Source organism: Pygocentrus nattereri, chromosome 12, assembly GCF_015220715.1.
Source record: "Pygocentrus nattereri isolate fPygNat1 chromosome 12, fPygNat1.pri, whole genome shotgun sequence".
Lineage (NCBI taxonomy): Eukaryota > Metazoa > Chordata > Actinopteri > Characiformes > Serrasalmidae > Pygocentrus > Pygocentrus nattereri.
The window spans coordinates 11706052-11777112 of record NC_051222.1 but is presented as its reverse complement, the minus strand read 5'-3'; the positions used below and the strand labels follow the sequence as shown (position 1 = coordinate 11777112).

Below are 71061 nucleotides of genomic sequence, written 5' to 3'. Positions count from 1 at the left end.
TGCTACAGATACCAATGGGAGGGGGTATCGATATTTCACAGTTATCGCATTTAAACCTCAGTAATCAATACAAGGACGTAACCCACCATCTTTCTTCTCTACAAAGACGAAGCTAGCTGCTGCAGGAGAAGTGGAAGGTCGTATGTAACCCAGTTTAAGAGCTTCATCAATGTACTCATCCAGTGCCTTAGATTCAGGTTGAGAAAGGGGGTAGATTCTGTTCTTAGGTGGTAGTGCCAGGTAACAAGTCTATAGAACAGTCAAAGGGACGATGAGGTGGCAATTCACTGGCTTTTTGCTTAGAAAATACATCTGCAAAATCTGCATAGCATTGTGGAATGTTATTCTCAGTAGAAACACCAGAAATCTATATTGGTAGCTCGCAGAGGCAGAGTGATACAAGTTTTAAAACAATTTTGATCCCATTGACTAAGCTCACCCTTGCACAGATAATGGAAGGGTCATGTTGCACTAACCATGGATAACCCAGAATAATCGGGTCCTTAGTAGAACAATTTACATAAGATGTAGAAAGATGTAGTTTATGTTCTCTTCGTGCACCAATCCCACCTTCATAGTCAATAAACTAGTTCTCTCAGTCACTTGCCCTTTTCCCAGTGGTCGGTCATCCACGGCTCTCAGATTCAAGGGCGGATTAAGGCATCGGAACCTTCCAACGTCGGACCAGATCTGGATTGATGAAGTTTCCAGCCGCTCCTGAATCAATCAAGGCTGTGACAAAAAACACCTCTGAACCAGAAGAAATAGCAACTCCTACAGTCATCTTTCCAATAAACAGAGTACTCACCTCCGACGTCCTAGAAGAACTAGGACGTTGGGAGCAGTTAGCGAGCCGGTGACCAGTACGACCACAATATAGACAGAGCATCTCTCTCAAGCGACGACGTCTTTCTGACTCTGGTAGACGTGTTCTCCCTAATTCCATGGGTTCGGCTTCAGTACTCGAGGCCAGGGTGACTGGAGTGGCTATAGATGGTCGTTGCAGGCTGTTCCTCACGCACCAAACCATCCAAAGCAATTGAGGTTTGAATAAAGCGATCTAGAGTCAATTGCTCACCTCAACAGACTATTTCAGCCTGGAGATCCCTCCTCAAACCTCTCTTATACACTCTGAGCAGTGCAACCTCACTCCAGCCACTACCTGCTGCCAAGGTCCGGAACTCTAGTGCATATTCGGCTGCAGAGCGTTTTCCCTGAAGAATATCGCACAGGGAATTTCCCACATCACGTCCTGTCAACGGGTGTTTAAACACCGCCTTAAAAGAATTCAAAAAGCATGTCTCCGATTTCAGAATGTCACTATTCTGGGCCCAGAGTGCTGAGGCCCATGCCTTCCCAGTTAGCAAGGAACAAGGGTATCATTAGCTACCTTCATTAGTGTGTTTGCTCCACTTGACTTGTTCAACTGCAACTAAGCTAAGCCCAGTACACACACATACACACACACACACACACACACACACCTAGGGGCAATGTAGCATGTCCAATTGGCCTGACTGCATGTCTTTGGACTGTGGGAGGAAACCCACACAGATACGGGGAGAACATGCAAACTCCACACAGAGAGGACCGTGGCTGCCCGGCCGGGAAATTGAACCCAGGGCCTCCTCGCTGTGAGGCGCTAGCACGTGCCGCCCACTAAGCCCAGTAATTTCACTTAAAACATTTGTTGTAAACCATCATTCAGCCAAGGTATTTTAATAGCAGCCAGTACCAAAGAAAATGATTTTTAAAAAATGTTATTATACCTTTGATAAGACATTTGACAAAACATTTATCAATGCATATCAATTTGAGTGTAATAGATTATCTGTCTAATGAACTCACAGTATATTTTGGTAGCAGCAACCAACTGTGAAACCTTGGTTTGAGAAAGAATGTAAATCTACAAAAGATACTAGTATACCTGTCACGGGTATAATTGCCTGATTGTGATTATAATGTTATTATATAACTTAAACTTATTTGAGCAGGCCACAGTTATTTTCCACAGTTATTAGTGGTCAGAATCATATACTTACATGACAACAAATAGAACATAAATTAGGTGAAAATGGAATTATTACAAATTAGGTGTCTTACGAAAATAACAAACATTCTAACTTCTGACTGGTGTCATTGCTTTTAGAGGGTAGCAGCAAGTAATATTTGTTTGTTTGATGGTTATTAATAGCACCTTTAGAGCAGGAGTTCCTTTTCCCAATTTTGGTGATCCAACACTATGCACATTTTTGTGCTTTGTCTCATCAAGCTTACCTCATTCAGAAAGTTTACTTCTTAACAAGTGCCTTATTTTCTGGGGCAGGTGTGTAGAGTAGAGAAAACAGTGCACAGCATAGGGTCATCAGGACTGGTATTGGGAATCACTGCTTTAGCAATAGCAATGAGTAATGTTGTTTATTTGAGCTTCAGTTGTTTCTGTCAGCACCCGAAAGCCACCTAGTACTGACAGCAATTTACCAACTTTAGGCATGCTTTCTGAAGTTGAGTGAGGACACCAAAGCAAATCTTGGCCAAGCTGATTCCTTATCTGAGTCATCTGACTCTACCGGTATCAGTGACTCTTCGGAATCTGACCAGCCACTCAGAAAGGCAAAAAAGAAGAAGCAGCACATGGATAACAAAGTTGCCTAGAGGTGAGTTTAAATAATCTGTCCTGAACTCTATTGCTTTGGTTAGCTATGCAGGCACAGCAGGTGTTCTCATTTTGCTGAGCAAAACTTTTATTTGTCTGAGCCTAATTATACCTTTGTAGACATTAACGCACACATTATTTTAAAAATTATGCATCTTTCATTGAAAATTGTACAGAATTTGAAATGCTTACACTTGGCAGGTTTGGTTTAAAACAGACTATGGAATGACTGCTCTGTTATTGTAGTTTGCCAGAACAAGTGAGAACACTGCTAATCAAACTCAAACTAATTAAGACCTTTCAGGAGGTCTCAGTCACCTGCCAAATGAACTCTGGTTCAGTCTATTTGAAATAAGAATGCAGTATGTATCTTAGATGTCTACACAGGTGAAACACAAGCTGAAACATTATTCCCTCTCTGCAGACCTTCTTTGGTAACTGTAACAGACTTACTTCTGATGCTGTTTTGACATATGTATGCATTTTATCATCTTTTCACATGCTCTAAATTATAAAACAGATCTTGTTTTGCACATTCAGTTCCACTGTTAAATACTCCATATGACCACATACACCAATTACATTATGTATTAATTCAGCAAATTTCCTAAACTTTACAAAAGCAGTAAATTACTCAATGTACACAGGACATACATAAAACCCACAAGGTCAATTAGGCTAGTGTGCAACATGGTTCTGAAAGTTCCATTAACCCCTTAAAATCCCAGGCTTATTACAAAGGCTTAATATTCAGTAAGTACAGGGACTACAGTGCTGGCCAAGCCTCACTTGGGTTTCCTATGACCTGCTAAAACCACTGATGTTATTTCTTATATCATTTTTGCTCATAACTGTGCTTACCTGTAAATGTAGTGGATCCAAATGTGGAGCTTAACATGAGACCTCTGAAAAAACTTTTTCGGATAGACCTCCAGATTGTGTGTTTGTTGTGGCACTTGTCACGACACACTGGCTGAGCTATTCTTAGGTTGTAGACGCATGTAATAAAACTGTGTGATTTAAGGTAACGTGCGGATTGTGGGAAGGTTGAAAGAGTATTCAAAGAAAACTTGGTGAGCGACATTTATTCTGAGGATGTGAGTGAATTATATACTGTTGTCATCATATCTTCATCAGTTTAGCATTTATTTTGAAATTATTTAAGACCATAAGTGTGACGTTAATACATAAAGACATCGTCGTCAGAAAAAAACTCTTAAAAAACTTGACCCGACACCTCTGATTTTTAAAGTATTATTGCAAGCTTTACAATGCAAATCCCACAGCGCATATTTTAACCATTTTTGTTCTTCTTGTTCAGTAATGGCATTTCTTTCAGTTTTAACAACAAACATCTTATATAGTTTTATGCTTGACAATGGATAACCTGAAAAGTCTGTTGCTGGTATCATAGTGGCATGCTTCTCATGCTAGACTTGAAAGCTTGACAGACATAGTAAAAGCAAACTAGGGCGATGGAGTTTAACAAACATAAAGAGGTATATTTCTTGAATGGACTTGATCTTTTTCGTATTTATTCTAACTGATAATTGTTTTTTACAGCCCAAAGACCTGAGGAGGTCATCAAACGATACCACAAGGTGCTGAAGACTTTTAGCAAGGTGCGCACTATGTCAGAAGCATTCAGCCGACATAATGTTGACCGTGGAACAATTGCTTTTACTGCAGCAATTGCAGAACTTGCAATTGTTGATCCCAACACCTATTAAAGTCTTGCATCTACCTCAACAAAGGAGACCTTGGCTGCATTTGCAAAAAAATGTGCAGCCAACATCACAGAAGAAACAAAGAATAAAATACAAGACATGAAGGCAAAAGGACAGCTACTTCCCATTTGGTGGAAATAAGCTGTATATATCAAGCAAAAGAGACTTCACTGTTCACACTGTGAATAACTAGCAGAATTTCTTTTTTTGATAATGCCAATTTGACTGTTATGAGCCTGTTTGGAAACTGTAGTTAATTGCAGCAAGTTGAGTTAATTTTATGATTGCTCATTTATAAATATAGCTGGTATAGGCCAGTAAGAATTGTTATAGCTTTAGCAGTCTCTGAATCAAACGTTGTCAGTTGAGCCAGTTTTTCAGTTAACATTTTTCTTTTAGCAGTTGAGTGTATATCTATAACAGCAAAATAAAATGGTTTGAATTACATGACAAATATCTGTAAGCATGTTTTTTTCATTATATCACCCTGAGAAATGACAACATGCATTTTTACAACATAACATCCATTTAAGATCTGTGAATGGAACACAGGTAAAGTATTCAGATTTTTTGTCTACTAGAAAGTCATGAAATTATCTTCACTTTATGTATTGTACACAAATTGACATAATGAAATTCTATTTAGCACTTTTTAGCATTTAATTAGTGCTGATCATAACTCCACTTTAGAATATGGAACACAAATTGACTTATTGAAACTCTATGTAGCATTTTTTAGCCTTTAATTAGTGCTGATCATAACTCCACTTTAGAATATGGAACAAATCCTGAAGCATTAGTGACTTATTAAACTCTTATTAGCTCTAAAGATGCAATAAACTCCAATGATGATCCGATAAACCTGTAGAAATCACATTCTGCCAATTGTACACTAATAAGATGATAATATAGGAGATAATTCATGCTCAGTAATTCAGCATAACAAGGCATGAAGAAAGTGCTTATTGTGAGTTATAATGACTAATAAGGCAATTATTTATGATTTTCACATAACAGATCTCTAATTATGTGCTAATACTGATCAGAATGAATAAAGATTAATACATAGTGAATAAACTATTTAGAAGTGCCTAGTTCAGGCTTTATTGAACAAATAATAAGACCTTAATAAGCCACCAATGTGTGTTCCTTAAAATAAAGTGTTACCCTGCGATTGAAGAAGAAGAAAAAGACCATCCAATTTAATCACATTAAATTTAGATTTGGATTAGCTTTCAATCTAATTCATGAACTCATCCTTATTTTTTCTTCAGTCTCATTCTTCAAACTTGCAATAAAAAAAAACAAACATTGGAAATGAATTGAAGGAACATCATATATTTACAGAATTACATTTTTTATTTCTTTATAGTCATAATCTTCATGTTCACAATGGTAAGATAAACACAGCACACATTCCTAATTCCTTCATTAGTATGTCTCCATCATTAGTCTCTCCGAATCTGTTAAAATGGGAAACTGCGCAGCATATCGCGTTTGTGAACACTCCCTTTGTTCTGCTGTTATTCACTAAAAGAGAAACCGCAAATAAGTAGCTAAATACAACCAGCGAATAAGACGCTGCGAATAAGGAGCCAAACGAATTGGGAGCTGCGAATAAGTAACTAACTTCAGCCTCGTATACGTTTATTCTTTCGGAAACCTGGCAACAACCTGGTGACTACTTACATTTAAACATGCTGACACCCCCAGGCTACAGTTATCTCTCAAAACCCTGACTGACAGGCAGAGGAGGTGGTCTGGCTGTGGTTCATCATTCCGGTTGAACCCCTATTCAGTACTGCAACCTTTGAATATAATGCTTTGAAGGTTGTTTCCTCCTCACCTTTAGTTTATCGCCCTCCCAACCCTGCTGCAAGCTTCTTGTCTGAACTTAATGAACTCATCACAATCATCTCATCTCTTTGCTCTGCCATAATTGTGTTTGGTGACTTCAATATCCATGTTGATACTGGATGCTCATTCACATCTGTGTTCATTTCAATTTTAAAGTGTTTTAACTTGATGCAGCATGTTGATTTTCCAACTCACACTCATGGTCATACTCTTGATTTACTCTGCTCTACTGGTTTGAATGATATCTCTGTCTCTGGTTCAGTTTCTGGTATCTCTGACCATAAGCTCATTGAATGTAGTTTTCATATTTCTACTCCTCTCCCCTGCGAAAAAAATTCTCTTGTCTATCATGATACTAGGTCAATCGATCTCAATCTTTTTGCTGCTTCTCTTCAGTCTTCAGCCCTGTCTGACCTACATAACCTATCATCCCCTGAGGGTATGGTTTCTCATTATAATGACACTATCTCTGGATTGTTTAATGATTTTGTCCCTTTTAAGAATAGACTTCTCCCTGCCACCCACCCGTGTCCTTGGTTCACCCCTGAACTAAGGGTACTGAAGGCCATTGGTCAGCGTCTTGAGCGTCTTTATAAAAAAACTGGCGTTACTGTCCACTCTCTATCAGTCAACACATTCACAAATATAGGAATGCCCTTAATACTGCTCGCTCCAACTACTACTCCTCCATCATAAATAATGCTAAGTCTAGGCCAAAAACTCTCTTTCGAACTGTTAACAAACTCCTCTATCCTCCTGTATCAGCGTGCCCCCATTCAGCTCAGCAATGTCAGGTTTTTCTACATTTTTTTGACAAGAAAACCAATCAGATCTATAGCTTCTTTTCTTCTACTTCTCAGAAATTATCCTTTACTTATTTTCTTACTTTGAACAAAAAGCTAACTTGTTTCAAACCAGTTGACTCCATTTCTGTCTCTGAACTCATCACAAAGTTTAATGCTTCTTCCTGTCAGCTTGACCCTGCCCCCACCCCTCTACTCAAGGCCTGTTCATCTGTAATCAATACCCCAATTGTTACATTGATAAATTCATGTCTCTCTTCTGGTTCTGTTCCTACTGCCCTTAAAACTACTGCAGTTACTCTGATACTTAAGAAACCTGAATTTGATCCGACTTCTCTTTCTAATTACAGACCTATCTCACACCTTCCATTTTTAGCTAAAGTAATGGAAAGAGTGGTTACTTCCAAACTCCAGGCATTTCTGAGTGATAATGCCCTCTATGAGCAATTTCAGATTGGTTTCCGTACTCGCCACAGCACTGAGACAGCTCTTCTCCAGTCTGCTGATAGTGGTTCTCTCAAAATTCTCCTTCTCCTCGACTTAAGGGCAGCATTTAAAACTGTTAATCATGATGTTCTCATTTCTTGTCTTTTCTCTATTGGCATCACTGACACAGCCTTACAGTGGTTCAGGTCATATCTTACAGACAGACACCAGTTTATTACACTAGGCCCATAGAAGTCCTCCTCCTCTCCTGTCAGATGTGGTCAGTGGAGGAGCCAGACTTTTATCCTTGGGGTGGCCAGAGGGTGGGCAAAGCTATTTTAGGGGGTCCCCAAGCAACAACAATGAATATTTAAGAAATACAATCAATTGCAATCAAAATCTGTAAATCAAGTACATCTTAACATACAGGAGATAAGATTTTTGTATGAAATTTGCAGTTTATTAACAATGTACAAAATGTACAACATAATAAATGTAAAAACACAGACCACTGTAGATGTAACATTAACAGATATCCCAAGTTGCAAAAACGAATTTCCGGGAGGTACCACAAAACTACAAAAATATATGTTCTATCTGAACATAAGTGACTTTAAAGAATGACTCATAAAACTTACCTCAATCCATCAGCAAGTAACTTTAGGCTGCTGTTCTTCTCCTTGCCGCGATATATTTCCTGAGCGGTTGACTCTCTTCTTCTCCTTCAGTGGGGTGCATTACAATTCTGTGATGCATGGCGCCAACTACTGCACAGGAGGGGCCTAGCAGTCAACAGGTTTTACCGATTACAAAATGCACCAGGCTCTTTTCTACAAGACGTGTGGTGCTGTGACATGTCAGTCATCTAGGGTGGCACCTGGGGGATCCAATCAGATTTCAGGGGGTTCCAGTGCCACCCCAGCCCCTGCTTTGGCGCCACCCATGGATGTAGTGTTCCGCAGGGCTCAGTTCTTGGACCCCTACTTTTCTTAATTTACATTTCACCCCTTGGGCAGATCATTCGTAGCCATGGCCTAAACTTCCATTGTTATGCTGATGATATTCAGTTATATCTCAGTAGACACACACCCTCAGATTCCCCTCCCAGTACACTAATTGATTGGATTTCTCATTTAAAGCTCTGGATGCATAATAACTTTCTCATGTTAAACACTGATAAAACTGAAGTCTTACTGGTTGGCTCTAAACATTTACTATCAAAGTCATCCAATTTTCGGTTAGTATTGATGGCCTGCTCGTCAAGCCTGCACATGTTGTTAGAAATCTTGGTGTTTTACTCGATATGATCACACTCTGATTTACCTGTTTTATGGGATTTTGAATTTGTGGTCTGAACCGAATAGATACTTTTCACAAGTTTGCTGTCCCATTACTACAAATTCCTAATGTAAAAGCACTTGGTACTCATACTATGAGTACGTGAGACAGTGTTCTTTGGGAATGTTTTTTTATAAGATAACACTCTGTTTTGCCTTTTTTATGGGACTTCAAATTGTGGTCTTTGTATACACTTTTCATAATTTCCCATCGCATTACTCCAAATTCCTACAGTAAAAGTACTTGGTCCTCACATCATGAGTACATGAGCAAGGGTTATTTTGGAATTTGGTGGTCTGATATGATAATACTTTGATTTGCCTGTTTTATGGGACTTCAAATTGTGGTCTATACAGAACCGAAATCACACTTTTCACATGGTTTCCACCCCATTATTCCAAATTCCTACTGTAATATCACTTGTTTCACATGATTTCCACCCCATTATTCCAAATTCCTATTGTAGTATCACTTGTTCCTCATACCATAAATACATGAGAGAGGGTTCTTTAGGAATATATAGAATTTTCAAAAAGTCACCTTCTCTTAAGTTCTAATAGAGTGGTGGGATACTTTAAATGGTCAATACTGGAAGCCCGCTTCAACCAGTGACTCTGAGGAGCTGGGACTCCTTGGGCCGAATTGATCTATGAAGCTTAGCAGGGCTGATCCAGGTTTGAGACTGAATGGGAGACAATACTGCCTTGCCATCAGTTCGAAGCTTTTCAGCCAGACTTTTATTTTGAAACTACACCAGCATACAGTTCTGCATTTACTTGATCATACATTCTACTGAATTACTTTAGAAAACCTGTATAGGCTTTCAGCTTCAGCCAGTGTATAAAAAATCTATGGGAATCCTTGGTCTTTGTCTCATGTAAGAAACCAAGCAGTGTGGGACTTGGTCAAGGCTTATATTGTAAACTAAATGACATTAGAACTAAATGACGTTAGAAGGTTTTAAACCTAACCTTTACTTTGAAATAAAATAATTTTGAATTAAAATTCAGAATTTTCAGACAGTCAGTCTCTGTTAAGTCCTAATAGAGTGGTGGGATGCTTTAAATGTCCAATACTGGAAGCCAGCCTCAACCAGTGTCTCTGTGGACTTTAGAGCCCTTGGGCTGGATTGATCAATAAAATTAAGCATGGCTGGTCCAAGTTAGAAATTGGCTGGGAGACCATGCTTCCTTACTAAGTAGTTCAAAGCTTTTCAACCAGACTTTTATTTTGAAACTGAACTAGGATACAGTGAAAAGAAGTTCATACTGTGGGCCTAAGCAGAATGCCAAGACGAGCCAACAGGAATTATGCATTTACTTGATCAGAGTGGTAAGTATTAATCTAGATACTTTTTGTATAGAATATGAATTGATATGTATGAGAACCCAATGAATATTACATGACATATTACATCTAAACGGCAAGGCCTCTGTTTCTGCCCCTGGTGGGGGTCAGGGCCCCTGCAATGTTTCTGATTTCTGATCTTGATCCTCTTGGGGATACCCACACAGAGTTTGTAAATGCTGCACTTATCCAAAAAAAATTATCTATGACAGAGACAAAGTTCCCAAAAACCCTGTAATGTCCAACAGCACTGATTGTTCTCTGAAAGTGCAGCACCATGTAGGACCAGCAGGAGGAAGCACATGACTTCAAAAAACGTCTAACCCCAAGAAATTAGAGTGTAACTGAATATTAGAAAGTTGCCACAATACTGTAACATTTAATCAGTTCTGAGAAGGATGACTGCTCTCAAGAAATTGTAGAGTAGTTACATGCACGTATGCCAGACTTTAGAGACTGCAGACCTGGCAATAAACAAATGTCCACTTCATAATATTAAAGTATGTAGTTAACTATAACATTAAACACAACCATGGCTGAAATAACAAAACATGTCAAATGCATTTATTAGAATAAAAAAGTAACAATATATATATATATATATATATATATATATATATGTATATATATATATATATATATATATACAAAAAAGAAATAAATGATAATTATTGGAATAAGCAAAACTGCAAGTACTGCTTGGAAGCTCTGTCTGCAGTACAACATTATGGCGAACTTCTATAAAATTTACCTTCACGTTTAATCACTTTGTAGCAAAAATAGTAAGAAATGTCCATGCATTTATCACAAATGTGAACCTAAATTATATGGCTCCACAAAATCAAGTCCCTTTAATTAATCACTACCCGCTATGGAGAGTTAGTTTGTATGGGATGGATTGTCAATTGTGTGTAGAGTTTTGAAAAACAACTAATGTATCAGGAAACTTTCAAAAATGGTCAGTGGCTCAGAAAAACTAAAACTGGACAAATGCTATAATCAGTTATAAGAAAGGTATCTAAAATGTCTGCTTGTACATTCTCTTTAAGTTATGATATTATTAATTTGTAATAGCATTTATAAAGGACCTGAAATTTTCAGAATAGCCTGGTGTTTCCTGGTTCTGTTTACACAGTGGGTTCCAAAAGTCTGAGCCCACACTGAAAATCTGGATTTTTTTCAAACCTGGAAATTAACAATAAAGTTTTCAAATAAAAAAAAAGAAAAGTTGCAATAATTAGAAATGAAGAACAAACATATAGATTTATGTATAGATAGTCCCAATTCCAGTTGAAGGAAATTTGAGAAACTGACCATGGTAATTTGTGCAAAAAGTCATTAAAGCTAAATTCCAGTTCAAATTTCAAATATTCTACTTTTCACTCAAATTCTTATGTTGGTAATATGCAGATTGGAGTATTTGTTTTTCAAAGAAAATAAAAAAAAAATAAGCATGGAAGACATTTGTTCTCTCATTAACACCCGACAGGTCATTGTTCTTTCTTTTGTCTCTTTCCTTAAGCAATACACACAATGTGTCAGATGTATGGTAACATGCAGCATTGCTTCCCGTATTCCAGGACCACCGGTTGCATCATCTTTGTTCTGATTGTTTGTTCTGTGATGCATTTTACCAGAGCAGAACATAACCTTTGGGTCAAAATCCCTCCCACGTACTTTTTTCTGGTAAGGCCACCTCTACAAAGTTCCATCACTCTGCAAGCCAGCATAGGTTGTACTCTTCTCCCATTTGGTAAGATAAACAAAATGTTATCCATGCTTGTCAATCATTCACCACATGTGGATGTTGAGAGCCTGATGACTGTGATTGGTCAATAATGAGTCAGGGTGTTGATCAATCAGAAGGATTCATATGGGATGTGTTGTGTGTGGGGAGAGTCAGTAGTCCACAGAGAGAAAGCAAAGATGAAGCTCCAGCACTCGCTTCTCTACCTGTGCGTCGTCATTTCCACTGCCTTGGTAAGTGAATACTGTGTATGCTAGCTCAGTTTATAAATCTAAAAGCTTATTGGATAAATCTGAAACTAAAAAGAAATAAGAAACAAATATTCTTATTACTCAGTGCAGTCACTATGTTCAGACATACGTTCCTGAATTGAGTTTTCTGTCTTGCAGTCCCAGGAGGAAACACCGCAGGTTCTTAATCCCAGAGGTGCCCGTCCCATCGAGCATGGTTACAAGGCCGAGAAATGTGCTTCAGAAAAAGAATGGCCTTTCTGCACTGATGATGACTGGGTATGGGCTGTGATCACGCCTCTGGCTTTTATAAAAGAACTGATCTCATCACCATTGCTTTCAGATTGAAAAACACATGAATTTAAAGTCATTTTCAAATCTTTTTTTTGTTGCTTCCTGCACATCTTAGGGTAGAAAATGTCCTTCTGGTTGCCGGATTCAAGGCCTCCTGGATAAAACCGATCTTGAGCTCCTCAAAAAGATTGAGAAGATCCAGAAGCTACTAGAAGATGGAAGGAGAATGCACCGATCTGCTGACCAGGTCTCCAAGGATACCTACACCTACTTGAGAGAGCGCCTTCTCTCCAGTGCTGGTATGTATGCTATCTCTTGCCTGCCTAGAAAAGCAATTGATTTAATGAATTGGTGAATTTGCTGAATTAGTGGGTTTAAAGCTTATTTAAAATATTTTTTAAGTTTAGAAAATTAAATAGAAACTCAATAGAAAGATACATGCTTCAAAGACAAGCCAGTCAAAGATATCCTTGTGTTCTTCTTTTTCAGGTAATGATAACAGGTATGTGGACTTGGCTGAGCAGCTGAGGCAAAGGATTGTTGAAATGAAGATTAAAATCGACCGGCAGCTCAGGGTGATGGAAGCTTTGAAGTCTCAAGTGAAAAACCAGGTCATCGCCATGCAGCGCCTGGAGGTGAGATGAGTACAACAAATGGTATAATTCGTATAAAATCTGCAAAATCTTTTAATAATCAGCCCAATTTTATTCCAATTTGGCGAAAGAATAGTTCATAGACGTCATTGTGTTGAAAGTTATTTTCTACCACATTTCCATGTGTGGTTTAGGGGTCCCTTATTATTAAAAAGTAATGATAATTCGTGATTCTGGCTTCTTGTCTGTAGAGGTTGTGGTCCTTGCCATGATTTAGCAGGGTCCTAAACCATTCATGTTCGTTTAACTTGACCATATCATACTTCCCTTAATTCTGGAATATATTCCACGTATTATCTTTTGGAGACTGAAACAGGAACGCCGTAATTATAAAGGTCAAAATGTTCATGTTATGCTTCATTCTTCATACAGGTTGACATTGACATCAAGCTGCGTAGTTGCAAGGGCTCATGTGCAAGCTATGCTGAATTCTCTGTGGACAAGGAGAGTTATGTGGCACTGGAGAAGCAGATGGAACGCCTGGACACCATACGTGTTCAAAGTGTGGAGACTGTTAGTTCCCTGAGGGTAATGAAGAGCAGGCCGATGAAGGATGTAGTCCTGCCCTCCATCTACAAAGCTGGAGCCGAGCAGAAGAAGCCCCTATTTACCGATGTGGGTCAGTTGAAGCTCTCCCTGGAGGCCGAGGGTTCCACCGCTGAATCGGCTGCCACTGTCAGCAAAGTCCTTACAGGTACAGGCCCAGTTGCGCCCTCCACTTCGCATGTCAGCTGCACCAAAACAGTGCGCAAGGTGGTGACCCACACTAAAGACGGTGTCCAGGAGAAGTATGAAACAGTGCACACTGGGCCCGGGTGTGAAACTCTTCAAACACTAGGTATTTCCGACAGAGAACTTCTGATGTCAGCCAAGGAGGGTAAGGACCTGTCCGGTGATAGCTTCACGGTGAAAGTGAGTGGTGGAGATTCAAAGTCTATCACTACATTTAGCCGTGGTGATGCTGACCTGGGAGGGTTTGGTGGAGACTTCTTTAGGGACCTGGGCACTGGCACCCAGGACCGTAAGTTCTCCTCATCCTCCTCTTCTTCCTCATCTTTCTCCTCCTCCAAAACATTGTTGACTGGTGGAAGCAAGGGTTTCACCTCAAAGTCAGTCATGTCCACCTTTTCGCCTCTTGATTTTGGAGATGATCTTGGGGCATTCATGCGTGGTGATGTGGAAGACGATCTTCCTGACATTCATGCACGGAGTGTGAAGTCCAGAGATGAGCGCAAGGCTGGTTTTGTTGGCGGAGGTACAACTAAGTGACATTCTTTCACCTCTACCAGCATTCATATAAGTGAACCATTTATAGAACAAGTCAGTGGTTTAGATTATAGTCAAACAAGAAAGCAGTGTCTAGAGTAACTTTTCAATTACAAAAGTGCAATCATTGAAAAAAAATAATGTTTGGTCTTTGACTGCAATGCTTGTATACATATATTCTATCATAGAAGTTCTGTAAAATTTGTAAAAGATATTGGGTGTAGCCATAAGCTGTTAATGAAGGAACAGTGCAGGTTCTTACATTTGAGGGAATATTAACATTGGAGCAAGTTTGGAGTGCAGCTTTGCGCTAATCCGCAGGTGTGTAATCTTCTTTCAGATTGCGTTGATATCCTGCAGAACCATGCCACGGGTGGTCAGAGCGGCCTGTTCAAAGTAAAACCAGCTGGTTCGGACGAGGTAGTAGAGGTTTACTGTGACCAGGTCACAGGTCTGGGGGGCTGGGTTCTGGTTCAGCAGAGGGAGGACGGGTCAGTTAACTTCAATCGCACTTGGGAGGAGTACCGGGATGGCTTTGGCAAGGTAGACAAGCAAGGGAGGGGTGAGTTTTGGATTGGGAACCGCATCCTGCATCTCCTCACTCAGACAGAGAGTCTACTGAGAGTGGAGCTGCAGGACTGGGAAGGCAAGGAAGCTTATGCTGAATACAGCATCAAAGTGGGCCCAGAAGCAGAGGGTTTCCATCTAAGTGTCTCATCTTATACGGGGGATGCAGGTGACGCACTTGTGCAGGGACATTCTAACATGGGTTCCTTCCTTTCACATGGTGGTATGAAGTTTAGTACCTTTGACAGAGACAGTGACCAATGGGAGGAGAATTGTGCAGAGATGTATGGAGGTGGCTGGTGGTACAATAACTGCCAGTCAGCCAACCTTAATGGGATATACTATAAGGGAGGGCAGTATGATCCTGGTAGCAAAGTCCCCTATGAAATAGAGAATGGCATTGTGTGGCTGCCTTTTAAACCAGCTGATTATTCCCTTCAAGTTGTTAGAATGAAGATTATGAAGATTAGACCGCTCTGACCTCCCAAAGAATGAGGGAAGAAAAAAGGACAGGTAGAGGTCACTTCTTGGTGTTATGTATTTTAAAGCACAATGTCACAATGTAAAATGTTACACAACCAAATGACCTCATGTTTTCAATAAAAAAATGTGTTCACTTCACTCTGCTTCCTTTCTTTATTTGATGACATTCATCTATATATTCTTTCATCAGTCTTACGCTGTATATACATACATGTTTGTATCACCACAGCCTCTTACCACTTACCACAATGTGGTAGTACTGGACACATGAATAAACGTATTAAAAAAAAAAAGCAGTGGACCATCATGTCCTACCGGACATCTCCCACCAGATTCCACCGCCATGAAGACAAAGCATTCAGTTCTACCCTCAGGCACATTTTGTTTTGTATGTTAAGCTGAGGCAAAAACCTTTAATACAATTTTAATAACAGTTAATCTCTCATATAATTAATCAGTTAATTGCTTATCCAAAAAGAACACATCATTAGTGTCTTGGCAGTTATTTGATTGACCCTTGAGATGAATTCATAACAGCAAACTCAATCTACCTATCTACCTTAAATGCATACATACATATTTGTGTATGTGTATATATATATATAATCCATTTGTAGATCATGTCCAAAATTCTACTTAGTGTGAAATTTTGTGTTTTGTGTGTTTCAGTGTGTGAATCGAAGCAGTCAGTTAGTGCACAGAAACGACCAAGTACCTTTGGTCACCAAAGAAGATTTGAACAGTGTCCAGTGAGCAAATACCCAATGTGTACTGATGAGGAGGAGGTGAGTTTAAACAGTAATATCCTAAAAAATCCATATTTATCAAGTGTCTGACAGTAAAAATTGCTGGTTTAAGATTACTTGACCTTTTGTTCATATTAAATTGACTAGTATTTCAGAGGCAAGACCAGAAAAGTACTGAAAATTGTGTAAAGTATGAATTTTATTGAAGAAAGCACCATTAAATATTGCATTATCTCCTTGTGATGTAAAAATTAGCATTTTTAAAATTTTCTGAGTGTTACTGTCTAAAATTCTCTTGTGTCTACAACATTTCCATGCTCTTTGTCTGCAGGAGAATAAGTGCCCGTCAGGCTGTCGACTACAGGGTCTCATTGATAAGGAGGAGGACAACATTTATGCTCGCCTCAGCAAAATCTGTGAAAAGATTCACCAATGCAAGAGCACAACCTTATCTACAATGCTTAAAAGTGCACAGTTCTATGAAGCACAAAGGAAGATTATCATCACAACATACAGTGTGTAAATATTTTCACATTAATTTGTATGGCTTTTAATTGAAGTAAATCTGCATACAATGTACAAAAACTACATTATGGGTCAGTTTTACCAGGATTAAGCCTAGTGCTGGATTACATTCTCCCTTCAATGGAGAATCTCCATTCAGAATGATATATAGTCCTCCACCAGTCTTGAACCCTGTCCAGGAAACCCTTAAACATTACCAATACAGCTCCTTTTAATGAACTCTGAAGGTTTTATTAAAGGCTCAATCAAAGCTGATTCTGTTTGCAGTGGAAGAACTAAGGTACACTGAGGTTGCTGAGAGACTTTACAGGAACCTGACGCTGTTATGGAAGAAGTCCTCCAAGCTCTCCAGTGACCTATGGACGTACCACAGTCAGATCTCGGCTCAGATAACTGAGATGCGTCGTCTTGAGGTAAGAGCCCAGATTAAAGGCAACAAGTCACAAATTCTCTATATGTTTCAAACGGCTCTTAATAAAGCTGCTTGACCACAAATCGAGTCTACACATTCCTATAAGGGGGGAGGAGGTGCAGACTTATAAAGGTGGTTCTTCAAGGGTTCTTTAGTAAAGGTAATGCTTATATTTTGAACCATAAAGTTTTATATAGAACCATTTCATGCTTAAATGGTTCTTTGCATGGTGAATTGGTATATACACTCTTTAAAAAGATGGTTCTTTAAGGGTTCTTTAGTGAAGAAAATGGTGCTATATAGATTCTCCATTAATCTGAAGAATGAGTTCACTATGCAAAGAACCATTTGAGCATGAAATGGTTCTATATAAAACTCATGGTTTGCCTTTACTAAAGAACCCTAGAAGAACAATCTTTTTTAGTGGTGTGGTGTTGTGGTCGCCGCTGGGAATAGGCTCCAGCACCCCCAGCGACCCTGAGGGAGAAGCAGCTTAGAAAATGTGTGTGTGTGTGTTTGTGTGTGTTGTGGTCAGTTGATCCAAAAATGAAGTTTGCTTCTTCAGTCCTTTAGTTTAGTGTTCTAGATAACCACACACTTTAAAATGTGTGAAAAGTTGTTAAATGATAGTACTGTATGACATCTGTATGGCATGGCTTATTGATTTGAAGTAAGGGGCAAATTGTGTAAATCAGATTTTTGGCCAACCTGTTACTTTAAGGGAGACATATGTGTAGCTAAATTCATTAAAGTGTGTTCAAATAAGTTAAAATTGCTGACATAAATTTGGACCAATGTTTAGCAAAAACTGTCTGTGTCAGGGACTTATCTGTTTATTCAAAGTTAAAATTCAACTTTCAATTTGATATGACTTGTTTGTGTCTTCGGATTGGGCTTTAGGTGGACATTGACATGAAACTACGTGCATGCAAAGGGTCATGCAAACAAACCTTTGATCATACCATTGATCACAAAGCTTTCAAAGCCATGGAGGACAGCATGTCCAGATTTGACTTACTCTCCATGAGCCAAAAAACATTTACTATGGACAAAAAGGTCAAACTGCAGTCTGTTGTTCGACCTCCTGTGTCTCTTGCATACCGAAAAATCCCGCTGGTGCGCGCCAAGCTCCTGACAAAGTTTGAAGACATTGAGCAAAACCAAGTGGTCATGGATGAGCTTTTACAGGATATCCAGAATTCAGAAGGAGAAGCAACATCATAAAGGCATTTGCATTTACACTGGACTTTACTTGCACCAAGGCTAGAAGCAGTTTGGCCTTGTTTGGGTGAAAAAGTAGGAAAATCAAAAATTATGCAGGGTGTTCAAAACAGTTATATTTATGCATAAATATAATAAATATACAACACTGTATGCATTCAGCACAATGTTCATCATGCTAACTATATGGTCATCAACACAGCATTGCCATTGTTTTCATATTTGATTGTTTCCTTTGTGATTAAATAACAGAAGTACTTTGTATTAGCAATATGTTTTGTCGAGAGAACACACTTCTGCACATATTAATGCACAATTACTGTTTATTTGCTGAATTTAACATGTTGGGGAATAAAAAACATGAAAGTTGTATTATTTTCTCAATGTGTATAATAAACAGAAATAGCATATTTATGTTTTCACTGTACAGTGTTAACTTTCACTTGGAAAATTCTTAAAACATCTTGTAATTTGACCAGGGGTGCATACAACTGTATAACTGTATAGAACAACAGTGATTCTAAACTTCTGAATGGTAGTTTGTAAGTTCAATCAACCTCATTTGTAGTTTCAGTAGTAATAGGATATCACAATTTACCACTGTGATCACTATTGAAGGGCAGCACGGTGGTGTGGTGGGTAGCGCTGTCGCATCACAGCAAGGAGGGCCTATGTTCGATTCCCTGGCCAGGTGATCAGGGTCCTCTCTGTGTGTAGTTTGCATGTTCTCCCCGTGTCTGTGTGGGTTTCCTCCGGGTTATCCGGTTTCCTCCCACAGTCCAAAGACATGCGGTCAGGCCAATTGGACATGCTAAATTGCCCCTAGGTGTGAGGGTGTGAGTGACTGTCTGTGTCTGTCTGTCTGCCCTGCAATGGACTGGCGACCTGTCCAGGGTGTATCCTGCCTTCCGCCCGAAGACTGCTGGGATAGGCTCCAGCTCCCCCCCGCGACCCTGAGGGAGAAGCGGCTTAGAAAATGAATGGATGGATGGATCACTATTGAACTGAAATAAAGCAATGAAATAAGTGATAATATTTTGTATTATTTCTGCCAGAAAGTGGTTCTAAGTATTTATTTTACAGATGTAAAAGTGAACTGTCTTCCAACCACTGGTTCAAGAGCCATATGTGTAACTTAAAAGTGAAAAAATAGAAGTGTCGACGTCTTTACATTTTATAGTGTAGTTACATCAATATGTTCTAATGTTTAGCAGTTCCTTTCATTTGATGCTCATTTGCCTTTTCTGTGCTTAATATTCTTAATACACCTGAATGTAACTGCTGGACAGAGAATAGTCCACCAACCAACCATATCCAGCCAATAGCATCCTGTGACCTTTGATGAAGAACTGGAGCAGGTGCCCTAAAAAGATGCCCTAAAAAGCCTTCATTCTGGATCAGGTGTGATAGATTATAGCTGGAGCCAAACTCTGTACAGTGGTAGATCTCCAGGAGTGGGCAGCCATGGACTAGAGAATGGCTAACACAAACTATGCAGCGACAGATGAGTTACTGTCTCTGACATCTACAAGGTGGACCAACATGGTAGATATGTCTAAAACAGTGGGCAGTGAATGGACAAAGTGTGTGTTGTGCTGGTATGAGTGGATCTGGCACAGCAGTGGATATTTTAAACACTAACATGCCACCACCATGTCAGTGTCATTGCAGTGCTGAGAATGATTCACCACCCTAATAATACCTGCTCTGTAAAGGCCCTGTGGGGGTCAACAAATAGATAAAGCAACTTCGTATTGGATAAATGTTCTCTTTTCTTTAAATGTTGACGTCTTGTGGGTAAACTTGCAGACAGCTTTTTAGTCGATATTGTTTCGCTCAGCATTGATGACTTAAGATAGTTTAAATACATTACAGAGCTAGATTGTGCTCAATGTTAGACGAAATATTCTTTATAGCAGGGGTCAGCAATGTGTGGCTCCAAAGCTGCATAAGACTCTTTTACTGCCCTGTTGTGGCTCCACAGCAAAATTAGATTTTTAGGCAAAAATAAAATAAACCTCTTTTGCAGTAAAATAACGCTCGGCTGGTTGTCTTGAGCACTGTAGTTAATATATACCTGCTGATTCTACAACCTCTAACATTGAAGCTGACTGCTGATCACTATAGCAATAATCTCATCTTGCTAGCAGCTAACTAAAAAATTAAAGAGAACAATTTAAGATGACCGTCAATAATTTGGGAACAAATGGACTTATTTGTGTTTATAAGCACTCCAGCTGGTTTCCTGCTGTTTAATCTGCAAAGATCTAAAAATCTAAAAGTCGTGAACCTGCAGTCAGCTACTCGTTTGAATTTTTTCTCTTCCACCTTAAATGGTGCAGCAGTAACATTCTGGCACCTCAGGCACCATTTAAGGTAGAACAGGTAAAGTCAAAAGAAGCTGGCTAATGAGAAGTTGACTTCAGCTTCATAAAAAGTAGAACATTAAGAGAAATTTGACAAGAAACGGTTCCATTTTTGAGGAAGTGTCCTGCTGGAGATACAAGAAAAGTGGCTATACCTGAGCTAAAGCTTAAAGCAGAGCAAAGTAAGTCTGTGTTTTCATTAGCACATACTGACACACAAATTTATAGCCAAGATGGTAAAATGGACATAAAATGGACATCAAACTCTGGTTGATTTTGAAAAAAGTTACTGTGTGCAATAATGAAATACAACCAAAGACAAGAAGTCATTGTAGGTTAACTTTAATGAGAACTTCATAGATCACATTTATCCTTCAAGTTTTGTACAGGATATTGAGATTACCTCATATTCAAACAATACACTGTACATACTCATAATACACAACATTCTTCCCGTAAGCAGCTTCTTTTTACACTTTGTATGAGGAACCAAACATAGTTGTTTGGTGTTTTTTTATATAATTTTATTTCAACAATGTCTTTTTCTTCTTATTATAGTTGTACTTTTATTATTTTCCTTAGATTTGACCATGAGTAGCACTGTGATGAGAGACAAAACTTTAGGACAAGTCTCATTTCAGTTGTTTTTTAAACAACAGGACTTTATTTATCTGCAAAGAAAGGTCTGATCTTCATGCTGATGGCCTTAAGAGAGTACCATGAGCCCTTCCAGTTCATCCATACAACACCGTCATCTGTTCCATGTTTTGCCATGTACTTTGTGTAGGCACCACCCCAGTAGTATCGGCCATTAGGATTGGCCGAGTGGCACTGATTGTACCACCATCCACCACCGTCTTCTCTTGAACACTGCTTAGAAGGATCCCCAGGTACCCTATATATGTAGAAAAGCACATACATCAGTGTTCATTGTTACATGCAACCTACATACACAGTTGTAGCATGGACAATAATTTCCCTGTACTTATAGATTAGAAAACTCATTCAGTCGAAACACTTATAACAGAACTAATGGACAGGCCCTTTAGGTGACATGGATTTTATGTTCTTTGTCCACTTACAGGAAATTATCCAATGAAATTCTAGATGTGGCGGCTAATGATGAGACCGAAAAATGCTGCATTTAATATTTTAATATGATATTAATATATCATTTAAAATAACCCCTTTTGTTTATGATTTTACCGCAATGGTAAAAAATAGAAATGCTCACCATCTGTCATTGTCTCTGTCATATGTGCTAAACATCATGCCATTGTGGATGGTCATGGTGCGGTTTTGACCAAACAGTTCCTTTGCTCCTTCCAGGAATGTGTTTCCAGCTGTGCCTGAGTACTTGTCTATTGCCAGGATATAGTTTGAAGGCTCCCCTTGCACTGTGAACTGCTGGTATCGGGCATAAACCTTAGCACCTGTCCAGTCCTGCATTTCAATCAGGATTTCAGTCGGGCCCATCTTGGTCAGCTGACTGATACGGTCATTACCCAGCCAGTACTCACCTAAATCAGACATGGTTATGGTAAAAAAAATTGTGATGCATAATGAAGCAAATGCTGACACATTAAGGGAACCATTTCTACAGAATGCCTAAGCAAACTAAACCCATTTTCTATAACGTATAAACATTATCTTACCAGGAGTTTCGCAGTAACCTTTCCCAACGTCAAAGGCAATATTTCCGAAACCTCTCTTGTAGTCATCCCAACGCCTGCCAAAGTCCACACTACCATCCAAACGGCTTTGGACAAGTAGCCAGCCTGAGAAAAAAAAAGATGATTAAAAGTTAAAAAACAATATTTTAACTCTACTCCTAGTGAAACCTTGACAGATAAAACACAATAAGTTCACTAATTAGCTCAATATTCACAAATAAACTGCAACTTAAATGACCTAAAAGAGTTGATTTGATTTGAAGCTCTTTGAGCTTTGTTGTTTTCCATTGTGCACTCTTAAAAATAAGTGCCAATAGGGTCTCTGGAGCAATGCCATAGAAGAAAGAAAGCATTGCTCCAAAGAGCCCTTTTTCCACCATAAGTTTCAAGGGGTATTGTGAATGAATGAACACAAAGACAAAGAACAAGAAAGCACACATACCTCCATCTTGGGTTATCTGGTCACAATAGACCCTGTAAGGTGTTTGTAAGAGCTCTGGCCGCACAAGGTACATCTGAGATGCTTCTCCTCCCTTCCGGAAGATGTCCTCACAGTCTTTCCCAGAAACCACAGGAATTGGGCATGAGACTTTGCACGGTTCTGCACACTTGTCCCTCTGGGCGATGATTGCCTTCTCAATGCGCTGGATCTTGTCCCTAATCTTCTCCAGGACACCTTGTAGGATCTTAATGTTCTGAGGAAAGGTGACGTCTATAGCCTCCTTTACAAAGGCATGCTGAACCTCCAGGTCATCTGTGTACTGGCTAACCATTTGGCCATTACCTAAGGGGACACAATACATGTCACAAAATACATGTTTAGCATACATATTAGCAAAATGGAATTCAAATTAAAATGTATCTGTAGTGAGCCATGTCTCAGTGACACATACATGCTGTTAATTGAATGAACAATGATAATTAAACAATGAGCAACCACAACATCACCGACTATCCTATCCCCAAACCCTATTCTACAACTTTAGCAATGCAATTCACAAATTTGTTGTTGATTTTGAATATAAAAATATGGCATAAAAACTACATTACAATTCAATAGTTTTAAGTGAGTAGTTTCTAAATAAGAATTAATGTTTTGGGGATCTGTTCATTTTGCACGCCACAAGGCTTTGCCAAGACTCAACAAATGTTACTGTGCCCATACCATCACTGATCTTCTGCCTCTCCGTGACCTCTGTAGTCATGTCTGTCACATATCTATAAACAGAGTTTGAGGTCTGAGACAGGGCATCCACTTCTCTCTTCAGTTGGGCCACGGTTGGCTTAACGTTGCGTTCCTGCTTCAGCAAAGCTGTTTTCAGTTCACAGCCTGTAGGACACAGCACACCCTATGGAAGAAGACAAAGAAGTCAAACAAAAAAAGAAGTCTCCTGGAAATCTACCTTTTACACACTGGCAAATTTTACAGTCCCAATATACAATGTGCATGACACCTTTAGAAAACACTGGTCAGTTGGGGGGGGGGGGGGGTGATGAACTCTGATTTACCAAATAGTGAGTCATTTTTAAAACCTTTAGAATAGAGGTCACCAGTAGGTGAACCGTGGTCCGAGTCCGGACCCAGACCCAGACTTTTTAGTTTGGTCTGTCCCTAAGTAAGCATTCACTTAGGGACAGACCTATAAGCATCAATATGACATGTATTAGATGTGCATGTGACAAATATGTATTTCAATTTACTCCAATTTCAAAATTATAGAAACGTACTTAATTAATGAACAAATATTAATTCATATCCTTTGTACTTGCTCATAATCATAAGGAAGAAATGCTAATGATCCTACCATTGTCTCAGAGGCATGGACACATCCGCCATGGTCTGGCTGCTCTTCCTTCTCCTCTTGAGGTTGTCCTGTCGGTGCAGTTGTGGGTCGCGTTCTGTAACGGCCACGTCCACTAACTGGAGGTGGTGCAGCTACAGGTATGTAGACTTCCCCTCTACTAACAGGCCGATGGCCCCGAGGATCTATCGCTTCTTTGGGCTAAGGAAGAGATAGAATACAGTATTCAGACTTCACGGTCAGTAAGGATTCAATACTTATGCATATGATACTTAGCATATGACTGATTACTGTGGACAAAGCTCATAACAATTTCCCTGAAAACCTGTTAACAAAACATGAACATGTTTTCCACTCTTCTAAATTATCTCATTATTATTTCTAATAATGCGGCATGTAAGAGATCAGGTTAAAAAATGTAAAGTTGTACTCATTACACCAAAGAACCTCTTAAAAGTGCAGTTTAACTTTGTGTTATTCTGTTCTATTCCACTGTAGTTTAAAAAAAACAGACTTACTGCTGGTGTCGGTTTTGCCTCCTGTGACAGAAAGCAAGGAAAAAATTTGATTTATATTTAGATTTAATGCAGATGAAAAAGTGACTATTGCCTAGAGAAAGGGTCAGAAAGCAAAAATAACCACAATAAATACCTACCGCATCATAATCATCATAATCTTCATTACCGTGAGTCAGGGCTCCACCGACACATAGACAAAGTAACAGAAGAAACTTCATACTGGAAAGACACGTAAATGGTGATAGTAGTCCTGCTGTTTAGTTGTACATCATTCCATGCTTCACTCCATGTATTTATATCTGGTATTCTCTGGCCAATCCCCCCAGAAAAACCCTCCTCACCCTCATGTATCTATTGGAGGAACTCAATGGATAATGGTTAATTGTTAACTCAAGAAAGCTCGGTATGAGCAATAAGGTTAGAGACTCATTTTTGGGAAATGTGGTGACATTTCTGTGATGCAATGTGAATTCTGCATACGCATGTACACTGATTAATGTGTAGAACTGCTTAAATGTTTATCTATTCGTAAAATACTATGATGAAGTAAATTCATGTACAACTCAAATCGTCGGAATGTACAGCTTGTGTGGGACATGCTGCTCGTTTTAAAAACATGAAGAGTCCCATCAGGATTGTTGCTGCTCATGAAAAAGTCTGAAGTTTTTGCTATTTTTATTTTTCTGGAGAATTTGAGCTCAGCGGCTGTCCTTTACATTGTATTAAAAAATTCATGATGATTGGACCACAGATATACTCCTAAACTGCTTAGAATAAAATCTCATTACAAGAAAAGGCAGAAACATTCTTTACCTTCAGTGTAAGTTAATGTAAAGTTACTATTTGGGAGATTCTTGTTTTTCTTTGGACAGTGATGATATGTAATTGGTATAGAATTTCCAGTAAATGGAAGTTCTTTTAAAGTTATTCACAATTACAAAATGTTGTTTTAAAGATCATTGACCGAAAGGTTCTTTATGGAACCAAAAGTGGTATCAATCAATGGCATCAGTCCAGGCCACCTTTGTTTTTAATTGTATCGTGAAACATGAAGTCTTTTGTGTTTACATATCTGCAAAAACTGTACAATTGGTGAAAAAAATTCAACTGCATTTATGCACTTGCTGAAAGTGACCATGCATGCATGCTTCATTTGAGGGTACAAAGTGCACACTTGTTTTTGTCCTTGACTCGTAGTCAGAGATGTGGGCGGTAAATGGAACAGATGAACATTTATCAGGTAAACATACTGACATAAAAACAAACATTGATTCACCTACTGAATCATCAGTCTGGACCCAGCTAATAAGTGAACAGCCCCAATACCAGTAAAGATAACTATGAGACAGCAGATAAAAGCACACAAGCACCTATTTTGGATAATCTATACCGGCTCAGTTTTGGTTATTCATGATAATGAATGGCTTCTATAACTCTGATGTTCATATTGTTCAATCAGTTCATTGCACAGTTGAAAGCTTAGTAGTACATATGTTGGGAGAGATACAGATTACCAATTACCTTTCAAAATGTCAGATGTAACCTTATCCACAAGATTACTACATTAAAGTAACATAATCTGATTATTTATTACTTCTATATTACTTTTGTATTACGTGTTGTTTTAAAATGTTACATATTTAAATAAATACCAGAGAAAAACTGTTTCAGCAGAATGACCTCCAAACAGATAAACAGACATGCATAGAAACAATGTAGGTGAAACATGATAGTCTGTGCTTAAGGTTTGCTCTATGTCCATTTGGAAATATTCATTAATATATTGGTGGAGTTAATCAGGGAGTCGAGCAAGTGCATATATAATAGGAATCCTACTACATAAATAAATACTGGAATATTGTGTCCCCTGAAATTTTACATTCTTTCAATCTTTCAGGGTGCAGGCAGGATGGAGTGGGTGGAGAGGGGTGTCAGGGCTGATGTGTGACAGAAGGATAGCAGCAAGAGTGAAAGGGAAGGTTTACAAGACAGTAGTGCGTCCTGCTATGATGTATGGTTTGGAGACTGTGGCTCTGTCTAAAAGACAGGAGGCTGAGCTGGAGGTGGCAGAGATGAAGATGCTGAGATTTCGTTGGGAGTGACAAGGCTGGACAAGATTAGAAATGAGCAGATCAGAGGGACAGTGAAGGTGGAGCAGTTTGGAGATAAAGCCAGAGAGGCCAGGTTGAGATGGTTTGAACATGTGTTGAGGAGGAATAGTGGATATATTGGTCAAAAAATGTTGGAGATGGAGCTGCCGGGTAGAAGGAGAAGAGGTAGACCTCAAAGAAGGTTTATGGATATAGTGAACGTGGACATGGAGATGGTTGGTGTAAAAGTAGAGGAGGCAGTGGATAGGGCAAGATGGAGGCAGATGATCCGCTGTGGCGACCCCTAAAGGGAGCAGCCGAAAGAAGAAGAAGATATGGCTGCATGCTACGGTCCTCAGTCTGGTTTATTTTCGGCCTCATGTGGAAAGCGAATCCCAACTAATTCACACCTTTCCAGGACTACATACTTTGATCATCCCCAATAATAATCTGACAACTTTTTTTTTTCTGTAACTGTAACCAAACATAGTTACATTTTTTGTTACCTAATTATGTAACACTGTTACATATATTCAGTTACTACCCAGCCCTGTACACTGTTGCAGATATATTTTAAGTTGCACAGACTCCATACACCCTGTCTTGACTCCTGTGGAGTTAATTTTGTCCCAAAAGTTTCAAATAAAGCAATAAAATACACAGGCAAGGAACTGAGTATCAAAATGTCCAAAATATGTTGCAAATACAAATAATCAAACTTATGTTTTCAAAAAGATTACTATCAATTTTCATTCATTTTGATAGAATATTTGCTACTTTTTGCATTACTCCTTTTCTTTATGCTAGTTTTGCTAATACATATATTTTTTACTTCTGAAATGCATTTAAAATGTACAAATATTTACCCTTTTCTTCAGAAAAGTTTAAAACTTTTAAAACTCATTTAAGATACAAAATTCAACCTTATTTTGTATTTTTGATAATAAATCTACATTGTTTGTATTGGGGGACTAAAATTTCCCCAGACAACACCCTTTTTTCCAACAGTGTATAATAAAGCAAAAAACATCTTTCATAATTGTTGTATATTTTCAGAAATACTTCTCTATGTCTGAAACTATTATATTTATGTCTTACATTATCAATGCTGATATTAATATAAAATTATGTATGATTTACAAATATATATATGATGTTTTGTTTAATTGTTAAGCTTCAAATAAACTTCAAAAATAACATTAACCCAGAGTGGGGACAAAATGAAAAATCATGAGCCACCTAGTGGCCTGCTAGTTAGCTGAACTGATGGCAATACAGCACAATAAGTGTTTATTAAATAGTAAATATCTTGCTTGACTTGAGTACATGCAGTGACCAAGTCTTTTCCATTGTAATAATAATGAGTGCTTAAAGCTACACGGTTTGATGTGGACACCTGGCCATCTGACCTACATGAGCTTGATGGACATCCCACTCTGAAAGCATTAATATGGAGGTGCCCCGTCTCTGAGGTTGTAACATCTGTGGGAATTTGTGCCTATTTAGATAAAACAGCATTTGTGAGGTCAGACGCTTATGTTGGCCTGGCTCGCAATCAATGTTCCAATTCATCCCAAAGGTGTTCAGTAGGGTGGAGTTCAGGACTTTGTACTGACCACTGGAGTTCCTCCGCAAACCAAGAGTGGCACATCTCAAAAAGTGATGGGGGAAAAAAAAAAGCTGGCTGAGTAAAAATACAACTAGGCTGCTTACAATCTAAAACTACCTTCCATGTCATCTTAATAATGTCTATAAACTGATAAATGTTCATGTTTGTTATAACTCTGCGCTTCAGTCTCAATATCTCTGAAGAACATCAGGCTTTGTTTCTGTTAGGCCTGCACACGCTCTGTTAATTTGCCAACATGAAGACAGAAAAACACAAAATGAAGATGATTGTTGTCTACATGTTTCACACAAAAAGTAATAACAGTAAACTCTACCAGAGATTGGGTTACCAATTTGACTTAACTTGTTGCTAATGCTTGGCCAAAAATATGCTCTATGTGCCAAAATCAAAAGCATCTCTTTGCTTTTACTTTATTGCTTCTCGCCATTATTATTATCCAAAAGTGGCCCACATAGTAAAAATCAAAACTGATCTGGGCCACTTCTGGAAAAGATTGCCAGAGCTGACATGATGTACATGACAACCATCTATGTTTTAAACAGGGATTAACAGGATTGTGGGAGGAGCATAGTTTACATTCAGATCTTGGCCACATATGCAGCTTAAAAGTTTTGTGTTAACTGAGCATCAAATAGTAAATTAACACAATAAAAAAAACTGATTTGATGTTCACTGAACTTTTATGTCATGCACTGCACATACACATGTTCCCACAGTCATCTAATTCAGCCAATTCAATCAGTGAACTGCCTCCTTCTCCTTTATAATGCACGGCCTTTGGCGGAACTCATGTTCTAAACATACACCGATAAAGTTTGTGAATGGGTTTATTGGGACACTGCTCAAAAAAATAAAGGGAACACTTAAACAACACAATATAACTCCAAGTAAATCAAACTTCTGTGAAATCAAACTGTCCACTTAGGAAGCAACACTGATTGACAATCAATTTCACATGCTGTTGTGCAAATGGAATAGACAACAGGTGGAAATTATTGGCAATTAGCAAGACACACTCAATAAAGTAGTGGTTCTGCAGGTGGGGACCACAGACCACTTCTCAGTACCTATGCATTATGGCTGATGTTTTGGTCACTTTTGAATGTTGGTGGTGCTTTCACACTCGTGGTAGCATGAGACGGACTCTACAACCCACACAAGTGGCTCAGGTAGTGCAGCTCATCCAGGATGGCACATCAATGCGAGCTGTGGCAAGAAGGTTTGCTGTGTCTGTTGGCATAGTATCCAGAGGCTGGAGGCACTACCAGGAGACAGGCCAGTACACCAGGAGACATGGAGGAGGCCGTAGGAGGGCAACAACCCAGCAGCAAGACCGCTACCTCTGCCTTTGTGCAAGGAGGAACATGAGGAGCACTGCCATAGCCCTGCGAAATGACCTCCAGCCAGAGATGCTCACAAGTCATTTTTTGCAAGTCCAAGTCAAGTCTCAAGTCTTTGATCTCAAGTCCAAGTCAAGTCTCAAGTCTTTGATCTCAAGTCCAAGTCAAGTCCCAAATATTAGAATGACACTGCAGTCGCAAATCACTTTATAGTTGTAATGGTCTGTTATGACACTTCTGATGTATAATAGCTTAAACTGGTAAATGAAAAAAAAATACAATTTAAAAAAGCGCGCGCACACACACAAATGTTTTCCAGATAAATTTTGTATCTGTAATATACAAAAAGTATTTATCTTACAAAACTGACATTTTTCCAGATACGATATTCTCTTCTTTCATTAGAACATATGCTATATTTTGTTCTAAAAGATAAAGGAGGGCTGTGAAATAAAAAAATCAAAATCTTTCTAACAATCAAATTTTGTTAAAAAAATATATATATATGAAAGGTCTGCATATAAAGAAAATAGCAACCAAATAAGTGATTATAAAATAAAAATTAAAAACAGAATTCAAATTTTATATAATAAAAATAATAATGATTCTGACATAAAAAGCCCTCCAGCAACAACTTTTTGTCTCCTAATGAACTGGATCAAACAATTTGAACTTAAAGGTGTCTTTCAGTGTCCCAACACAAGGAAAATGTTTATCCAACTAACGCATTACATTTTAAAAAATCAAAATTGACAGGGTACTTGCACTTAGCCTGGCTCGGTGAGGGCGCATTATGAGGCCTCCATGACTGAACACCCTCTCTACTGGTGAACTGGTGGCAGGAACAGCAAGTGCCCTCATAGCCACAGGATAAAGCCTTGGGAAAACTGTTGAATACCTTTTCCAGAAGTCTAAACAGTCCACTCCATCTTCTTCAGAAGTCACCTGGATGTAGCGATGAAGTTCAGTCCTTACAGAAGAGCCATGGTCTGTAGTTTTTTTGGCGCCTTTCTTTCGATAGCCAGAGAAAAGGCGTGGAGTCTTTGCAGGTGGTTCATCTTGATCATCATCTCCACTGCTGCTGTCAGGAAGGGGGACTTTCCGAGCCTGTGCCAAGACTTGATCTGTTTCACACACAAACAAATTTAAGAAAAACAAGGGTTACTTACAATTATAACAGTAACAAATGGCGCAGACAATTAATCACAAGAAAGCTTGAATATAATTTTAATATTATGACTAATGCATAATATGAAGTAATTGAAAAAATGTTTTACTGCCTACCTATTAACATCTCTTTCACTTCATTCTTGACTTCATCAGTTGCAAAGACATCCTGTTCCAGCCAAAAGAGGCAGAATGATGGATCAAGGAATGCAGACATCAAATAAAGGTTATCTCCAAATGGAAGATCTTCAGCAAGCTGAGCTGGCACATCCATTCTGACGTTCACAAAGATCCCTTTAAAATGCTGATGAAGTGATGTTTGCAGCGCTTTTATGAATCCGACCAGATGACGAGTTGTATTCAGCATGGTGGTGAGGTGACTGTTAAGGGACAGTACACAGGGGAGAGCTGCACTAACAGTCACTACTTTCTCCCCTTGTGTGAGGTCTGTAGCTTGAAGAAAAGGGGCCAGAATTTCTACAAGTTCTTTAAGATGACTCCATTCTCGAGCTGACATGCACAGCCCTTTATGTCCCTGAGTTTCCAGCAGAACATTTAGATTTTGGAGATCCAGATCAGTGAATGCCTCCACAAGGCGAAGCGTTGAGTTCCATCTTGTTGACACAGCAGATGGGATGCTGTGATTGGCTCCATATTGAGCCTCAAATGCTTCCTTCATGCTACATGTAGAATGCAGCAAACTGCAAAATTTTGTCAATTTTGCCATTGCATTGTTTATACATTTTGTTTCTTTCAGTCCATCTCGCACAACAAGTTGCAGGGAATGTGCAAAACACTGTAAGCGCTGCTGCCGGCAACTTCTCTGGATGGATTCCACATCATCCTGGAACTCTTCACTCGTTTCCTCCCATAAGTTGCCATTTTCCAGATCATTGTCACCATCTTCACTATCAGTCACAGTAGAGGGGAAACAAACTGTGAAAGCTTTTTTCATATTAGCAGCATTATCAGAGATGATGTAATCTAATGTGTTTTATGTTAAAGTTGTCACATATCTCTTCAAACTTTTCACTTATCCTTTGTCCAGTGTGTGACCCTGTGAAACGCTCACAACTTAAAAGGACTGACTGTAGTCTTGGGCCATTCTTCTCAAGTTCCATAAAATGAGATGTTATACCTAAAAAGCCACGCATGCTCCTGTCAGTCCAGATATCCACAGTCACAGAAACAGTGTCTGTCTTCTCTAACTTGGATTTTATCTTGGACATTTTGTCTGCTGCAAGCTCACTTAGACGCCTGGTTACTGTGCTGCGACTTGGTGGGCAGTATTTCTCCTCTACCACTGCCATAAAGTTTTTAAAGCTGGGCTTGTCAATCAAAGACAAGGGGAGGTTGCAAGAAATAATAAGGTCCTGGATTATTGATTCAGTGATGGCCTTATGTCTGGGATGTCCCTGGCTGTACACTTGCACTCCTTTTGAGTGAGTCAGAAAAGAGTCAATGCTGCTCTGTCCCTCTCCACTTGCCAATTTTTTTGCTTTACAGAATTCAGAAAACCTGTAGATGAACATGGATATCTATTTGGAATAGTAATTAGGCTTATAAAATTTATTAGTTTGTAATGTGTACCAACTTAGCCTTGATAAACAAATTAGTCAGACATGAATAGCTTAAAATACTGCACGTTACAGCTTATTTTTATCTGAATGTAGAGGCCAAAACATTACATTAAATGCCTCTCCTTTTCCAGTCAATACCAAGCTAACTGGGTAAACATTCGGTTGTTATAAGTAAAACACTAACTGTGACGCTAAGCTTGTTTGTAGCAGATGCTAATAACCTTTCAGGCAGTGACTCACCTTTCCGGGTGGGTTTTCAGGTGGCGAATAAAATTCGATGTGGTGGAACCAGCGTCCTGTATTTTAATTCCACAGACGCTGCAGTTTGCTGCTCTTTTATTTTCCACTTGTGCGAACTTTTTGTACCCAAAACGTATTATAAAAGGAGGAGCAGAAGCAAGCGTCCTCACCGGCGCCGTCATGATTGCGATGGTTTGCGGCGCGCGCATTTGAGTCACGTAACGTTACGTCAGAGGGAAGTGAAAAGCATACAGACAGGCGGAGAAGAGATTGTCAAATGAAACACAAAAGAACATTACAAATAAAAGATTGTTCACGAGTCTCAAATCACGAGTCCAAGTCGAGTTGGAAGTCTTTTGAATGCAAGTCTAAGTCGAGTCTGAAGTCACTGTATATGCAACTTAAGTGCGACTCGAGTACGAGTCCCAAACTCGAGTCCCCATCTCTGCCTCCAGCAGACCACAAATGTGCATGTGTCTGCACAAACAGTTAGAAACCGACTCCATGAGGATGGTATGAGGGCCCAACGTCCACAGATGGGGGTTGTGCTCACAGCCCAACACCGTGCAGGACGCTTGGCATTTGCCAGAGAACACCAGGATTGGCAAAGTCGCCACTGGCGCCCTGTGATCTTCACAGATGAAAACAGGTTCATACTGAGCACATGTGACAGATGTGACAGAGTCTGGAGACGCCGTGGAGAGCGATCTGCTGCCTGCAACATCCTTCAGCATGACCGGTTTGGCAGTGTGTCAGTAATGGTGTGGGGTGGCATTTCTTTGGAGGGCCTTACAGCCCTCCATGTGCTCGCCAGAGTTAGCCTGACTGCCATTAGGTACGGAGATGAGATCCTCAGACCCCTTGTGAGACCATATGCTGGTGCGGTTGGCCCTGGGTTCCTCCTAGTGCAGGACAATGCTAGACCTCATGTGGCTGGAGTGTGTCAGCAGTTTCTGCAAGATTGAAGCTATGGACTGGCCCACCCGTTCCCCAGACCTGAATCCGATTGAGCACATCTGGGACATCATGTCTCGCTCCATCCACCAACGCCACGTTGCACCACAGACTGTTGCTTTAGTCCAGGTCTGGGAGGAGATCCCTCAGGAGACCATCCGCCACATCATCAGGAGCATGCCCAGGCGTTGTAGGGAGGTCATACAGGCACATGGAGGCCACACACAATACTGAGCCTCATTTTGACTTGTTTTAAGGACATTACATCAAAGTTGGATCAGCCTGTAGTGTGTTTTTCCACTTTAATTTTGTGTGTGACTCCAAATCCAGGCCTCCATTGGTTAATAAATTTGATTTCCATTGATGATTTTTGTGTGATTTCGTTGTCAGCACATTCAACTTTGTACAGAACAAAGTATTCAATGAGAATATTTCATTCATTCAGATCTAGAATGTGTTATTTGAGTGTTCCCTTTATTTTTTTGAGCAGTGTATTATAATCATTATGGGCTGAAGGTTATACAGTGCTGTGAAAAAGTATTTGCCCCTCGCCTAATTTCATCTATTTTTGCTAATTTGTCACAACCTAATAACTGGTTGTGTCACCCTTGCCAGTAAGAATGAGTCCTTAACCTTTATGTGGAGGAACTCTAGTTTGCAGAATTGTTTTAATTCAGCTACAATGGAGAGTTTTTGGGCATGAACTGCCCATTTAAGGTCTTTCCACAACATCTCAAAGGAATTCAAGGGGGATTCTTGGAGACCTTCTAGATGTTTTTTGGCAAATGCAAGATGAGGCTTTGTGTATGTTTTGGTCAGCAGTGGTTTGCGCCCTGCAAAGGATTCTATTTTTGCCCAGTGTCTTTCTTATTGTGGAATCATGTACGTTGACCTTAACGCAGACAAGTGAGGCCTGAAACTCTTTCCATCTGGGTTCTTTTGTGACCTCATGTATGAGTCGTTGATGCACTCTTGGTGAAAATTTGTTAGACCGGCAACTCCTGAGAAGGTTCCCCACTGTTTTCTCCATGAGGGGATAATGGCCCTCACTGTGGTTCATTTCAGAGCCTCAGCAATGGCTCTGTAACCTTTTCCAGACTGGTACACTCAGCATCTGTATTTGAATATCTTCAGAACGTGGCTTCATGTGCTGCTTTATGAGACCTCCTAGCCTGCTTCACATTGCCTGACATTTTCTATTTAAGTGATGTTTAGATTCGACAGGTCTGGCAGCAATCATGCCGGGGTGTGGGTAATGAAACTGAACCAAACACTCAACTGAATTTGGTTAACTGGTTGATTTAGTAGCTAAGGGGGCAATTACTTTTTCACATAGGGACAGGTAGGGCTGAACAGCATTTTTCCTTCAATAAATGAAATCATCATTTAACAACAGCATTTTGTGCTTACTTGGATTTTTTCTAATATTTGTCTACTATTAAATGTAGTTTGATGATCTGACACATTCAAATGTGACAATTAAGCAAAACTAGAAAACATTGGGAAGCCATGTAAGCTGTAATGTACATGTCATGTAGTTCAAGAAACCACACATTGTGCCATTTTACTCTACCACTTTTGGAAGTGTAACTAAGTGTGCAACAGCAGTCAGCTCTTTTCTACATTAAAATTTTGTTCAAAATAAACACAAATTGTGACCCTGTTTTGACCCTACCCTTCACTCCTAGATGTGTTTCAAAAAAATGTCAAATCACGATGAAAATTTTCACATGCTCACTATCAGCATATTGCCAGATGAAGTAGGTTCCTCATTCGGTATGAAATGGCATGAATGTGCTTTGCTGCAAACATATCGCTGCTGTTGGACCAAAACCTTGCATCTCTGGTTTTGCAATTTTTCAGTTTTTGACATAATTTGAAAATATCTCTTGCCTTTTAAATTGTGTGCAAATTTTATGGTGAATGGACCAAAAGAAACAGCCCAAAATTACTTGGAAAGATGTTTGGCTCCACTGACTTACATTAAAAGTAAAGTAGGTTTTTGCCTTCTCCTGTAAAGTTACCATTTTGGAGATTTTAATCCGACAGCAACGATATGTAGGAGTCACACCCTGTTGCTCTGCAGTTCTAACTGACACATGAAAACAGAACCTTTGTGGTGTGCAGAATTGCTTCCTACCTCATCAATGTTGACGTTTGTGTGTTCTACAGTTCTCCACATTTTGCTCTGATGGGAGATTCTGGAAAATATATGTACAGAAACATTAAATACTGTTTACTCCATCATCTCGACAGACACTGCAGTCTTCAAATCAAGTGCTAGTTGCCTAAATGTAGCCAGGCAGAATTTATTGCTGTTGTGGTTTGATAGCTCATTCACACACAAAATGTTTATTATTACATTTCAGGGCGGCTTGTGCTAACTTCTGGAAAGAATTCAGCATTTTGTTCCTAAACTGCAAATCCTCATGGATTTTTTTTCAGTAAAGACAGAAAGTGATGTGAAGACAATGTAATAGAGGTACAATTTTTCATTTTGGCAAGTATTCTGCATATCACTTTGGAAAAGAATTTCGTGTGTGCATTGCATGTCATGTCACTTCTTTCAATTTCAATTTTCTTTCCATAATATTGACTGATGCTAGCTATGTTTCCTTAGTAGTTAACACTGGTTGCACTGCTGAATAAATACAGTGCCTATGGTTAACACAGTTATATATAAATTAAGCTACAGGTTATTCAGCAGATTGAAAATGTAAGCAAAAAACTACCATTCTGCTAGTATACATGCTAAAAGACTTTTAACAATTAGCTGTGCAGCTAACAAATAAAAAAAACGTGTGTGCCTTTAAACATGTTATGTGAAATGTGACCATTTGGTCAAAAACTGGCAGGCCTGTCATTATTATTATATAATAGCCTAATTGCAATTAGTAAACATGGTTGCAGTTATCTAATATAACCGCAATTATTCAAGCTGACTGCAAACATTTTCTACAATCGTTAGATACACCCAGCAAAATGTGAATTGGGGTTGTTGGATTGATAAATAAACTGAGTCAACAAAGAGCTAACGGAAGCAAACAAATTTCTATCTTCTAACATGTTGATAAGAAGCACTGAGTAAAGTTATTTTTTAGCTTCATAGCTAATTCTAATGTTTTTAGCAAGTATGCTAGCAGAATGACTAGGTTTACTTAACTCTACTTCTAACTCTACCAATTCGCATTGTTCATTTGGCCGAACACCAGTGTTAGCTACTAAGGGAACATAGCTAGCGTCAGCCAATCTTCTGGAAAGGAATTTGTGCCAAATTGAAAAGCAATCACTACAGTGGAGATTATTTTTCTCATATGAAAAAGATTAACATTACTTTAATGTTATTTTAAGTAGTGCACTTTTTTCTACATCATTCAAGCACAGAAGAAGCTGCCTTTCACATTGCATACTGGTCCAATTTCATGACAAATGGACCAACAGAAATGCTGCTAATAAAATACCTTACGTGAGGATTGTTAAGTTCTCCAAGTTCCAGCTCAAATATTAAAGTAAGTTTTATATTTTTAAAGTGAACTCGGATGCTCTAGGAGCCAGAGGTGTTTGTATGCTATTGTGGAGCAACTATTCTAGCGCCTTTATGGTTAATATCTGGCTAAAACTCATTGAAAACACTGCGGGTGCCCCAGCCGGTTGTGTCCTTTTAATTAAGTTGGTGCTCTAGAAAAGGTGCACACTAGCGCTTAAGACTCTTTAAATTTAATATAATCTGTTCTATATAAGTTGGCTTCTTTTCTGATGAATGTCTGCTAGAGTGTCACAATTTGGATAATTTTTGATAGTGTATTTATACTTGCAGTTGTATAGTGTATAGTATAGGGTAACACCTCTGCTTTCTACTGTATAGACTGGGGTTCAATCCCCTATTTGGGCAAAGCCCCCTATACTATACCAATAATAATCCTTGGGCAGGTCCCCTAACACTACCTTTGCCTATAATCTAATTGTAAGTCGCACTGGATAAGAGCATCTGCCAAATGCCATAAATTTAAATTCACCTAAAGCATCAGGGTCTGGCTTTTTAAGTCACAGCTTGGGGTGCATTCTAAGGGCCTGTTACAAAGTATTTGCGCAATAGTCACTTGTCCTTTGGTCACGTAAGACTTGATTATGATATAAACTACTGTATTCTATGTGTGTTGCACCAAAACAGTTGTTGACTATGTATTAAATATAAAATTATGGGTTATAAATTGTTGATGATCTAATTAGTTTTGGCTCTAATTTTCTTGAATGATTGAGTTGGTTGTTAACAAAAGCTGTCCACTGAATACCATATTCTGTGTGCCTTATTGACATATGATTGAGTTTTCCTGTTATAAAGTATTGCTCTAGGGTAGAAGTTGGTGCCCACAAGCATATATGGGCAATTGATAACAATGATAAGGCCACACATACACCTACAGTAAATGTAAAGAACATTTTAGCCCCTCTCTTGTGATGTCTACTGTGCATATACTTGTTTTTCTTTTTTGGACTTCTCATAACTTGTTTGCAGCCTCATACTGAAATCAGTCCTGGCATCTAGCAGGAAACTAACACCACCCTACAGGGCTAAAGTGGTAAGAACAAAGCTGAAACTCATGATGACATCTGTGATCAGTAGAGCCAACAAATAGCTTTCAGACAAAAGAAAAGTGTTTACCTAATATGGAGAGGAAAACTTATAAGACGGTTCCTATTGGTGCACTGCACTGCCATATATATTTTGGAGTGGACTTTTGGGTATATAAATAGGTGGCAAGTTCTTGCTCGCAAAGCTCTACATAACAAGAGCACCAATCTGCCTTGCTCCGCTGTGAACTGTGTCTGCTCTGGTATGAAATATTGTGATTATGTTACAGCTTTTTGGACTTATAGATTAACATTTTTATTATATGTATTAAATGTACTTGTAAATGTATTTAGTTGATCAGCCAAATTCTTGCTAGATACATTACAGTTGTAATTTGTCACTGTTAATTTTGTTCTGCACTCATACGTTGTTTTTGCCTTTTCAAAGATTTTGGCCACAATGTGGAATGTAATATTTCTTGTCATCTTCATGATGACCCAGGATGTGTCTGCACAAGGACCTGCAGGTAAATTGATTAAATATACTGCAATGTAGTCAAAGACTTACAGAATAGGACAATTTATACATGCAATTTATGGGATCTTAGCTTGATTACTGGAAAATATGGCTAGTATTCTAATCAGAAAGTTCTGAATTTATAATAGGTTCAAGGCTGCTTGGTATGTTTTGATTAAATCACATACATTTATGTATGTGCAAATGCATTCCACCACTTTCCCAGTTCAAGATTCTCCTTCTTGTGTTCAGTGTAAGACTAGTATGCAAGACTAGTTGATACGATCAACTATATTAGTAATCAGGTAATCTTCTAATTATTTGAGTAATCTTTTTTTTAATCAAATGAATCTGTTTCCTACTATAACAAATAACCAACAAACCAAATTAATCATTTTAAATGTGCTTTATCATCATGTAAACTGCCAATTAATCTCTGATGGCTTATGAAGAAGGTACATTTTACTTTCTTTTTTTTGAGCAATTAATGGTCACAGGACTAATTGGCACATATTACAAAGCTTCATGAAATGGATGATGAGCACCATGAGTTTTTAAGACTTAAAGAAGCAGCAGTTGTTTTTAAATAATACCTCTTTTGCTGTGTATTTACTCACTGATTTACTTGCTTTGAAATATTATTAACTTTTTTATTTGCTTAAGATTGCTATATAAATGATCACTATTGTTTTTTCTTTCATTTATAGTTGGCAGAAAATGTGAAAACGATTGGGCAAGATTTGGGAGAACCTGCTATAAATACATCGCTGAAGAAAAAACTTGGGCTGAGGCAGAGGTATTAGTTGTTTCATTATTATCTGTAAAATTTCAATTAATCTAGCTTGTAGGTTAAGATCGCAGTCTTCAGAAGTACTTCACTGTAAAAAAAAAAAACAAAAAAAAACACTATGGACAGTTTTGGTGAAACTAAAATTATCAGTTTTATAATCTGGTCTGTTCTCTGCATTTTTTTCAGGAATATTGCATTTCCTTAGGAGGAAACCTTGCGGCTATCCACAGTAGTCAAACACAAGATTTTCTCAAGAGGTTAGGCAGAAGCAAAGATGGCACATACTTTCGAACATGGATAGGTGCTTATGATGGCGCTCAGGTAAGTCACCTTCAGACTTTTGTTCTTGAAAAAGTATTTGAAACACGTAATTGTACTGTCCAGGTTTATTGGCGCACAATGCTGAAGAGTAGAAACATTCCAGATGACTATATGACAAACTAACATTGTGTGTTAATACAGTAATTGAAAATAAATACATTATTATGGTTAACACTATGCACTATAAGTAATGTAATTGGTCTATAATATAATCAAAAATATTTCCAGTCTATTTCAGACTGTTTCATTCTAGGTCTTTTTCCCCCAAACAACAGTCAGTGTAAGACCAATAATATTCTTCATTATCTTTACTTTATCCAGGATTTTGTTTGGTTTTGGAGTGATGGATCTAAATTTGATTTCAAAGCATGGCACTCTGGGGAGCCAAACAACAAAGAACGGGCTGAGAAATGTTTGGAAATGAACTACGGAGGTAAATGGACCAGCCCAAATACATGCCAGATACCCTTCATAGAAGAATCACATTATCACAATCTATGTGTATACCAACTGGCCACTTCATTAAGTACATCTACCACCTACCTTGCATCTACATGCTTTGTCCATTTTATCAGGCCCTCTGACCATACAGGTGCACTTTGTAGTTCTACAAGTACAGACTGTAGTCCATCTGTTTCCCTGCATACCTTGACAGCCACCTTTTTCCCTGTTCTTCAATGGTCAGGACCACCACAGAGCCACCACTCAGGTGGTGGATCAATCTAAGCACTGGTGGCGTGTTAGTATGTGTCTCGCTGCTCAGCACTGTTGCTGGAGTTGTTAAAACATGAACCTACCTTGTTGGTCCTCCTTGTAGATGTAAAGTCCAGAGGCAGTAGCTCATCTGCTGCTGTACAGTCTGTGTTGGTCATCCTCTAGTCCTTCATCAGTGGTCACAGGATGCTCTTGGCTGGATATTTTTGGTTGGTGAACTATTCTCAGTCCAGCAGAGACACTGAGGTGTTTAAAACTCCAGCAGCACTGCGGTGTGTGATCCACTCAGACCAGTGCAACACACACTAACACACCACCAACACATCAGTGTTACTGCAGTGCTGAGAACGATCCACCACCCAAACAATACCTGCACTGTATTGGTCCTGTGGGGGTCCTGACCACTGAGGAACTGGGTAAAAGAGGCCTAATAAAGTATACAGAAAAACAGATGGACTACAGTCTGTAATTGTAGAAGTACAATTACATTGTGCAACTATATGCTGACAGAATAGACAATAAGACGGTGTATACATACATACATACATACATACATATACATATACATACAAATCTGCAATTTATTAATATTGCAATATATGCAATTTATTAATATTGATTTAGATCAATAAAGAATTCTGATTCTGATAATATATATATATATTATCAGAATCAAAATATCATAATATATATATACACACACATACACACATGACTAATGTATATCTCTATAATTCTGCAGATGAAGTCCTCTGGAATGATGCCCGCTGTAGTACCAAGCTATACTCTGTGTGTCAAACAGGAGCAAAAGTTAGTTTTTCCTCATCTGAAGATTAACTTGGATTTGTCATTGCTCTGTCAGCAACACCATGATCTCAATATATTGATACTATTTGCTCTGGGTTTCAGCTGTAACCAGTGAATGCACTAAAAAGTGTTTCCATGATTTATAAAGAAGTTGGATTAATGATGATTTTTTGGAATTGTTACACTTAAATGAGTGTTGATTGAAAATAAACTCCAGCCATAATGAACTATCTATGTTGGCGTCACTTACATATTTGGATAAGCCCTAAGCAGCCACGCTGTGTTATAAGAATTATGAATAAAGAAAGTGTTTAGATTAACTAGTAAAACAAGGCTAATAAGGCAAGGGTTCTGTCTTTAGCTTAGCTGTGGTTCAGAGTTTAACCCAAGTTTAAACTTGAATTAGTCACATGGGATCTTCCATTCATTTGTAGTTCAAAATACACCTGCTATTTAAACGAAACCCAATTGCTGTCATTTAAAAATCTCAGATCTGCCACTAGATGTCGCTGGTTTTCAGGTTTTAGTGATCTTTAAGGTAAGATTATTGTAAGTGAAGCACATTTTATTCTAAAAGTTTAAATACTTGGTTTTAGTTGTAATAGTAATGTTTTAAATTAAAAGTAATTAAATGACTGAACTGTACACAGTTAGGCCCAGTGATGTACAGGATTTGCATAATTTCTGTTGCTGTGTTAGCTTAGGCCTGAAATAAAATTATAGTGTGCTGTAAGTATAAATGAACTGCAGGAAGAATGTTTTAAGTCTTGATCCTTGCAAAGAAATTTACTTTTTATTTAAATGTACAGGATAACCTTTTTAGCAGAATGAATATACTGAGACAATTCTGAAAGCTTTTAAATTGCAAAATTATGAAAATATTTGTTTTTGTGGGGCTGATTAAGGAGTGATTTGACAGTTGGTTTGCAGGGAGTTTGTCATATCAGGTAGACTTACGCTTGTTCTGGCTGAAGAATCAGTTTAAATTTAACACAGAGCTACAAGGGGAATCCACCAATTTTTCTTAAGTCCTCCACTGGTCAACTGCTAAGATGCAAGCAAAGTCATTCAGAGTGGTTTGACATGAAGTCCTAAAGAAACTTACCAAGTAAGAAATGTTCACAGTAGAGGTGATAAAGAGTTTAATGTTGCTAAGCTAATGTCAGACATATGTGTAATTAGCAGGTGGGATGGGGAAGTAACAACACCTCCAATAATTATAACTTATAATAAATAAATTATAACTTATAATGAGCCAAATAATGAATGCTACCAAAAAATGCCACTTTTACTAAAACTTAGCTTAACTGTTCTCCCGATTCCCTGAAGTTTCTCTATATTAAGCTAGAGTTGCTACAAGTAATAATCTGCCTTTTAATGTGTTTATCACAGGTTTTGACATGTTAATGTACGCTTCTAAAAGCTCCCTCACTAAACGTTATTAACTGAAATGGTTATATATTTGCTGCCTGATGTTTGAGGTGTTTTTAATGATTGATAAAAAATAAAATTCTATATAAAATAGAAGATAAAATTTTGATCTTAAACAATTTTAAAAGCCTTTCATGGTGGAGGGGTAACATGCAAGATGTTATAAGGCAAAAATATATAAAACTTTTGAACAAACTTTTGGAGACTCTGAGGTGAACACACATGTTCTTCAGTTACTGTCCTCAGCGAACAGTGGGTGCTGTCGTGAGCCCCGTCCCACAACACTCACAGTGCTCAGTCTCACAGTAAGAGCAGAGCCACACCGCTCCATGTCGACACAGCCGCCGCTGACCCCGCCTCCTATTTACAGAGCGAGATGTAAATATAAATACAAAAAAATAAAATTAAAAATTTGAAAAAAGAAAGAAAGAAACCACAAAATCTAACTCTGCCAATATGTCTTTTTTAAGGTCACTTTGCCGGTCCCAAGCCCAGATAAAGAAGGAGGGTTGAACGTAGAGTAGCAGTTCTACCCCACATAACAGTCTTTTCATTAAATTTGATATGCTAACATTTAACAACACAGGACAAAATTGATTTATGTAATTTAAGTAAACATGATTTATGTAATGTGGGTATAGACAAAGCATTAAAGTCATGAAGTGGCGGTCTATTTCAAAGGCAAAAAAATAATAACAGAAGAAGTTGATTTATTCAGAGTTCATTTGTAGTTCTAACATATTCATGGGGTTTTTTACTCACTTCTCTCCCACAACGTTATTCCTTTATTCTACAGCTTCAAATACATGCAAATTGACTATTATGCTAATTAGGTGACGTCATTTAGCGACTTCTAGCGACTTTTAGGACAGCCAATAGCTACTTTCCTTACTGAGGAGTTGGCAACACGGCAATGGATAGGGCAAGATGGAGGCAGATGATCCGCTGTGGCGACCCCTAAAGGGAGCAGCCGAAAGAAGAAGAAGAAAATGGTTCCTCATATTGACTAAGGATATGTTGTATATAAAGATTCTATATAGAACTTTATAGTTACATTATACTATATACTTCTATAATGTCTTTATTAGGCCTTGAAAAAAAACATCTTTTTAAGAGTGATAAAAGTCTAATATAAACAGCAAGTAATGGAAACTCATCAATTAGCACTGGGAAAGCTGCTAATGTCTAAATTACCACACATCTGCTTCAACCACATCAATCTGTTACGTCACTTCAAATAGACTTGCTTATGTAGTGAGAAGGGTTAGTATGCCATGCCTAAGTAGTTTATTCAGAGCACACATCTAGGCCTAGTTCCAAAATGTGTGCTCTGAGTTATATATGCAATGCCAGAAGAGGGTGTGACATACAATTCTCATTTCATAAGCAAGTCCATCTCTAATGCAATTCTATTTACTGAAATGGTATTATATTTATAGATTCTGTCAAGAAGCTATATTTTCTGTTTGAATTTCAAATTTTGGAACTAATAAATTTATTCATGATTTCACCTCAACCCTGTTAATAACATTATACAGTGACATTTTGGAGAATGCTTTTTTGGCAACCTGCTATTTTCACCAGGCTATGGCTAAATATTTCACAGTAAAAGCCTTACTATATTTTTAAAATATACTCATGGTAAAGATGTGCATGCAGAGTGTAGTAGCAAAAACAGAACACGGAGACAACTTTTTCCCCAGATTTTCCATTACTGTACCATTATTAACATTACATAAAAACTCAGAATAAATAAATAGGTTTGCTGGCCTTTTTGGTAGTAAATAAAATATCTATATATTTGTGTTCTAGACTTTGAGAAACCTGGTTCTTATTACCACTGTAAAAATGTAAATTGGTGAGTTTCTTTATACAACCCCAATTCCAAAGACGTTGGGACATTGTGTAAAACATAAATAAAAACAGAATACGATGATTTGCAAATCCTTTTCAACCTATATTCAATTGAATACACTACAAAGACAAGATATTTAATGCTCAAACAGATCAACTTTTTTATTTTTTGCAAATATTCACTCATTTTGAATTTAATGCCTCCAACACGTTGGGACAGGGGCATGTTTACCTCTATGTTACATCACCTTTCCTTTTAACAACACTCAATAAGCGTTTGGGAACTGAGGACACTAATTGTTGAAGCTTTGTAGGTGGAATTCTTTCCCATTCTTGCTTGATGTACAACTTCAGTTGCTCAACAGTCCGGGGTCTCCGTTGTCGTATTTTGCACTTCATAACGCGCCACACATTTTCAATGGGAGACAGGTCTGGACTGCAGGCAGGCCAGCCTAGTACCCGCACTCTTTTACTATGAAGCCACGCTGTTGTAACACGTGCAGAATGTGGCTTGGCATTGTCTCGCTGAAATAAGCAGGGACGTCCCTGAAAAAGACGTTGCTTGGATGGCAGCATATGTTGCTCCAAAACATTTACATTTACATTTATGGCATTTGGCTGACGCTCTTATCCAGAGCAACTTTACAATTTGATCATTTTTACACAGGTAGGCCAAGGTAGTGTTAGGAGTCTTGCCCAAGGACTCTTATTGGTATAGTGTAGGGTGCTTGCCCTGGTGGGGGATTGAACCCCAATCTACAGTGTGAAAGGCAAAGATGTTAACCACTACCCTAACCAACCACCACAAAACCTGTATGTACCTTTCAGCATCAATGGTGCCTTCACAGATGTGCAAGTTACCCATGCCATGGGCAATAACACACCCCCACACCATCAGAGATGCTGGCTTTTGAACTTTGACTATGCTGACAACAATCCAGACAGTCCTTTTCCTCTTTGGCCCGGGGGACACGATGTACATGATTTCCAAAAACAATTTGAAATGTGGACTCGTCAGACCACAGGACACTTTTCCACATTGCGTCAGTCCATCTCAGATGAGCTCAGACCCAGAGAATCCGGCAGCGTTTCTGGGTGTTGTTGATATATGGCTTTCGCTTTGCATTGTAGAGTTTTAACTTGCACTTGTAGATGGAGCGACGAACTGATTTTCTGAAGTGTTCCTGAGCCCATGTGGGAATATCCGTTACAGAATGATGTTGGTTTTTAATGCAGTGCCACCTGAGGGATCGAAGGTCACAGGCATTCAATGTTGGTTTTCTGCCTTGCCGCTTACTTGCAGAGATTTCTCCAGATTCTCTGAATCTTTTGATGATATTATGGACTGTAGATGATGAAATTCCTAAATCCCTTGCAATTGCACATTGAGAAACGTTGTTCTTAAACTGTAGGACTATTTGCTCACGCAGTTATTCACAAAGTGGATGCTCCCTTTCAGGGATGCTCATTTTATACCCAATCATGACACTTATCTGTTTCTAATTAACCTGTTCACCTGTGGACTGTTCCAAACAGGTGTTTTTTGAGCTTTCCTCAACTTTACCAGTCTTTTGTTGCCAGTATCCCAACTTCATTGGAACATGTTGCAGGCATCCAATTCAAAATGAGTGAACATTTGCAAAAAACTAAGTTTATCTGTTTGAACATTCAATATCTTGTCTTTGAAGTGTATTCAATTGAACATAGGTTGAAAAGGATTTGCTAATCATCGTATTCTGTTCTTATTTATGTTTTACACAATGTCCCAACTTCATTGGAATTGGGGTTGTAATAAACCTTTTCATATCCAACCACAATCAAATAAAATTTCCTTGTAGGCAATCCCTAACTGACACTGTATGATATCTATGAAAATGGACAACATTGCAACATTACTGGTGGGCATAATTTTCCATTTCTCTACCAAACTATTAAATATGGAAGGGCACAGTTACATAAAGCAATCATGTACTGTCCCCTACTCTTTTACAATGCAGTAATTTAAACTGACTGTGACATAGCATGATTCTGCACTTGCTGTTTTCATTTGGCCAGTGAGTGAGTCTTTTGTGCATTGTCCTACAGTTGTGATAGACAGAGACGGTGGTCAGTGATGGTACCAGGCTGCCCCACACACAGCGGGCTTACTTTGCATGAAGTTCTAAATGGGACAGCAGCCAAATGAGCCAAACTAGTCATTGTTTTGCCTGTTTCAAAATGATTTCATCATTCTTTCCATCATACATCAAATCTACAACAATCTTGCTGTCATGTTCACAGCTGTCAGTCATAAACAGTCCTGTGTCCAGTAAACTGCCTGAAAAGATTTGCATTTATCATTCAATCTTCTAATTCATTTTCCTTATATATTAAATTGGAGTACACTGATATGGGAACTATGGCTGGGTATCTGGTATTTTTCATGTACATTTCTGCTGATGCTTATACAATACATAAGTATTTATAAAATGTAAAATTTGAGACTGTATCCACCTGGAATAGCCTTAAGGAGAAATATGACATATTTGTATAGGCTAGCGAATACAATAAAATGAATACAATGCATTTTTAGACCAGTAGCTTAGAGTCACATTCACATCTAATAATGCTTTGAATATAGGTCAGATATAAAACAGCTACCAATTCTGGTATGATAGTGCATCCGTAAAATTTAGGTTGGTATATGAAGCACAAAGTAAATTGTGTGCACCTCATAAATGAATTCAGTGCTCCTCCCAATACAAATCCATGCATGACATGAGTCTAGAGAAGTATGATAACAGTTATCATAAGTAATAAATGACATAACACTCCAGTTTTCACAATGCATAAGGGGATGGAAAGAGTTTAAAAGCCTGAGATATGGAGGCAGGAAAGAGGGCGAGAAAGCAAGGTAGACGGAGAGCACAAACACTGACGATGAACGACTCGTGAATGAATCACTCTTCTGAACCAGTTGTGAACCGATTCAAGTTGAACTGCATCTAACCGTTCGTAGCATCTAAATGATGTCCATGCCAGTGTTGCCAACATAGCGACTTTGTCGCTATATTTAGCGACTTTTCTTAAAGCGACTAGCGACAAATCTAGCGACTATTTCTGGTATTATTGGAGACTTCTGGAGACTCTGAAGTGAACACACATGTTCTTCAGTTACTGTCCTCAGCGAAAAGTGGGTGCTGCCATGAACCCCGTCCCACAACACTCACAGTGCTCAGTCTCACGACCACAGCAGAGCCACACCATTCCACGTCCACACAGCCGCCGCTGACCCCGCCTCCTATTTACAGAGAGGTATGTAAACATAAATACATCCATCCATCTATTTTCCAAGCCACTTCTCCGTCAGGGTCGCGGGGAAATATAAATACAAAAAAATAAAACTGAACATTTTGAAAAAAGGAAAGAAAGAAACCACAAAAACTAAGTAACTCTGCCAATGTGTCTTTTATAAGGTCACTTTGCCGGTCCCAAGCCCGGATAAAGGAGGAGGGTTGAACGTAGAGTAGCAGTTCTACCCCACATAACAGTCTTTTCATTAAATTTGATATGCTAACATTTAACAACACAGGACAAAATTGATTTATGGAATTTACGTAAAAATGATTTATGTTATGTGGGTCTAGATGAAGCATTAAAGTCATTAAGTTATTTTGAGAAGTGGCGGCCTATTTCAAAGGCAAAAAAATAATAATCAACAGAAGAAGTTGATTTATTCAGAGTTCACTTGTAGTTCTAACATATTCATGGTGTTTTTACTCACTTTCTTCTCTCCCACAACGTTATTCCTTTATTCTACAGCTTCAAATATACGCAAAAGACTATTATGCTAATTCGGTGACGTCATTTAACGAGTTCTTGCGATTTTTAGGACAGCCAATAGCTACTTTCCTTACTGAGGAGTTGGCAACACTGGTCCACACCAGTGGCATACACTGAAGCTTTCAGATAATATTCAAATCATGATCTTTCATAGTTCAACCTCAACATAAACAACACGTTGTAACATATTAAGAACAGTCTTTCTGAAGTTACTTACAATTTCTCTCAGTAAATTAGACTGTAGATTAGCTGGTTTGTGCACTGAGTCTCGGTCCTTATTGAGTACAAGTTAATGAGCGGAGTACAGAGTCGTTGGTATGTCAGATGTGGAAAATAACACGACAGTAGCTACTTAATTGGGGATAGTGAGATCATAGTAATTTAATTCTAGTTTACTATGTTAACTATATTTTTAGTATTCAACTTTTAAGTTGTAACAGTTAGGCCTACAAAGTAAGTTAGGAATCTCGACTTCCGACCGTAAGAGCCATTTGCTAGCCTATCTTAACTAAACAGGTTCTGTGTTGTTTTAAGGTTTTCTAAACGTTTTGCAGTTTTAACATGCCAAGCACAAGCATTTTCCAACACAAAAGGGTTTTAGAATGTTTCTTACCTAATGTTAGGTAATGTGAGGTAGCATTAAAGGTGTGCTAAGGGAATATCTTATAGTGAAACCTCGGTGTAAGGAGAATACTAGCTTACAAAGTAACTTAACGGTAGCTAACGTTAGTCCACTCGTCTAGTTGATCAAGAACCAACTTCACGTAATTTACTCTCCTCAGTAGTTTTCATTTGCGTATTTTCAAGCGAAGTACTTATCAATAAAGAACCCTCACTTGAGATAGAGGAGTAGGGTGAAGTGCTGTGGCTACATGGCCCTCCAGACAGGTTTTGGAGGCACACTCCAAAAGAAATGGCAAGATGGCTGCGCAGGCGACCAAAGAAAGCCACAAATCTAAGTATTTTCTCCCTTTAAAATTTTGATAACCATTGTATTGCTTGTCATTTAAGTTTATTATGGTAATTTTTTCCTTATACACATAAAATTGCTAGTAGTATGCTAATGTCTCGATAGCTAACTAGCTACATTTCCGTTCTACCTTAAATAGCCCAGCAGTACTGACGCCTGAAGCGCCGGAACGTAACTGCTGCACCATTTAAGGTGGAGCGGAAAAAATAGAACGAGAAGCTGGCGACTTCAGCTTTTTAATGAGTGAAAAACCGAGGTGACTCTATGGACCGTCCCCCTGGTAATTAAATAATGTTCTGTTTTATATTGAGGGTCCCATTTCGTAGGGAAAGATTTCAACTACCAACTCTTGTATCTCAGGTCCAAGGGGCAATGTGACACTCGGAAACAAGGGGTGCGGGTAAACGTAAGAAATGGGAGTTAAAAAGAAAGAAATAATCGACTTAATCAACGTTTACAACATCAATCACTGACCCGGACGTTCGATGCACTGAAACGTATAGTTCGAAAGAATCGATTCGGTAAACTGAATCGATCGTCCCGTCGCTATCCGACACCACCAACCAATGAGTCTGCACTCTGAGCGCTCTGATTGGCCGCTCTCGCTGTAGCCCGGAGGAAAGCTCCTCCCCCCCACCGGCATGCTGGTGTCGCTGGCTTGTGCTTGTGCTGTCTGCTTCTGTCGCTGTAGTGCATGAAGAGGAGGTGGAGGAGGAGGAGGAGGAGGAGGGGGGAAGTAGGGTGATAGCTAGAAACGCGAAAGTGCGAAAACAGGCCTCCACCCCTCCTCTCAGGGAAATGGGACTTGGTGTGAGGATTAAGGCAGCGAGCCTCTGCATCATCTGCACCTTTGATCCGAAGGAGCTATGGAGAAAAGGTAAGGCTTTCCTATATATTATCTATCTCTCTCTCTCCCTCTCTCTCTCTGTCTCTCTTTCTGATGCACGTATGGAGAGGAAGGGGAAGAATAGAGATCACAGGTACTGCGCAAGCAGGGAGCAGCAGTATCTGTGCTCCACCAATGCACCATGTTGCCTTGGGAAGCACGCATGGGGGCGGGTAGGGATGGATGGATGGATGGATGCATAGAGCAGTAGGAGAAGGAGATGGATGCTGATGTACATACTCTACATACATGGACCAATAATTAATTTTCATATAAAGCAAATGTCTGTGGTTACCCCCTTGCTGCCGCTTACTATCTCTGTCTGTTTCATGGCTACCATGGCCAACTTACAATATTAGGTATTTAATATCTTGGCGGACGCCTTCATCCCCCTCTTCTACATCAGCTCCAAATACATCCACGAAACATATGTGTTATTTTCCCACTTCTGCATCTGAAACGCTGCATTTTGCTAGTGCAATACTGTGCATTGACATTTCAGGCATAGTAGAATGGTCTGATAATCTTAGCCTAAATTCAAGTGCAAAATCCTTCAAAGGACAGCAAAGAATATTAAAATACAGTGATATTGTGATGTCACTTTTTTCTATATGATTGTAACATTTACAATGACATCAGCTAATGAAGTAGAAAGCCTGGATTAACCAACTCCCCTTAGAGTTATGGCCTGCTTGTTGATTTGTAGTTTGTGCCATTAGCCTGATTGTAAACCTTGAAAAGGAGCTTGAATTTAAAGCACTTCTGCTTAATTAAATTGGCTTCATTCTTATTTAGTCCAATTCTTTTCTCCCAAACAATTAGAAGAGCTGCTATTTCAGTTGATGCCCAACCTTTAAAAAAATTGATATAGCCTAAATACTGTTGATCTGTGACTGGCCTGCTCTCCTGATTATGTAGCATTTCTGTTCATGCTTGTCGTACTACTGTTAGCCTGTAGGCCGAAGTGAAAGCTAACAGACTGCTCTGAAGTGCTCATGTGAAGTGATCATGTGCATGGGTGGTTTCACCCTCAGGGGGATTCAGCTTCAATAAGTCCAAATAGTCCACCTCACTTGCTGCACAGAATTAGGTCTTTCTTTACTAGTCTCATTTAGTCTTCCTTGGGTCTCTGCTATCTTTGAAATGTGAATGGTAAACCAAAAACTGGACATTCATAAGGGAACATGACAGTGGGGAGTGCAACACAAGACATTTGTAACTGAATGGTGGTTTTAGACTTTTAGAGAAACCTCACAAAAACTTATAACCTTGCACTATGTTGAGGGCGAAGTAGAACACTAGGCATTCCCAAAACAGTCAGCAAAAATGGTGAATATATAATGATAAAGAGAAAATGGAACATAATCCTTACTCATCCATATAAATAAAGCTGTGCACCAGCATTTTGGAAAACTAAGCCTTAGCATAGGTCCTCTGAACATTGCATTTGGGTTTGTACTTATTGATCCTGAGGTATTGACCTGGTTTCTCTTTCATTTTACTCCCTTAGTTGCTACACTAATTGCAGTGTCACTCAGTATTCACTGTAGACAGTTTTACAGTGACGGTACATAAAATATGGAGGTCAAGACTAGAAACTTAAAAAGTCTGGTTAGCTGTTGCACAACCAATAAGCATCAGTGTACTGGGAACAAACCTGTTACTCCCATCATGTCATAATAAGTCTAGCCTGGATGTGGATTAAGCCTTGTCCTGGACTACATTTACAATTCAGAGGAGAATTTTCATTCCGAATGCTCAGTGGAATAGGCCTAAACTCACCCTATATTGACATAATACTAATTGCAAGATAAAGGCTAAGATAATTATAATACTTTGGTATTTTACGGAAGACTATTAGTGATTCAGTTTGTCCAGTGTTACATAAACTTTAAGCCATCTGTACACATCTCCACATTTCTGCACTGTCAGTGTTCTGACCGTTCTGCGCTAAAACAGTAATTTTATAACAAGAGTTGTTATATGTCACACAAAAGTAATACTGGGTATGTAAAAGTACTGAGTAGCCTCAGACCCAAAAGAGAGCCTTATCTCACCCTTCATCACTACATGAATGCTGCTAACCCCTTATAAATAGAGATGCACCCATATGGGAATAGTGGGCTGTTGCGTTTTTTTTTTTTTTTTTTTTTTTTTTAATAAAAGAAATCTTTAGTGATGTTTTTCCACATGTCCAAAGTTCAGTCTTAGAAGTTGGTTGCATTTTCTGCTTCTTATTGTCCAGGTAATCCCAAGCACATGTGGTGATGCTGGACTCTGGGGTGGTCAGTTCGTTGTTCTGCGAACCCTGGCAGCTTAATTGTTTGATATGCAAATTTTTGCAAAAAAAAAAAAAAAACAACGTAATGGCTTCTTGACAGCTACACATTCTTCAGACCCATAGCTTTGAGTTATCCTCTCACAGTGGATGGACAGAAACACTTGTGGGTTTTGGTGGTCTACTAGTCTTACACAGTTTGGGGTCCCATTTTCTCTGTATCTTTTAGCATTTTTTTGTTGTTGTTGTTGGAAAAATCCTTTTTTTCTTTGACTTTCCTTGTTCTTATGCAAGTGGAGTATCTTATATCTAAAGTTATTAGAAATGTCTCTTAAGAAATGAATAGCTAGTACTTAAAAGCCGGTTTGACTGGACATTATATAAATGAAAGATGGTCTCTGACTGTTGCACAGTACTGTATCTGCGGAGGCTGAGGCTGATATGTAAATGTTTATGAAATGTACAAATTGTGACTATATCCACTTGAATTTTTGCCTTATGGAGAAATACACATGTCTGTAGGGATATAGAGTTATACATGCAGTAAAACAAACAAAATAAAGTGCAGGTGTTTTAGTGCAAAAGCCCAGCATAGCCTGATAAATACATTGTCAAATATCTGTTTTGACTGTAATATTGGTCAAATCTAAACATCTATACGATGCCGATATATTTTCAAACAAGTGTCTGACAATATAGATTTGACTCGCATATGATACAGTACTTGGAAATAGTACTCTTTTCTAATGTTTTGTATAGCAGCATTAACTAGGATTTCTTGGTGAAATATGCAGCATTCTGTGATCTTGTGATCTCTGTGGACATGTTGCTCAAGCTCATTCTCTGTCTCTGCCCCCCCCCCCAAACCCCCACCCCCCCCCAAACCCCCACCCCGTCTATGCATCTGGGTGTCTGTGCACGTCTGTGTGTGTGTGTGTGTGTGGCAGTACATTCAGCCCCATATGAGAGCTACATCTGGGTCAGACATGTCATGATTGAGTCTAAATTATTGATGAAATTCATGAGTCACTATCTGGCTGTATAGTCGTATTTCAGCATATTTGAGAATGTGTTTATACAAGTTACATATAAAGGTAGGTATTTTGCTACTTATTTATCTATATTCATCTTTCAGTAGATTGATGCATGTTAAAATTGGAATTATACCAGCATCGGCAGATAATGACTTAAAAAATGATTAGCATCAGACAGTTGTTTGTATTTGACTAATTTAATTATTTAATTTCATTTCGATATTTGATGACATTTATTGCCCTCCATAAGAGCAGAATGTGCAAGAGACACTGGGCTTCGTTACTAAAACAGCTTCTTTTTGTTTTGATGTGTACATGACGAATATTGATATCGGTATCAGCCCAGATTTCCCATATTGGTGCATCCTTAGTAGATAAGTATAGAAATACAGTGGGGTCAAAAACTCTGGAATCACATTGAAAATCTGATTTTTTTTTTTCATTCAAACAACAGATGTTTAGAATTTTTAAAAATGTGAAACACAAAAAGGTTGGGACCAGTAAAATGAAGAGGAAATATACACAATTCTGCATTGTTTTAGGTCACTATTCAAATCTAATCAAATTTGTGGCACTGGCTACTTTAAGGCCTTTGTACAAAATGATCAGATTGTGTTTTTCTTTGTCTTATCTCTTCTCTTAAAGCTTGTGTTCAGACGACTCTCAGTTGGATTTGATCTTCTCATCAGAGGCTTTTGCACAAAGTTGTGGAGGCCATTTCAGCTGGTGTTCACATTCTAATTGAAGTAAAAAAAGGGACATGAAAGATTCAGATTTTTTGCTGGGAATAAAATTTGTAATCGAAAAAAAATTGTAAATTAGAAAGAAATGCAAAATATTTTACACTGGTGATCTCAGATTTGTTGATATGAATGTATTTGTTTAATTAAGCTTGAGGATTTGCTTTAAATGTAAGATTTCTGGACTTAAGATGAATACATACAAGTTAGTTCTTTTTCAGAGTATATTAGGCAAATCGAAAGAACACATTGATCTCTAAGATGTTACTGTGGGGTTACTCTGTGTGTGTGTGTGTGTGTGATAGAGAGTGAGAGACACTGATTATGTACCACATCAGCAGAATGCTGTTCTGTGAGGAGGAAAACAACACAGTAGCTCTTCCGTCCCTGCCTGTAACATCACAGCACATTTGTATGGTCAGGCTAATGTGTGGTGAGGTACCCGTTTCAAAAGTCATGATTGTTTTGAGTCCCAAACGGTTTCAAAGATCAATTTTCAAAGATCTTTAACCGGTTCCAGAGTTTGGTAGATCATTTAAGAGTAAATATCAAAAATATAATGTATTAGTGTCAGAAAATTTAAGCAAGAGAATTTCATAAATTAAAGCCTTCTCATTTGCATCTGATTGTTTTTAAATATCTTTGATGTTTGAAAGCGATTGTTTACAAAACAATGTGAAAGTTTGAGAAATTTATATTGATATTTGAATAAATGCAAATAATTGTAGTGATTTTATGTATGTAATGCATTCTTCTAACAAATTTCCAAACTTCTCCTTGTGCCAGCCCAGTATTGATTGCATTGTCTGTTCCCCAGTTTGGCTAATGAGTTCTTCTTAAAATTCAGTCACGTGTGCTGCTGATGCATTTGAGAACGATTCTGCACATTGCAATATACAATAATTGTTTATTTTCTGAATTGAACACAATGGCCTGTGCAAAGTTTTAGCACATTTATTGTATATTTTTTCCAACATGTTAAACTGAGCAAATAAAGAATAATTGTGCACTACAGTTTGAGTTCGTTCACTGTAGACAGTTTGTCAACTTATTTTCACCTAGAAAAACATGAAAGTATGTAATCTGACCAGGGCTGTCCATACTTTCAACTGTATCCAAATGCTGCAATGATCGGAATCTTTTACTTCTGTTTATGCATTGGAGCGTGTTATCATTTTTAACATCATCTTCTTGACAGGGCCCAGTGTAAGATGAGGGGAGATTCTACTTGGCCGCTGCAGCTCTGTGTCTCTGGTGGATTTGATACACGTTCACATCCTGGTACACCTGAACTGCTAAAGTTTGCGCAAACACACACTCTGAGCTTTGTATCTTAAAGGTGAGAGAAATCCATGTTGCATAGCTCTGCTTCTCAGCATCATTTGACACCTTTGCACTTTCATTTACTTTTTATTTTGATTGCTGCAGCTGAAATTCTCCACTGGGAGTGCAGCTGTGCTGCCGCCTGAGTAGGGGGGGGGGCTAATTTGACCAGGCCCTGTAGTATCCTCAGTGGCCTCCTTATTCCATTTTGACACAGGTATCTGTGACATTTTAATAACTTGCCTCAACCGTCAGCCTACATTAGGGCACCAGCTTGCTTAAGACATAGTAATAAAGAGAAACACTTTTTTTTTTTTTTATTTACTGAAGGCAGTTTTCATAATAAGAGGCCCATTTTTATGGGGCCTGTAAGATTCTAGTTACAACTTTCTTGATGAAGATGTTTTCACTGTTCTGCATTTTTAACAGATTTTTGTTTTTATTGCCATCAGTACACTAGAAAATCTTTATTCAACTATAGGTGTATCTGATACACAGGGGTCGGCAACTCGCACATAAGAGTCATTTTGTCCACCTTGAGAGCCAAAACATTTTATGTCTATTGTAGTATCTTGGTTGTAAATATGTTTCAGTATGTTGCTAATGACCTAGTATAGGCTAAAATATATATATATATAAACATACACAGACTTCTCTGCTTAAGCTTTAACTCAGCTATAGCTGCTTTTCTCACAACTCCAACAGGATACTTTTCCTCAAAAGTGAAATAGTTTCCTGTAAAATGTCTCTCAACATTCGACTTTTTATGAGGCTGAATTCCGTTTCTCATTCACTAGCTGCTTGTTCAGATTTTCCTGTTCCACCCTAAATGGTGCCTGAGGCACCACAGTGCTGCATTATTTAAGGTGGAACGGAAAAATTCAAATGAGAAGCTGACTTCAGCTTCGTGACTTTTTAGTGTTTGACAGTTTCTCGTTAAAGATTAAATGTATCAGGAAATCAGATGGAGTGATTATAAATGCGAATGAGTCAATTTGTTTCCAAATTATCATTGTTTGTCTTATCCTTTTGTTAGCTACCAGGCAGAAGAGATTATTGTCTGTGTTGCTAGGGAGACCAACAGTCTGCATGCCAATCTTAAGTGTTGAAGGATGAATTAGCAGTTAACCAGTAAAACCCAAGTGCTTAAGACCATTTATGTTTAAATTGTATCAGAACTTATTATACAGCAAAGAAGGATTTTCATTTTTACAAAAAAATCTAATTCTGCTGTGGAGCTGCAACAGGGTACTAAAAGAGCTGCACGTTGCCGACCCCTGTGCTAGAACATTTATATTGCAAGGATTTCTATTGTGTAGCTCATTGCCTACTCTCTGTTTCAGATCTGTGTTTTCTGTCTGTGCTAGCTGTGGTAGTCTGTGCAGATCCCTCCTCCAACCACATGGAGGCGCAGCAAGGTTCTCCTGACACCAGCAGTGAGGAATGTACTGTACTAGAGGCTCTGCCTGGCAAAGGATCAGGACTACTTTGTTCTCAACACAAAGGAAAAGTAGGAGCAGACCCCCACATGCACACACAGTCTTGTAGTACTATGCTTACAAGGACTTGTAAGGTCTCAGTACTATATGTGTTGGAGCCCAAATCTTGTGAGTTTTAGTGCTATACTTATAAGGACTTCACAGATTGGTTTAAATCTAATTATGTCCTTCCTCTGACCCTGACCAAGAACGTTAAGCCATTTGTCACTGTAACTGAACTAAAACATAGCCAAAACTGTAACCGCGCACCTCATTTTCAGGCCTCAACACAAAAGCGAAGTAAGAACAGACAATAACGTGCATTATATTTACAAGGCCTTTTAAGGTCATGTAACATATATTCAGCTCAAAGAGTTTTAAGCTTCAAACTGGTTCCTATCACCACCACTGCGAGCAGGTCTGACAGGATAGGGTTCTCTAGAATGGAGCATTTTACACCAAACCACTTTGAATGACTTTGTTTACATTTCAACCATCTAATTGTGCAGAATAACTTTAAGAAAAATGTTTTTACTCATCTACTTTTTGTAATAAAAGCAGCTGTTTTGTGTAAAAACATTTTTTCTCACAGGGAACAATATCCCCACAATGTCATAAATAATCCTTAGGGCATTAGATCCTATAAAGAGCTAAACACACTCACACACCCACCCATAATCAGAACATAACACAGATGGGTAAAATGTCTTTCAGACTACCTCATCCTATGCGTATAATCTTTCTGTCCTAGAAAAAACAAATCAGACAAAGTGTACCCAGAACTCAGCTGGGCCTCTATTCGGATAGAGAATCAGTGCCCCTGCATGTACAAAAACATACTGTGATCCTCTCTGACTGACCAATTTTACACACATGACTATGACACATCCATATCTGATTGTGTTTTTTAGAATTTTGTGAAGGCAAGATTTTTAGTAAATAGTGAGTTAAAGCTGCACTATGTAAGATGGTTTGTAGTAGTAAGAAAAGAAACGTATTTGGTTGGATTTCATGGGACCACATCATATGTTTTTACGTATTAATGTTACACAGGCTCGAAAAGAAAATCCAGCTCAATGTTTAGTTACTGATGAGGATATGATGACAATAATAGATCGTTCACTCACATCCTCAGAAGACACGACTGAGTGTTCTTTCAGCTCTTTCAGTGCACTTGGAATTATCATTCATCCACTTGGGAAAGGGGCCTGAAGCACAGACAATCTTGACAAAATGCTGTCCACCAGAGAGGTCTTCAAATCACCAAAACGTACATAGCGCAACTTTAAGTAAAAAGTAAATTAATTCTAATGTTTTACACTTTAAGTATACTTTTTCAGCAAAATTAAATTGCTTCAATTCAGTGCAAATGGGTGCAAATGCAACCCACGTTCTTTAAATATGGCTTTACTACAAGAGTGTGATTAATACATTTGTTGAACCTACACGATTTGTGTCTAGTAATATAAACCTCTGCACTATGTTCCGTGTGCTATTTATAGGTTCCTGCATTGTATTGTTTGCCTTGTGAGCTTGCTGTGTGTGAGGATTGTATTGTGGAGCAGCATGTGGACCACCCCACTGACTCATTGATGAAAATTGTGGATCAACAGTGCACAGCTTTGCAAGAAAGATTGGATGCAGCTAAGAACAGGTCTGATGACATTTCAAGTTCATTATTAACATTTTTCAAACTATTTTGCTTGATAACATTTTTCCTTTTTGGTACTTTTTGTTAAGTACTTAGCAATAATTATTTGATTAAAGTGTAGTGCTGTAGGCACATGAGAAAAATTAGAATTAAAAACTGTTTATCTGGACAGTAAGAATTTAGTTTCTAAAAATAACCCTAATATAACAATAAATACAAATTAATAATATAATGAGTAATGATTTTACGTATGTCAGTATGTTTGTTGTAATTATTTACAAATCTTTTCTTGAGGCAGACTGGTATTATTTGTAGTTATCATCCAACACCTTGTTTGGCTGTTCAGTGCTTTATTATATTAAATTAAATTTGCTAGTGATGGAGTTTGTGTGTGTGTGATGGCTGGAGGCATTGAGAACTGGCACCAGTCTTTATTCTCTTAAGCAGCTCACAAGATATCAACTGCTTTTTCCAATATTCTTGCTACTTTTGAGTGTATTTATGTTAATTTACATCAGCACAGTACTCTGTAATTTGTTTATTGTTATTTGGCCTCCAGCACATTTGATTTAAAATGACAGTGAGGTTGAAGTGCAGAATGTCAGCTTTAATTCGCATTTCTCTCTCTCTCTCTCTCTCTCTCTCTCTCTCTCTCTCTATATATATATATATATATATATATATATATATATATATATATATATATATATATATATATATATATATAGTATATACAGAGAGAGAGAGAGAGAGAGAGGTTCAAATGGAACACTTCAAATGAAACAATGAATGAAGCAAACTTTATTTTTTAATGTGATGCTTTTTATCTGTTCTATCTGTTCTGACTATCATGACGGGGTACTGAGTATCATGATCGTAATATTTTTGCCATATTACCCACTCCCAAGTGTCTATCTTGATAGCATTAACTTTGATACAATGTTAGACAGCAGCACTATTCAAGATACAGATATGCGAAAGAACACTGTAAACAGGTGAACATGGCAGCTTGACCTTGGATGGAGTGAAAAGGCCAGATACCAGTTTACTCAAAAGTACATAAAAGTTTGTAGAGCTGTGGGACAAAGTCTTGTGGACAGATGAGATAAAGATTAAACTTTAACAGTGTAAAGGAATTCCTACGTTGTGGAGAAAAAGTACTGCCAGTGATCCCAACCATATTGCCACTTCTTCAAATGCACTCATACTTACATCTATGAGTGTCAGACTCATATTTGAAAAAGTCCAGGCCCCAGACCAAGGTGTTTATCTGGCATGGCACACCAATATCACCCTCCCCTCAAAATACTGCTACTGCCTCCCCTCAAAATACTGACGTCACAGATTTTTCAATTAGCATTTTTTGGCCTACTGCATCTCATCCTACACTGCTGACATGTTGCTTGCTTCAGTTAAGGTCCATTTACTGGCTTGCATCAGAAATGATTTCATGGTCTTGAGATCCTGATGTTTTTGTATATATTTGGCTTTCTATCTTAATTAACTACTGAACATAATCCTTGTAAATATCTAAGAACTGAATAGCTAATTGTTTATATAAATAGTTTTTACTGTGGGACTGCAGTTTGGTCCATATATACTGATGATCTCTGTGTATAGGCTTAAGAGATATACAGTTGTATGCAAAAGTTCAAACACCCTTAATCGAATTACATGTTTTGATGATTATTTTGTGAAAATGATCCTACAGCAGACTTAAATATGGTACTTTTCTGCAAAACGTGGTGCACAGTGTCTATTTATTTGCGTAGTTTAACATATTGGGGGGGAAAAAAGTAAAACACAATTTTTGCACAGGCCACATTTTACTTTTTACTTTTTCCAGTATTTTAAATTCAGCAGATAAACATTGAAGTGTGCAGATTTGTGTACTCTAAAGATGATGTGTTAACTTATTATAAAAACGACAAAACGTCATTTGATCAGGAAGGCCCAAAATGTAACATACAATTGTATGGTGTATGGTAGGTTGGTTAGTTGGTTGATCGACTGAACTGATTTGCTACCAATTAATGAACAGGCTGCCCCAGATTAGAGGTGCGGCACAGGTGCTGAGGGACATCCAACAGCAGCTGAGCTCTCAAAAAAACTCAATAGAGGAGGATATCCACTCTTCCTTTAGTGAGCTACACAAGACTCTGGACACACGCAAGAGTGTCCTGCTTATGGAGTTAGAGGTCACCTATGGATTGAAGCAGAAGGTGTGAATCTATTTATTTTACTTATTTATTTATCACTGGCTGGTAATGATTTGGGGGTCTGCCTTTGGTCACCTAATTTGTCTCTGCATACCTTCTTTAGGTTCTACAGGCTCAGTTAGACACACTGCTTAAAGAGGAAGCGGCCATTAACAGTAACTGCAGCGTGACAGGAGAGGCCCTGGATGGAGCTAGTGAGGCTGCTGTGTTGCAGACCCATAAAGACTTTGGAGAGAGACTAAGTGAGCTGGCCAGTCAGGGTCTTCCCCTTCAGCCTGAGGAGAATGACCAGCTGGAGCTCATGATGGAGGTTGAAGGCCTTCGTAAGTCCATCCACAACCTGGGGGCCATCATCACCACTAATGCTGTGGCCAGCCAGACTGAGGCTTGTGGTGAAGGCTTGGAGCAAAGTGTGGTGGGCCAGCCCACATCTGTCATCATAACCACCAGGGACAAGTCAGGGGGCCTATGCAAGACTGGCAATGCCGTCATCTCAGCAGAAATCTTCACCCCGGACGGCAGCGTCACAGATGGAGAGATCCTGGACCACAAGAACGGAACCTACGAGTTCCTGTACACTTTGCACAAGGAGGGGGACTTTAGTTTGGCGCTGAGACTGTATGACCAGCACATCAAAGGAAGCCCCTTCAGATTAAAGGCGACCAGTTCTCCCGATGACTCTCCCCCGACCACCTCAGGAGCCAATGCTGCCTCCACAGGTTCTAGCGAAGGAGGAGCAAGAAGACGCAGCGCCAAGTCTCCAGGTAGCAGGAGCCGGCAGAAAGGGATGCGGAGAGGAGGAAGCTTGTTCAGCACCCCAAAGAAGAAGGTCAATCCCATTGAGGATGATCTTATCTTTAGAATCGGTAAGGACAAGTATTGGAAGCTTTGGCTTCTTTTCCTTTTAGCTTTTACGCAGTATATTGCTCTGAAATCCCATTTTCTGAATATTTACCATAAGTAGAATCAGGGTGGGCAGTAGGACAGCATGTTAGTGTTAATGTGATAAATTATGTCTAAATGATTTTCAATGTAGCACTTCTGTTTTGCTGGTGCATTTTGTATTCTTAGTACTCAACAAAGCTAAACATCATAACACAGTATTTTGAATGGAAGGTGTATGTAAGCATTGTTAAAGTTTCAAAACAGACCATTAACTGCACAGTCCATACAGTATGTATATGAAAACTAAGCTGCAAACGCAGCCCATTTTGAATTCATTGTTATGTCATAAAAGTCAGCTCATTTACATACATTGGTGCTTGAAAGTTTGTGAACCTTTTAGAATTTTCTGTATTTCTGCATAAATATGACCTAAAGCATAATCAGATTTTCACACATGTCCTAAAAGTAGATAAAGAGAACCCAGTTAAACAAATGATGACAAAAATATTATACTTGGTCATTTGTTTATTGAGGAAAATGATCCAATATTACTTTTTGTGAGTGGCAAAAGTATGTGAACCTGTAGGATTAGCAGTTAATCAGTTAGTCAGGTGTTTTCAATCAATGGCATGACAATCAAGTGTGAGTGGGCACCCTGTTTTATTTAAAGAACAGGGATCTATCAACAATGGCAGGGTTGCAAGGAGAAAGCCACTGCACTCCAAAAAGAACATTGCTGCTCATCTGCAGTTTGCTAAAGATCACGTGGACAAGCCAGAAGGCTATTGGAAGAATGTTTTTGTGGATGGATGAGACCAAAGTAGAACTTTTTGGTTTAAATGAAAAGTGTAATGTTTGGAGAAATGAAAAGACTGCATTCCTGCATAAGGACCTTATCCCATCTATAAAACATGGTGGTGGTAGTATCATGGTTTGGACCTGTTTTGCTGCATCTGGGCCAGGACGGCTTGACATCATTGATGGAACAATGAATTCTGAATTATATCAGAGAATTCTAAAGGAAAATGTCAGGACATCTGTCCATGAACTGAATCTCAAGAGAAGGTGGGTCATGCGGCAACGACACAAGTCGTTCTACCATAGAACGTTTAGAGAAGAATAAAGTTCATGTTTTGGAATGGCCAAGTCCTGACCTTAATCCTATCGAAATGTTGTGGAAGGACCTGAAGCGAGCAGTTAATGTGAGGAAACCCACCAACATCCCAGAGTTGAAGCTGTTCTGTACGGAGGAATGAGCTAAAATTCCTCCAAGCCGGTGTGCAGGACTGATCGACAGTTACCGGAAACATTTGGTTGCAGTTATTGCTTTACAGGGGGGGTCACACCAGATACTGAAAGCAAAGGTTCACATACACTCACAAATATGTAATATTGGATCATTTTCCTCAATAACCAAATGACCAAAGTATAATATTTTTGTGTCATTTGTTTAACTGGGTTCTCTTTATCTGCTTTTAGGACTTGTATGAAAATCTGATGATGTTTTAGGTCATATTTATGCATAAATATATAAAATTCTAAAGGGTTCACAAACTTTCAAGCACCTCAGTTTAGCCCCACCCAAGACTGAAGTTCTAAGCATTTCACCTCTAAATGAGGCACAATACAAGGCAGCCAATTAGAACAATGATCATTTGCCATATACTAGTCTTAAAGGCACAGCATCAAATACAGCTTGTTCAAATGTAAGGGATAAAGAGAGGTTGGAAAATGGTCATGTAAAAATGAATTATGACATTTTTGGTATATTAAAACCACACAAATGTGGAGCGGACCTATGTGTTTTCAGACTTTTGGAATATTTTATTAATTTCACATTTGTGATTTATTTGTACCACAGGAACGAAAGGAAGAAATAAAGGAGAGTTCACCAATCTGCAAGGGGTAGCAGCCTCATCAGACAGTATCCTGATCGCAGACAGTAATAATCAGTGTGTGCAGGTGATTAACATTCTTTTTTTTTCATTTCACAAAATGCTTCATGTTTTGAAAACCTAGAATAATTTGTGAAGTTACTATCTCATCACCAAAATGTTAACAGTAACATAAATGTTAGGCTAAAGTGTAAGAGCACATCCCACCCCAGCCTAGCAGACAGTCTTTTAAACTCATTTCATCATCCATTTTACCCTTTTATTTTCAAAGGTATGAATTGTTGAACACTCCTTCCGTAAGTTGCAGAGTAAGTCAATATTCATTGATGTACTGTTTGTATAGAAAGTCTACCCCACCCCTCAAAACGTTTACCTTTTGTCGCCTTCATACCTGGAATTTCAAAGCATTGCAAGTTTCTTACCCTCTTTCTCGCTACTTTAGAGTGCACTCTAAAGTCTAGAAATTCAGATTTTTTTTTAGGAAGTTTCATATTTCAAACGCAACATTGGTTATTGAAAAAAAAAAAAACATCTGGATTTTCAGATTTTCTCCAACCAGGGAGAGTTTCTTAGCCGATTCGGTGTGCGGGGCCGGTCGCCAGGGCAGCTGCAGCGACCCACTGGTGTAGCTGTGCATCCGAATGGTGACATCATCATTGCTGACTATGACAACAAGTGGGTTAGCATCTTCACCAGTGATGGCAAATACAAGGTGGGTTCATATATATTTACTAAGGACATCACAGTGCTGCTAGCGTATACTCGGGATGTACACAACATGAAATACTCATACTTGTTTTGTCTGGTTATTTACCATTTAGGTGCACTTTATAAGTGAACCTGTATGGTCACAGTCATATATGTGTCTTCAAGTGTAAAAAGATTTCCTTCAGTCCTAACAGATCGAGCAAACAGTTACATGCACTTAACAATACAATCATAATAGGGTTCTTGCAGTTTACTGACTATTCTTTTAAAATGGAGCGGAAAAGTGTCCTATAGTCTGACAAATCAACATTTGAATATTTTTTTGGAAATCATGGGCACCATGTCCTCCAGGTTAAAGACCATTCAGTTTGTTATCAGTGCACAGTTCAAAAGTCAGTATTCATGATGATATGAGGTGCATTAGTGAACATGGCATGGATGATGTGCACATCTGTGAAGGCACCATTAAGGCTGAACATTATTATAATTATTAATATGTTTTGGCAAAATATGCTGTCATGCAGATGACACCTTTTTCAGGGAAGGTCTTGCTTATTTCAACAAGACAGTGACTAATCATATTCTGCATGTATTTCAACAGCATTGCTCCGTATTAAGAGTTCAGGTGCTAAACTGACCTGCCTGCAGTCCAGACCTGTCACACACTAATAACATTAGCCGCATTATGAAATGAAAAATATGACAAATGAGACCTTGAATGTTTAAGCAGCTGAAATCATGGATCAAACAAGAACGGGAAAAAAGTCTCTTTCAGAACTACAGTAGCTGTTCTCCTCACTTCCCAAACGCTTACAGTGTGTTGTTAAAAGAAGAAGTGATGAAACATAATGATGAACATGCCCCCATTCTAACTTTTTTGGAACGTGTTGTTGGCATCAAATTCGAAATGGGCATATTTTTTTCGCATATATCTTGCACAGTGTCCCAAACTTTTTTGTAAATGGGGTTGTAGCACACTGATTTCTTAGACCAGAGTAAGGTCTAGAACTCTGATTAAGAAATCCGATAAAGAGAGCTGCATTTTAGCTCAGTAATTACATTTCTCAGTTCATGTATACCAGCGGTGCCCAACTCTGTTTCTAGAGGGCCAGTATCCAGCATAGTTCACCAATTCTCCTACTGAAACACACCCACTAAACAGATAATTCAGGTATCTTTGAGTGGGGAAATCACCAAACTGTGCTGGACATTAACTCTCTAGGACTGGATTGTGATTTGTGGCATTTCAAACATGTATGTGCTGCCAACATGGAAGTTGCAGAGTGCCCCCTCATGGACAAACTACGCAACAACACTCATAGCAGGTGTTGAAGCATTTCTCTTCTGCCTCTCTGTTTCTTTTTTTAATTTTTTTATCGGCCATTATAAATGCCTATACTGATTTATCTGCAACTACGAATATCTGCTGATAATATCGGCATGCTGATTTATCAGCCTGGCTCTAAAAGTGAATTATCTTTTAGAAGCATTTAATGCTTCAGACGTCTGGTTCCTAATCACCACCACTTAACATAATTCTGATTCCCGATTCTCTACAGTGCCGCATTTCACAGCCACCCACTCTAAATAACTGCTATCTCTTCTTAACATTCTATTGATTCCTACACCATTTAATAACTGCTTGTGTTACATTGGGTACATAGGTCAACAAATCTTTTGAGACAAACAGTAAGTTTTTCCAGTGAATAATTTTTTTTTTTTAAATGTTGTAATTCCGTAGGCGAAGCTGGGCTCCGGGAGGCTGATGGGTCCAAAGGGCGTGTCTGTGGATCAGAACGGTCATGTTATTGTAGTGGACAACAAAGCTTGCATGGTGTTCATCTTCCAGCCCAGTGGAAAACTAGTAACAAAGTTTGGCAGCAGAGGCAATGGTGACAGGCAGTTTGCAGGTAAAGTGAGGTCCCCACAAAGAGTCAAGAAAGATCCAAGGAGCACTACTACGCAGTAGTACATAGGAACAAATACAGCAAAAACTTTGTTTTATTGTCTTTCCAGGTCCCCACTTTGCCGCAGTCAACAACAATAATGAAATAATTGTCACAGACTTTCATAATCACTCAGTAAAGGTAAGGTACACTGTCAAATGTTTTGGCATCTTACTATATTTGCATGACCTCCGGATTGGGTCTGATTTCTTTACTGGTCATTTGTGTTCTTTCCTTCAGGTGTTCAGTGCAGAAGGTGAGTTCCTGCTCAAGTTTGGCTCTAATGGCGAGGGGAACGGTCAGTTCAATGCTCCAACAGGCGTTGCGGTGGACGTTAATGGGAACATCATTGTAGCGGACTGGGGAAATAGCCGCATACAGGTAATGATGTGATGATAAATGTTGATTAATTTGTTTACATGCGCTCTGTGTTGACAGGTTTAACATCAACTAAGAGCCTGCTTACACTTGCATTTCATATATTTCATATTCAGATCACCCTTCACATAATTCTTTTTTCAGCCTCAAGGCATCATGTCCACCATTTGCTTTTATTACAGCTTTCATTCTTTTCATGAGACTTGTTTTCAGTTTTTTAAAGAAATCTTCAGAAATATTTTTCCACATCTCCAAAGTTCAGTATTAAGGCTGTTACATACAGAATGCAACACAAAAACAACACGAAAATATGAAATATGTGGACGCACTTTTTTCCATATCAAAACTGTATGCACCAGAGCTGTCCTCTAACAGTGGCAGGATGGGCAGATATACCTATGGATTTTTTTCAGATCTGAAGCAAGAGGAGAAAATCATCTCCACTCTTTCATAGATTAAAGCTTTGAATGAGCAGTTTAGTGGTCTTCCAAGTCTTGCACAGTTAGAAGCTCATTTCTTTTACATACTTTTTTAAACTCTAGATTTGGAAGCTCCTGTTTTTTTTTCTTATTATTTAACTTTGACTCTTCCCTTAGAACACATCCAAATGCATAACTATCAAATCTCCTTAGATATATATCCTACAAATTAATAAATTGTACTTCATGGCCACTGAAAATAATATAAATGAAAGGTGGTCTCTGACTTTTGCAAAGAAACTGGCATATGCTTACAGCATAAAAGGCTACATGAGATGTTGTATACAGCTGTTTTTGGCTATTATTTCTTTTCACCAACATCGTAGGAGGAGTAAAGATTACAGTGTGGCTTGAAGAAACAGATCCACTTACAATTGGCTCATCTCCAATGTGTAGACATCTCATACCACCACTTTGTGTTTGAGTAATAAGATAGTAGTTTCTTTCCAGTGCAACTTTGTTTACACACAGCTTTTTCCACAAAATGACAGAATATTGTAACCATGCTGTTTTTGTACCCATCTCTCATCAGGTTTTTGATGGCAGTGGCTCGTTTCTCTCCTACATCAACACGGCAGCGGATCCACTTTACGGGCCACAAGGTCTTGCCCTGACGTCTGATGGCCATGTTGTGGTGGCCGACTCTGGGAATCATTGTTTCAAAGTGTACCGTTACCTTCAGTGATCCAGAAGGGCAATGCTTCATGGACACAACAGACATTTGCACTTAATTTGCAGATATATATGACCCTTTCTCCCTATGTTAACTGCTTCCTCCTTGCTGGAATGGGCTCCCGTGGCTTGGATACAGTACCTTTCTTTGTTGTGACTTCTGTCTGATGAATACTTAGGAGGGCTATGCCTTGTAAAGTTAATTAGCAGAATCTGGATGCCTTTGCCAAATACCTGCTGTAATGTGGTGGTATAGTTTTGCGCAGCATATGGTAGCACATTGGTGAGTTGCGCATGTTTTACCTTCACCTGCTGAGTCTGAATTTTGCTCTATATTTACAATCAACATAAACACAGCTTTCAGTGACGGATTCTTCTAACACTTTCCACCATCGTCGTTCTTCAGAAGCAATTACATTAAAACCACTTGGTTAGACAATATCTGAATAGGTTCTAGGTTCTTAGACTATTCAATGCATATAAGTCACCGAAGTTTACTTCATGCTGTCAGTTAACCATAACCGGTCCTGGTGTCCTTTCTGTACACAAGAAATCTGTCCTAAGAAATATTCTGTCCACATTCCACCTCTAGACTGTTCTTATTTCGGATTACAGACTCTTGCTAATACAGTTAGTGCAACAAGTGACGCAGCAGATGTAAAACCTAAATTTGTGGTTCTTGGACATGAAAATAAAATTTGTTTCATGTCAACATGCTATGAAAGTGAATGAGCCTAAACATTGTCCCATGCTACACTTTTAGGTCTACTTTAGCTCTTTAATCAACAAATATTAGGCCTCTATTTTTATTTAAAGACTATTTAAAAGGGAAAAAAATCTCTATATTTATGTATTTATCTTGAATAACGTTTCAAAGTAAAGTGGAAAAAAAGTGGTCAGTTTTCACTAGTTTCCTGCAGTATGTCTGTTAACTTTTTTTCTGTTTTGGCCAGTAGTTAACGTACTTAAGCTCCTCCATTTAATGTCAGGTTTGATATTGCTAGGCCATTCAATGTTTGACAAACCATTTCTGGTGTATATGGTAGATTTTCTTAGAGGCATGTTTTGCGCACTAGTAATGCTAGAATAATAGAGACAGGTTTATCCATCCATGATGCATTTTTATGGCAATAGTATTTCCATGACTGTGTCAACGTAAAGGTATCGTACTGGTCATTCCATTCTTTCTCTCACTTTAAAATATTATGTTGCTTTCAGATTTTGTTGAAGTTGATTGTTTACTATTGTAAAGATTGTTTCTTTTGCACTGAAGAAAAAAAACAGTGGATGAATGTTGTTTATTGGTTAAATTAAGATTTCACTTGAATGTCCATGTTCTGTACAAAAACGCCTTAACATTTTTTTTTAATCGATGGAAATGCCAGACACTAAATTACTCATTTCATTTTTGTTGTTGAAGTATGCTTGTTTACAGTTTAAAGTCAACCAAATGCCTGCTTGGATTTCTAATGTTGGTATCACCCTATCAATAATATCATCATGATGCCGAATAACATTAAAATATTGACTGCAGAAAATGTTCTTTTCTTGGAAAATAATCTTCTTTTGGCTGCTCACTTTAGGGGTCGCCACATTGGATCATTTGCCTCCATCTTGCCCTATCTACTGCCTCCTCTACTTTTACACCAACCATCTCCATGTCCACCTTCACTACATCCATAAACCTTCTCTGAGGCCTACCTCTTCTCCTTCTACCCGGCAGCTCCATCTCCAACATTTTTTGACCAATATATCCACTATTCCTCCTCAACACATGTTCAAACCATCTCAACCTGGCCTCTCTGGCTTTATCTCCAAACTGCTCCACCTTCACTGTCCCTCTGATCTGCTCATTTCTAATCTTGTCCATCCTTATCACTCCCAACAAAAATCTCAGCATCTTCATCTCTGCCACCTCCAGCTCAGCCTCCTGTCTTTTAGACAGAGCCACAGTCTCCAAACCATCATAGCAGGACGCACTACTGTCTTGTAAAACTTCCCTTTCACTCTTGCTGCTATCCTTCTGTCACACATCAGCCCTGACACCCGTCTCCACCCACTCCATCCTGCCTGCACCCTCTTCTTCACCTCTTTTCTACACTGTCCATTGCTCTGGATGGTTGACCCAAGATATTTGAAGTAGAGGTTACGACCTCTACTCCTTGCATCTTCACCTTTCCACCTGCCTCCCTCTCATTCACACACGTGTATTCCGTCTTGTCTCCACTGACCTTCATTACTCTCCTCTCCAGTGCAAACCTCCACCTCTCCAGATTCTCTTCCACCTGCTCTCTGCTCTCTACTCTCACCACAGATTACAATGTCATCTGCAAACATCATGGTCCATGGAGCCTCCTGCCTGAACTCATCTGTCAACCTTTCCATCACCATTGCAAACAAGAAGGGGCTCAAAGCTGATCCCTGATGTAACCCTACCTTCACCTTGAAACCATTTGTCACTCCAACTGCACACCTCACCACTGTCTCACTATCCTCATACATGTCCTGCACCACCCTAACATACTTTTCAGCTACACCTGACTTCCTCATACAGTTCCACAGTGCCTCTCTTGGCACCCTATCATATGCCTTCTCTAGATCCACAAAGACACAATGTAGCTCCTTCTGACCTTCTCTGTACTTCTCTACCAACACTCTCAATGCAATTATTGCATCTGTGGTACTCTTTCCAGGGCATGAAACCAAACTGCTGCTCACTGATCTGAACCTCTCGCCTTAGCGTTGCTTCAACTCTTTCCCATACCTTCATGGTGTGGCTCATCAACTTTATACCTCTGTAGTTACTGCAGCTCTGCACATCACCCTTGTTCTTAAAAATGGGTACCAGTACACTGCTTCTCCACTCATCAGGCATCATCTCACTCTCCAGGATTTTGTTAAACAACCTGGTTAAAAAATCCACTGCCTTCTCTCCTAAACATCTCCATACCTCCACAGGTATGTCATCTGGACCAACTGCCTTTCCATTCTTCATCCTTTTTAAAGCTGCCCTCACTTCCACCTTACTAATTC

The 71061-nt window shown here is 38.7% G+C and overlaps 6 protein-coding genes across 7 annotated transcripts; 4 read left to right on the top strand and 2 right to left on the bottom strand.

Annotated features, from left to right (window-relative positions):
* Positions 1–11984: 11984 nt before the first annotated feature.
* On the top strand, positions 11985–15532 carry fga (fibrinogen alpha chain). Its single transcript, XM_017717420.2, has 6 exons — positions 11985–12134; positions 12291–12410; positions 12541–12724; positions 12915–13060; positions 13451–14333; positions 14685–15532. Exons 1-6 carry the CDS (start codon positions 12033–12035, stop codon positions 15389–15391), a joined length of 2142 nt encoding a protein of 713 aa, XP_017572909.1. The 5' UTR covers positions 11985–12032; the 3' UTR covers positions 15392–15532.
* Positions 15533–16039: 507 nt separating this feature from the next.
* Positions 16040–18708, top strand: LOC108439171 (fibrinogen alpha chain). The gene is made up of 4 exons (XM_017717421.1): positions 16040–16179; positions 16472–16655; positions 16933–17078; positions 17978–18708. The coding sequence occupies exons 1-4, from the start codon at positions 16159–16161 to the stop codon at positions 18299–18301; spliced, it is 675 nt and encodes a 224-aa protein (XP_017572910.1). The 5' UTR covers positions 16040–16158; the 3' UTR covers positions 18302–18708.
* Positions 18709–20990: 2282 nt separating this feature from the next.
* Positions 20991–24939, bottom strand: fgb (fibrinogen beta chain). Its single transcript, XM_017717419.2, has 8 exons — positions 24795–24939; positions 24658–24678; positions 24143–24340; positions 23503–23686; positions 22780–23121; positions 22320–22442; positions 21899–22184; positions 20991–21559 (listed from the first exon to the last, which is right to left on the bottom strand). The coding sequence occupies exons 1-8, from the start codon at positions 24873–24875 to the stop codon at positions 21328–21330; spliced, it is 1467 nt and encodes a 488-aa protein (XP_017572908.1). The 5' UTR covers positions 24876–24939; the 3' UTR covers positions 20991–21327.
* Positions 24940–30396: 5457 nt separating this feature from the next.
* Positions 30397–31736, bottom strand: LOC108439174 (E3 SUMO-protein ligase ZBED1-like). The gene is made up of 2 exons (XM_017717424.2): positions 31002–31736; positions 30397–30841 (listed from the first exon to the last, which is right to left on the bottom strand). Exons 1-2 carry the CDS (start codon positions 31609–31611, stop codon positions 30453–30455), a joined length of 999 nt encoding a protein of 332 aa, XP_017572913.2. The 5' UTR covers positions 31612–31736; the 3' UTR covers positions 30397–30452.
* Positions 31737–38401: 6665 nt separating this feature from the next.
* Positions 38402–41611, top strand: si:dkeyp-75b4.10 (ladderlectin). The gene is made up of 6 exons (XM_017717430.1): positions 38402–38493; positions 38679–38757; positions 39455–39543; positions 39724–39858; positions 40180–40291; positions 41315–41611. The coding sequence occupies exons 2-6, from the start codon at positions 38691–38693 to the stop codon at positions 41407–41409; spliced, it is 498 nt and encodes a 165-aa protein (XP_017572919.1). The 5' UTR covers positions 38402–38493; positions 38679–38690; the 3' UTR covers positions 41410–41611.
* Positions 41612–50137: 8526 nt separating this feature from the next.
* Positions 50138–69570, top strand: trim2b (tripartite motif containing 2b). Of its 2 annotated transcripts, none has more exons than XM_017717416.2 (12): positions 50138–50333; positions 55593–55733; positions 57085–57227; positions 58698–58849; positions 60888–61068; positions 61169–61931; positions 63812–63912; positions 64390–64557; positions 66295–66463; positions 66570–66640; positions 66740–66880; positions 67889–69570. In XM_017717416.2, the coding sequence occupies exons 3-12, from the start codon at positions 57120–57122 to the stop codon at positions 68039–68041; spliced, it is 2007 nt and encodes a 668-aa protein (XP_017572905.1). In that variant the 5' UTR covers positions 50138–50333; positions 55593–55733; positions 57085–57119; the 3' UTR covers positions 68042–69570. The 2 variants fall into 2 exon arrangements, with proteins under 2 accessions (XP_017572905.1, XP_017572904.1); XM_017717415.2 differs by having other exon boundaries at positions 57061–57227.
* Positions 69571–71061: the final 1491 nt, after the last annotated feature.

Bases quoted from the DNA above. Each gene is read 5' to 3' on its own strand.
- fga (XM_017717420.2), top strand. From the start codon at position 12,033: ATGTGTTGTGTGTGGGGAGAGTCAGTAGTCCACAGAGAGAAAGCAAAG. The intron at 12,411-12,540 runs GTATGGGCTGTG...TGCACATCTTAG, and splicing joins TCTGCACTGATGATGACTGG to GGTAGAAAATGTCCTTCTGG. The intron at 13,061-13,450 runs GTGAGATGAGTA...TTCTTCATACAG, and splicing joins TCGCCATGCAGCGCCTGGAG to GTTGACATTGACATCAAGCT.
- LOC108439171 (XM_017717421.1), top strand. From the start codon at position 16,159: ATGTGTACTGATGAGGAGGAG. The intron at 16,656-16,932 runs GTGTGTAAATAT...TTCTGTTTGCAG, and splicing joins GATTATCATCACAACATACA to TGGAAGAACTAAGGTACACT. The intron at 17,079-17,977 runs GTAAGAGCCCAG...ATTGGGCTTTAG, and splicing joins CTGAGATGCGTCGTCTTGAG to GTGGACATTGACATGAAACT.
- fgb (XM_017717419.2), bottom strand. From the start codon at position 24,875: ATGAAGTTTCTTCTGTTACTTTGTCTATGTGTCGGTGGAGCCCTGACT. The intron at 24,679-24,794 runs GTAGGTATTTAT...TTTCTGTCACAG, and splicing joins ATTATGATGATTATGATGCG to GAGGCAAAACCGACACCAGC. The intron at 22,185-22,319 runs GTAAGATAATGT...TGTCTGATTTAG, and splicing joins AGGTTACTGCGAAACTCCTG to GTGAGTACTGGCTGGGTAAT.
- LOC108439174 (XM_017717424.2), bottom strand. From the start codon at position 31,611: ATGGCAAAATTGACAAAATTTTGCAGTTTGCTGCATTCTACATGTAGC. The intron at 30,842-31,001 runs GTAGGCAGTAAA...TGTGTGAAACAG, and splicing joins AGTGAAAGAGATGTTAATAG to ATCAAGTCTTGGCACAGGCT.
- si:dkeyp-75b4.10 (XM_017717430.1), top strand. From the start codon at position 38,691: ATGTGGAATGTAATATTTCTTGTCATCTTCATGATGACCCAGGATGTG. The intron at 39,544-39,723 runs GTATTAGTTGTT...CATTTTTTTCAG, and splicing joins AAACTTGGGCTGAGGCAGAG to GAATATTGCATTTCCTTAGG. The intron at 39,859-40,179 runs GTAAGTCACCTT...TACTTTATCCAG, and splicing joins GTGCTTATGATGGCGCTCAG to GATTTTGTTTGGTTTTGGAG.
- trim2b (XM_017717416.2), top strand. From the start codon at position 57,120: ATGGAGGCGCAGCAAGGTTCTCCTGACACCAGCAGTGAGGAATGTACT. The intron at 57,228-58,697 runs GTAGGAGCAGAC...TGCTATTTATAG, and splicing joins GTTCTCAACACAAAGGAAAA to GTTCCTGCATTGTATTGTTT. The intron at 66,881-67,888 runs GTAATGATGTGA...ATCTCTCATCAG, and splicing joins GGGGAAATAGCCGCATACAG to GTTTTTGATGGCAGTGGCTC.